The following is a 71,247-nucleotide window of genomic DNA, read 5'->3' as shown; positions in this document are numbered from 1 at the left end:
TACAAAAAGTATCAGGCCTACAGTGCGCCTCGCCTCTCCTGCTCTGTCGGAGTCTCCCGCCTGTTCAGCACAGCCAGAGCCTTCCTTCCCTCCTGCGCTGTCGGAGTCTCCCGCCTGTTCAGCGCAGCCAGCGTTTTCCTCCTCTCCTGCGCTGCCGGAGCCTCCTGCCTGTTTGAAGCAGCCAGAGCTGCCAGTCTGCAGGGAGCTGTCAGTCTGCATGAAGCAGCCAGAGCTGTCAGTCTGCAAAGAGCTGTCAGTCTGCATGAAGCAGCCAGAGCTGTCAGTCTGCAAAGAGCTGCCAGTCTGCAAGGAGCTGCCAGTCTGCAGGGTGCTGTCAGCCTGCATGGAGCAGTCAGAGCTGTCAGTCTGCATGAAGCAGCCAGAGCTGCCAGTCTGCAAGGAGCTGCCAGTCTGCAAGGAGCTGCCAGTCTGCAAGGAGCTGTCAATCTGCAAGGAGCTGTCAGCCTGCAAGGAGCTGCCAGTCAGCAAGGAGCTGTCAGCCTGCATGGAGCAGTCAGAGCTGTCAGTCTGCATGGAGCAGCCAGAGCTGTCAGTCTGCAAGGAGCTGCCAGTCTGCAAGGAGCTGCCAGTCTGCAAGGAGCTGCCAGTCTGCAGGGAGCTGTCAGTCTGCAAGGAGCTGCCAGTCTGCAAGGAGCTGCCAGTCTGCAAGGAGCTGTCAGTCTGCAAGGAGCTGTCAGCCTGCATGGAGCAGTCAGAGCTGTCAGTCTGCAAGGAGCTGTCAGTCTGCAGGGAGCTGTCAGTCTGCAAGGAGCGGTCAGTCTGCAAGGAGCTGTCAGTCTGCAAGGAGCTGTCAGCCTGCATGGAGCAGTCAGAGCTGTCAGTCTGCAAAGAGCTGCCAGTATGCAAGGAGCTGTCAGCCTGCATGGAGCAGTCAGAGCTGTCAGTCTGCATAGAGCAGCTAGATCCGCCAGTCAACCAGAATCTTCCAGATCTGCTAGTCAACCAGAATCTTCCAGATCTGCTAGTCAACCTGAATCTTTCAGATCCGCCAGCCAGCCAGGATCTACCGGAGCCTACTACCTACCTGAGCTTCATCTCAGTACTGAGCTTCATCTCAGTACTGGGCTTCATCTCAGTACTGGGCTTCATCTCAGTACTGGGCTTCCTCTCAGTACTGGGCTTCCCCTCAGTTCCGGGCTGCCCCTCAGTCCCGAGCTGCCTCAGTCCCGAGCTGCCCCTCAGTCCCGAGCTGCCCCTCAGTCCCGAGCTGCCCCTCAGTCCCGAGCTGCCCCTCAGTCCCGAGCTGCCCCTCAGTCCCGAGCTGTCCCTCAGTCCCGAGCTGTCCCTCAGTCCCGAGATGCCCCTCAGTCACGAGCTGCTCCTCAGTTCTGTGGGGTTCTGGGTGAGGACTATTAGGCCATGGTCGGCGGCGAGGGTGGATTATCCCAGGAAGTGAAGGGGAGGAACTATGACATTTATGGAGTGGGGTCCACGTCCCGAGCCGGAGCCGCCACCATGGACAGACGCCCACCCGGACCCTCTCTATGGTTTTGAGGTGCGTCCGGGAGTCCGCACCTTGGGGGGGGGGGGTTTCTGTCACGCCTTGGTCTTAGTATTTTGTGTTTTCTTTAATTATTTGTTCAGGCCAGGGTGTGACATGGGTTTGTGTGTTGTGTTTCGTATTGGGGTTTGTAGTATTTGGGATCGCGGCTGATTAGGGTTGTTGTATAGGCTTGGCTGCCTAAGGCGGTTCTCAATCAGCAGTCAGGTGCTTCTCGTTGCCTCTGATTGGGAACCGTATTTAGGTAGCCTGAGTTCGCTTTGTATTTCGTGGGTGATTGTTCCTGTCTCTGTGTAGTGTTCACCAGATAGGCTGTAATACGTTTCACGTTCCGTTTGTTGTTTTGTATTTATTAAGTTATTTCATGTATCGTCACTTTTTCTTCATTAAAGAACATGAGTAACCACCACGCTGCATTTCGGTCCGACTCTCTTTCTACAAACGAAGAACGCCGTTACAGTTGCGTTCCATTTGCTTCCGTTTAAGAAATGTTTTTCAACAGAATCGGTGGAATTCCCTTCACTTGTGGACTTCAGTGCACAACACAACAGTTGTCTGTGACCTGGTGGGAAAAAAAAAACGTTTCAAGCCAAACCTTCATACCAAAACCGCTAACCGCTACACACAGCCTACATTGTTGTCACCATATTAGCTATCGTCATAGTCAACAAAGCTACTATAACTAACGTGTTAGTTTACCCAGCATCCAGCCCATTGGAATGTAAAATGTCCTGATACCCACTGCAAGTTCAGTCCCTAAAAAAGATATGTCGGCCTGTTTGAGAATAGCATACAAGCAACAACAGTGTGCCCTACTCCATTTCTCTGGTTATCTATGGAGATTAGCATCTCCGTTTTGATTCTCTGCTGTTTCCATCCCTGCAGATAAGGAGCTTTGGGGATGTGCTGCGCCCCACTCCTTCAGAAACTAAATCGCTGATTCACAGCAATTTTGTTTGATATCTTTACTGTTATTCTACAATGTAGAAAATAGTAAAAATAAATAAAAACCCTGGAATGAGTAGGTGTGTCCAAACGTTTGACTGGTACTGTAGCTAGATACGTTTTTAAAAAACAACAATGAAATAGCTCTCTCTCTCTCTGTCGCTTTCCTTCATTTTTTTTGCTGTTTAACTATTGTCTTTCTCTCTCTGAGTCAGCTACACACCAAATGTTGTGCACTGCATTGCTAGCAAGCTGAGGCTTATGCTGTCAGTACTAGATTCAATCTCTGACCCTTTGATTAGTTGAACAACATGTCAGTTCATGCTGCAAGAGCTCTGATAGGTTGGAGGACGTCCTCCGGTAGTTGTCAAAATTACTGTGTAAATCTATGGAAGGGGGTGAGTACCATGCACCTCCTAGACAATGTGCCCAGAGGAGGACGGAAACTATCTGTCCTCCGGCTACACCATGGTGCTACCCCAGAGAGTTCTGTAGAGGCTACTGTCATTGCAATTATTATTATTATTGAATCAATTATTTGGTGATGTGAATATACTTTTTTATTATTTTTATGAAATTCACTGATGATGGTCCTCCCCTTCCTCTTCTGAGGAGCTTCCACTGGTGGACAGAGCAGAGGCCTGGATGCATGCTGATATCTGAACAGGTCATTGCATCATCATTACGTGTAGTTTAACTTCTAGAGTTAGGTCAATGTACAAGGGTAGTGTAACTGTTACAGTAACTATGTAAACAAAAAATGCACAGTTGAAATGAGAACAATTATTTCCATGTCATCCCCTGCTGCTGATTTATCACATAGATCCCCTGGAACTCAGCTGCGCTCCATCCACTTTGTTTTGCACTCACATATCCACACACATAGCACAATCACTGTGCTCTAACACTGACACACACACACACACAACTCTTTAAGGGAGGACCATCCTCCTCAGTGAAATTTCATAAAAATAAAAATAGTGAAACATTAAAAAAGTTATAATTTTTAGATAAAACTATACTAAATATAATATGTAATTTATTAAAATAAACTGTTTTGCAATGAAGGTCTACAGTAGCGCCATGGTGTAGCCAGAGGACAGCTAGCATCCAGAGGACTTCAATACAAAATCTTGGAAGCTCGTAGGCCTCACCCACTTCCATAGACATACATGGTAATTATGACCACTTCCGGAGGGCGTCCTCCAACCAATCAAAGCTTTTGCAATATGAACTGACATGTTGTCCATCCAATCAAAGAATTAGGATCAAATAATTTACCTAGAGTGTTGTATTGGGATTGTGCCACAGACAATTATGGGGGTTCTATGCGTTGAGAAGCTTGGTGACATTGTTGGATAGATAAGCATTTTTTGGATATTTGTCACACCCTGATCTGGTTCATCTGTCCTTGTCATTATCTCCACCCCCTCCAGGTGTCGCTTATTATCCCTGTGTTTACTGTCTCTCTGTGCCAGTTTATCTTGTTTGCAAAGTCAACCAGCGCAGTTCCTTGCTCCTTTTTTCCCCGTCTCTGTTTCTAGTCCTCCTGGTTTTTACCCTTGCCTGTCCTGACTCCGACCCGCCTGCCTAACCACTCTGACTGTTCTGACTACCAGCCTGCCTTGTACTGTTTTGGACTCTGGTCTGGTTTCTGACCCCTGCCTGGCCTGATCTTGAGACTGCCTATCGCCTGGTACTGTTTGGATTCTGACCTGGTTAATGAACTCTCGCCTGTCCCCGACCTGCCTAATACCTATGTTATAACAAATATCAGAGCTCAACCATCTGCCTCCTGTGTCTGCATTTGAGTCTCGCCTTGTGCCCTTATAAATTATTCAATTCAAATTAGTTTTTTCAAATTACAGGAGACGGAGAAGGTATATTCAAATTGTTTTAAGTCCAGTTAGTGCAATGTATTAAACATTTTCTTGCTAACTTCAGTAGGTAGATATCTCCCAGCATCAGTGTGCAGTTATCTTCGCCAGAATGTTAGAATGGCCAACGCTGCAGAAAATGTTGTGGACTTTTTGTCGAAGAACCCCTTTCATTCTCTGGATACACGGAAAAGGAGCGAAATAAAAGCGAGTGTCGACCTATGCCTGAGATCAGTTTCATTCCAGAAGGATGAAAAGGTGAAGCCATTCAATAACAACTGGTAAAAAAAAGTATAGCTCCGGCGCCAACAGTGATGGCTGCCTCGGTTCGCGTTCTTAGGAAACGATTAAGTATTTTGTTTTTTAATGTATTATTTCTTACATTGTTACTCCAAGAAATGTTAAGTTTAATTACATTCAGCCAGGAGAAACTATTGGATATAAGAGCAACGTCAACTTACCAACACTACGACCAGGAATAAGATTTTCCCGAAGCGGATCCTCTGTTTGGTCCACCACCCAGGAGGATGGATCAGATCCCAGCCGGGGACCCAAAACAACGGCGCAGCAGAAGGGGCAGATGGAGCGGTCTTCTGGTCAGGCTCCGTAAACGGGCACATCGCGCACCGCTCCCGAGTATACTACTCGCCAATGTCCAGTCTCTTGACAACAAGGTAGACGAAATACGAGCAAGGGTTGCCTTCCAGAGAGACATCAGAGATTGTAACGTTCTCTGTTTCACGAAAACATGGCTCACTCGGGATACGTTATCAGAGTCAGTACAGCCACCTGGTTTCTTCACGCATCGCACCGACAGAAACAAACATCTCTCTGGTAAGAAGAAGGGTGGGGGTGTATGCCTTATGATTAACGAGATGTGGTGTGATCATAACAACATACAGGAACTCAAGTCCTTTTGTTCACCTGACGTAGAATTCCTTACAATCAAATGCCGACAGCATTATCTACCAAGAGAATTCTATTTGATTATAATCACAGTCGTGTATATCCCCCCCAAGCAGACACATCGACGGCCCTGAAAGAACTTGGAAACCACATACAGTGCCTTGCGAAAGTATTCGGCCCCCTTGAACTTTGCGACCTTTTGCCACATTTCAGGCTTCAAACATAAAGATATAAAACTGTATTTTTTTGTGAAGAATCAACAACAAGTGGGACACAATCATGAAGTGGAACGAAATTTATTGGATATTTCCAACTTTTTTAACAAATCAAAAACTAAAAAATTGGGCGTGCAAAATTATTCAGCCCCCTTAAGTTAATACTTTGTAGCGCCACCTTTTGCTGCGATTACAGCTGTAAGTCGCTTGGGGTATGTCTCTATCAGTTTTGCACATCGAGAGACTAAATTTTTTTCCCATTCCTCCTTGCAAAACAGTTCGAGCTCAGTGAGGTTGGATGGAGAGCATTTGTGAACAGCAGTTTTCAGTTCTTTCCACAGATTCTCGATTGGATTCAGGTCTGGACTTTGACTTGGCCATTCTAACACCTGGATATGTTTATTTTTGAACCATTCCATTGTAGATTTTGCTTTATGTTTTGGATCATTGTCTTGTTGGAAGACAAATCTCCGTCCCAGTCCCAGTCCCATTCTTCCAGAATGGTCCTGTATTTGGCTCCATCCATCTTCCCATCAATTTGAACCATCTTCCCTGTCCCTGCTGAAGAAAAGCAGGCCCAAACCATGATGCTGCCACCACCATGTTTGACAGTGGGGATGGTGTGTTCAGGGTGATGAGCTGTGTTGCTTTTACGCCAAACATAACGTTTTGCATTGTTGCCAAAAAGTTCAATTTTGGTTTCATCTGACCAGAGCACCTTCTTCCACATGTTTGGTGTGTCTCCCAGGTGGCTTGTGGCAAACTTTAAACGACACTTTTTATGGATATCTTTAAGAAATTGCTTTCTTCTTGCCACTCTTCCATAAAGGCCAGATTTGTGCAATATACGACTGATTGTTGTCCTATGGACAGAGTCTCCCACCTCAGCTGTAGATCTCTGCAGTTCATCCAGAGTGATCATGGGCCTCTTGGCTGCATCTCTGAACAGTCTTCTCCTTGTATGAGCTGAAAGTTTAGAGGGACGGCCAGGTCTTGGTAGATTTGCAGTGGTCTGATACTCCTTCCATTTCAATATTATCGCTTGCACAGTGGTCCTTGGGATGTTTAAAGCTTGGGAAATCTTTTTGCATCCAAATCCGGCTTTAAACTTCTTCACAACAGTATCTCGGACCTGCCTGGTGTGTTCCTTGTTCTTCATGATGCTCTCTGTGCGTTTAACAGTGCAGGTGCATTTATACGGAGACTTGATTACACACAGGTGGATTGTATTTATCATCATTAGTCATTTAGGTCAACATTGGATCATTCAGAGATCCTCACTGAACTTCTGGAGAGAGTTTGCTGCACTGAAAGTAAAGGGGCTGAATAATTTTGCACGCCCAATATTTCAGTTTTTGATTTGTTAAAAAAGTTTGAAATATCCAATAAATGTCGTTCCACTTCATGATTGTGTCCCACTTGTTGTTGATTCTTCACAAAAAAATACAGTTTTATATCTTTATGTGGCAAAAGGTCGCAAAGTTCAAGGGGGCCGAATACTTTCGCAAGGCACTGTATCCTAAGGCTGCATTTATTGCAGCTGGGGATTTTAACAAGGCTAATCTGAAAACAAGGCTCCCCTGTCGGGCTGTATCACCACCTGGTAACTGCTCCGCCCACAAACGTAAGGCTCTCCAGATGGTAGTGAGGTCTGCACAACGCATCACCGGGGGCAAACTACCTGCCCTCCAGGACACCTACACCACCCGATGTCACCGGAAGGCCAAAAATATAATCAAGGACAAAAACCACCCGAGCCACTGCCTGTTCACCCCGCTATCATCCAGAAGGCGAGGTCAGTACAGGTGCATCAAAGCTGGGATCGGGAGACTGAAAAATAGATTCTATCTCAGGGCCATCAGACTGTTAAACAGCCGTCACCAACATTGAGTGGCTGCTGCCAACATATTGATTCAAATCTCTAGCCACTTTAATAATTAAAAATTAGATGTCATAAATGTATCACTAGCCACTTTCAACAATGCCACTTTATATAATGTTTACATACCCTACATTACTCATCTCATATGTATATACTGTGCTCTGTACCATCTACTGCATCTTGCCTATGCCGTTCACCATCACTCTTCCATATATTTTTATGTACATATTCTTATTTATTCCTTTACACTTGTGTGTATAAGGTCGTTGTTGTGAAACTGTTAGATTACTTGTTAGATATTACTGCATGGTCAGAACTAGAAGCACAAGCATTTCGCTCCACTCGCATTAACATCTGCTAACCATGTGTATGTGACAAATAAAATTTGGTTAACCTCTCTAGGGTATGTGGGATGCTAGCGTCCCATCTGGCCAACATCCAGTGAGATTGCAGAGCGCCAATTCAAATACAGAAATTCTCATTATAAAAATTCAGAAAACAAAACATATTTTACATAGGTTTAAAGATTAACTTCTTGTTAATCCCACCACGGTACCTAGCCCAGAGCCCAGTTGACAAATTATTACAAACAGTAACCAGCCAAGCAGAAGCCTTACAAAACTCAGAAATAGAGAGACAATTAATCCCTTACCTTTGATGATCTTCATATGGTGGCACTCAGAAGACTCAATAAATGTTCATTTTGTTCGACAAAGTCTCTTTATATCCAAAAACCTCAGTTTTGTTTGCGCGTTTTCTTCAGTAATCCACAGGCTCAAAAGCAGACAAAACAGGCAGACGAAAAAATCTCAATTGTATCCGGAAAGTTCATAGAAACATGTCAAACGATGTTTATATTCAATCCTCAGGTTGTTTTTAGCCTAAATGATCTATAATATTTCAACCGGACAAAAACGTTGTCAATTTAAAAGGTAAACAAGAAATGTACTCTCAGGATTGCGCATGAAAAAGCTCTGTGACACGTAAGGGTCCACTCATTCAGACTGGTCTTACTCCCTAGGAACTACAAATTGAGTCCTAGGTCAATGGATACTGTAATGGCATTGAACAGAAAACTACAAAACGAACAACAACAAAAATACTTCCTTAATGGCTTTCTCTCTGGATTTTGCCTGCCAAATCAGTTCTGTTATACTCACAGACACTATTTTAACAGTTTTGGAAACTTTAGAGTGTTTTCTATATGCATATCATATCTTCCGGGCCAGAGTAGCAGGCGGTTTAATTTTGGGCATGCTTTTCATCCAAAATTCCGAATGCTGCCCCCTACCCTAGAGAGGTTAACAGGGAGCCTTTCATCAAGCCGCCTGTATTGCTGGCCTTGCCTTCAAGAAGAAGAGTCTGAGACTTTTTTGGGCACGCAAGAATGTGCTTTTAGAGGACACGACGAGAGGGAAAGGTCCGCCAACAAGGGCAACTACAAGGCGCTTGCAGAGGTAATTGCACATTATGATGCTTCACTTGCTGAACAAGTTGAACTTTAAACTGTCTTTTCTGAAAAGACACTTTTCTGCTAAAACAATTCTGAATGATTTGATAGTATCCACCGCATCATCCATTAAATGTTAGATAAAAAGAGAGAGGTTGACACAGCACATTTTTTCACATACGGTCAAGTAGGCTTTCCACGTTCCTCCTGTATTTATTTAGCAAAGATCATAACACATTATCGCTCCGGGCAGACAGAAGCAAAAACAAATGTAATAAATGTTGCAGCAGCCTAGGTTCACCTGAACATGAGAAATCTGACATGCTGTATGGGATGAAAACGAGACAATTTTTCAGTCTGATCAATTGTAGGCTAGTAATAAGAGCAGCTGCATACTGCCTATGCGCCCTGTCCATCTGGTCAGGGTAACTAATTGATAACGTTATGTATTTATAGTACATTTGTGTGTCAGTAGAAAATGTGAATGTGATCAAATTTAGTTTAAAATTGGGCTGGCTGGTCTGCCTATATGATTTTAATCCACAATTATTAACTGGCATTAATCAATCAAAAAAATAGAGATGACAGATGTGACTAAATGTTTTATAAGGACTACAGTTGCATAGGCCTGCATGATGTAAACATGGTTAAAGCAAGCTCAGCCCTGTGAGTTCTATTGTCTATCAGTCTGGGTAGAGGAAATCCCCATCCTAATCAAATTGACATATCATTTATATGAACACATATAAGGTAGCTGCAGTTTGACAGGGTTTTAATCCCCCCCCAGGGCCAGGAGTTTTTTTCCAGGTTTTCTTTAAAACCATGTAACCCGATTAGGAAAAACTGATCCCATCATAGCCCTTATAAAACATTTTTACAACTGATTAATCACTGTCATACCTTGTAGGATCCAGAATTTTCCTAGTTAGGTTAACATATAAGGCAAACTCCAGGCCCCAGGGTGTTAAAAATTGCCCCACCACTTTGGGACCTACTGTGCCACTAGTCTGCTTGCAGTTGTCAGTTATGGTCAGGTATGTGGATGATCAGGGCTTTATTCCTGGAATGTTTCTTGGGCTACTTTGATGTGTCAAGTGGGCGAGATGAGCAGTCTGTGTTTGACATTATGCATTTTGAGATGTCTGAGTTTAACTTCATAGAGAAACTTGTTGTCCAAACCTACGATGGCACAACTTTAATGGAATGTATCTGCTATTTGTGTTTACAGCTACAGTATGTCAACTCTTGTTCCCTGATTAAGAGGTGAGGACTACTCCACTCCACTACCATTGTAAATTTTCTCCTGACATGAATTGAAGCCACGTTGAAGCCACAAATGTTTTCCTTCCAAGCACCGTGAGTATCCCTATCAATTTTTTCTCATTACTGTACTCCTTGCATGGACTAACTAATTCTTAGCTCTTTTGTCTTAACTGTGTAGTGTGTTATCTTATTGTTTTTGTCTTCCAAGTCAAATCCTGTCCTGGTCAAGCCTCTGAACACCTCAACTTATACCTCATCCCTTTCCAACACTGTGTAAGTAGCCCTCTTGATCCCATTCCCCATAATATTGTACTATACATTTATTTATTAAACGCTTAGTTAAAATAATTAGTCTTTGACGATTTTTGAAACACACTTTGTCGTCTCTGTGCGTTCCGCGCCTATAACGTAGGTCTCCCAAACTACTCAATTTTCCAAGTCACCAGCCTCCACTGACACACACCTAGCACAGAGCAGCCACTAAACAATGCAGCAAACACTGCATGCCACAAACAGCTGCCACCTTCTGCTGGGGCTCCAGAGAGAGAGAGGGTTGGGTGTAGGACATGAAGCATCAGACACACCACACGCTCCGCTCCTCTGTCCCAAACCCCCAGCCGAACCCCCAGCTGAGGGGTAAGCAATCTGAATAATTTCTTAACGCAGTGCTGCTAAATCTGGGGAATGAATGTGTATCAACAGATAGGGGTATTATTGGAAGTGTTGTTCAAACGTCAGTCTGCCTTAGTTACCAAAGAGCACATTGCTTTATTTGATTTGAGTGCTTTCAGTTTTCAGTTTAGAATTCATTTTTTGGAGAAAAAAAATCCCCCCATTAACTGTCATGTTTTAAGTAACTGTTTGGAGCACTGGTAGTAGCCGCACTGTGCAAATTGTGTCTGATTGTGTGCGCATATGTGCACCCATGTGTGTGCGTGTGTGTGCAGACATGTGTGTACTGTGTGTGAGTGCACTATGCTTGTGGTTGTGTGTGTTGGAACAACACTTCTGCTGAGAGCAACAATAAAGTGTAGCTCAATGTGAAGCACTCACTCAGCAACTTTAATGCTGGCGCCGCGAACAAAGGGGTCAGAGCTTACAGAAATTTCACTTCTCCGCATCGATATTCACAGCTTCTCTGGGGCAATGAAAACCTGACCAAAGTTATAAAAAAAAAGGGATCTGTTATTTTTTTGGTATGCATGAGCCAACTCAGCCAAGCGAATGCACTGTGTTGCACATTACACATCTTCGACCTCTAAATCTCAGTGTAAAACAGCAACGGCTTTAACAGCTCGACTCTGTATTAATTCAGTATTCCGACTCAAAACCACTGAAGTCAGCTCAGGTTTATTACAGCTAATGCACCATCTGTTTGTTTCACACAGGGCAATGACTCATTAAAATGGAGGAGGCAAATAATAGCATGTCTCATCATGTCTTCAGGATCAGGACCCACAAGGTACTATTATCTATTCTACACAGAACCACTATCTGTTCTATTCTATTCTACTCCAGTGGTGGCGAGGAGGAGAGGGCGGCCAGGTAGGTAGTTCAGAGGCCTCTTTCCAAAGAAAAGGCTTGAGTAAAAAAATAGGGTTCTAGACACTTCTAAGAGTGTTGCTTTCAGGAATTGTCCGATGTTACACAAGCTGAGAAATACATTGCTATAACAGGCTATAAACTAGTCCCATACCTACAAATGTAGTACAATTCACACAACCATCAATTTTCCTCTCCTTCAAACAACACTAAATGCCATCTACATTGCCAATGTGAATGTGGTACATACCAGAGTCAATCCACCTTCACCCATCTAGACATTGCATGCCAACCCCAATTTCCTTATGTTATGGCAGTTAAAATTGCAGTTCACTTTACAATGGATGGATGCATAAATCCAACAACGATTTGACACAACTGTTTTCAAAGCATTTGTGACAATATGAAAGAAAAGCCTTGATTTGAATGGTTGACAGTGGTTGTGTCCCAAATGAAATTGGGACAGTTCTATGGGCCCTGCTCAAAAGTAATGCCACAAATTGTGAATAGAACTCCATTTAGGACAAACAGTGTTTCAACTTCACACAGTTCCTCTCACATCGCGGCAGCGTAGCCTAGTGGTTAGAGTGTTGGACTAGTAACCGGAAGGATGCAAGTTCAAACCCCCGAGCTGACAACGTACAAATCTGTCGTTCTGCCCCTGAACAGGCAGTTAACCCACCGTTCCTAGGCCGTCATTGAAAATAAGAATTTGATCTTAACGGACTCGCCTAGTTAAATAAAGGTAAAATAAAAAAATAAAACATCTCATTATGAAGGTCACAACTCTCTATTAAGACCTGTGTGGGAGAGCTGTCTGCTACAGAGACTGATAAATACAGTACATTGGCCACTTTTAGAAGTGAACCAATAATGCATAGTAATCTCTTTCCTCAGACAATTATCTTCTCCATTACTGCCTTGTGTATTACAAAGATGTATGTGTGTGAGTGTATGATCGGGGAAAAATATTTAAAAAATGCTCTCCCATCTCCCCTCGATTGCACTTCATTTTGAAAAGGCACTTGTGAATGTGATGTGTAAATGCTTTATGTGAGCACCTCTTGTAATACAATGTCATGCTCCATATCCATCCACTGCAATACAGTATGAGTGTTTTGAAATCCCTTTCCTGTCAGTTTTTTTGCTAAGCTTAGCTAATTAAAATGAAGTATAAAAACTAAAAATATATATTATGAATAATGGAACAACAGATATATGTACTTTAAATGAGTGATTTCCTATTATTAGTAATGTAAATTCTGCATTTCTTCAGTTTTATCTGTGAGCAAGAATGAACTCAAACTAAACCATAAAAGTGTTTCGCTCTTGTTTTTTTTATTGAAAAGAGATAACTGACATCAACCGACATCTTCTGTCTATTGATGTTCTTCAAAACTGTTTGAAAAAAAAAAATGTCAGACTATCCACAGAGCAGAAATGTGCTCTCCAGTGCCCACAGATGTACTGTACTGGGCTCCTCTCTTCTGTCCCAATGGATAATTTGGAGAGCAATTTGGAAAGAAAGACACACTGGTCTAATCTGCTGCAGTCTCTCAGTGAAACCACTCTGTGCAATACAGTACAGTAGGAGATGCACGATACCAGACCTGGGTTGAAATATTATTTTAAATCTTTAAAATACTTTTCAACATTTGCTCTAGCCTGCCAGAGTGCCAAATGGGTGGGTTTTTACAGTTTTGGGACAATTATATTGGTCCATTAGGCCATGGAGGCTCAATCAAGCCCAGATAAAGTATTTGACATAATATTTGAACCCAGGTCTGCGAGAGAAGAGGCACTGTACGGGAAGAGGCTGCACTGCACTGAAAGCCCAAGCGGCAGAGCCTTCCTGAAGTCAGCAAGTGGAGAAACTAGACAAGTCTGACAACGCATAATACATGGGATTTCACAGCCCTGTACTACATATATATATATATATATATATATATATATATATATATATATATATACACTGCTCAAAAGAATAAAGGGAACACTAAAATTCTTATTAAATACCTTTTTCTTTACATAGTTGAATGTGCTGACAACAAAATCACACAAAAATGATCAATGGAAATCAAATTTATCAACCCATGGAGGTCTGGATTTGGAGTCACACTCAAAATTAAAGTGGAAAACCACACTACAGGCTGATCCAACTTTGATGTAATGTCCTTAAAAACAAGTCAAAATGAGGCTCAGTAGTGTGTGTGGCCTCCACGTGCCTGTATGACCTCCCTACAACGCCTGGGCATGCTCCTGATGAGGTGGCGGATGGTCTCCTGAGGGATCTCCTCCCAGACCTGGACTAAAGCATCCGCCAACTCCTGTACAGTCTGTGGTACAACGTGGCGTTGTGTGGGTTGTAGACTCCATCTCATGCTACCACTAGAGTGAAAGCACCGCCAGCATTCAAAAGTGACCAAAACATCAGCCAGGAAGCATAGGAACTGAGAAGTGGTCTGTGGTTATCACCTGCAGAACCACTCCTTTATTGGGGGTGTCTTGCTAATTGCCTGTAATTTTCACCTGTTGTCTATTCCATTTGCACAACAGCATGTGAAATTTATTGTCAATCAGTGTTGCTTCCTAAGTGGACCGTTTGATTTCACAGAAGTGTGATTGACTTGGAGTTACATTGTGTTGTTTAAGTATTCCCTTTATTTGTTTGCGCAGTGTATACATATTTTTCTCTCTCTCAGGCAGTTAACCCACTGTTCCTAGGCCGTCATTGAAAATAAGAATTTGTTCATAACTGGCTTGCCAAGGTAAAATAAAATAAATAAAAATAGCAACTGCTCGGCCTCCGACCACAAAGCACCAAAGAGGGTAGTGTACATCACCGGGGCCCAGTACATCACCGGGGCCAAGCTTCCTGCCATTCAGGACATCTATACCAGGCGTTGTCAGAGGAATGCCATAAAAATTGTCAAAGACTCCAGCCACCCTAGTCATAGACTGTTCTCTCTGCTACCGCACGGCAAGTACCAGAGAGCTTGCCGTCACTAACGGGGATGTAAACAAGTCTAGGTCCAAGAGGCTTCTAAACAGCTTCTACCCCCAAGCCATAAGACTCCTGAACAGCTAAACAAATGGCTACCCAGACTATTTGCATTGCCCCCCCCCTTTGGTGTTTTGTGGTGGAAAACTGAGTTTGAAATTTTTTAACAATTTCATTTTTTTTGTGAGTCTTGCATTCAATTGCCACTCCCTGTTGAACACAACAAGCTCCCATTCCCCATATCACATGGGGATTTATGGCTGATTTAAGATGAAATCGTCAACCCTGTTACTTTATTTGGCACTTAATAGGCACATACTACAGTCTATTTTTATTTTAAACTCTTGAGATGAGAAAACATGTTTTTTTATTAAGTTGAACATGTGTTCTTCATGACAGAATGTTAGAATTAGGTCAATGTAAAAAATAAATTGACCAAGTTACACTTCAGTACACTTCTCTAATTAGTGGAAGACTCACAGCCAGGCAGCCAGCTACATTTTGGAGCATCTCATCTGTAGCTTGGTGAGCCCCTGCCACTGCCAAGGTCGGAGCTGCGGCACCAAACAATGGGTGCCAGTATTCACATGGTGTGCGACCGCTGGGCTAGGAAAGGCACTGAGTACACCCCTCCGGTGTGTTAGGATAGTGACTCAGAGGCAGGCAGTCCAAAAAAATAAAAACTATCTTTAAAAAGAAACAATACAGTGCAGTACATTACTATCTTGGCTCATTGTGATTTTTTAATTGCAGCGTACCTCAATACTGCTCCTTAAACAACATCTTCTTAAATGATTTTGCCTCTATTTGTTAGCTAACATTTACAAAGCTTACACAAGAATGAGCTTTTTAGCACAAATTGGAAAATATTTATCTGGTTGATTGGTCCTGGGAAAATTGCCAAACCAGCACATTTAAAAGTAAGTACTGCCATACCTGTTTGAAACATCTTAATAGGACATTTCTCCAACGCACTCCAAACGAGTCATTGCCCGTTCTACTATAGTCAGGGTTTGTATCTGTTAGCGATACACTCAGTAGCACCACTACCTGTGCTTGTTTGTATGCGTGTCTGTCTGTGGTTCCTTGTGTGCATGTGTTTGTTTGCTTGTTGTGCCATGTGTGTGAGGCCATGGCTTTGTCAGTTAAGTGCTGAGTGTACCCTAGCTCTTTCCATGGGGATATGCTTTGGTGCACCCTGTGAAACATGGCCGAATTCAATTACATGGTGGCAAGACTCCCTGACAAGAGCTCACTCTTGTTTCAATCACCCCACAGCTGGATACCAGGAGGCAGAAAAGTGGCGGCCCAGAAGAGTCCCCGGATGTGTCCCAAATTTCCTATATAGTGCACTACTTTTGACCAAAGCCCAGAGGTCCCTGGTGCAGTATGTAGGGCATAGGGTGCCATTTGGCACACAGCCTCGGTGTTCACAGTGAGCCAGGCCAGCCAGTTGCTGTGTGATAGGTCAATGAGCCATGCAGTGGCACCAAGAGGGGGCACGGTGGTGGCAGAGAGGTACCAGCGGGAGCAGAAGGCTACCCAATCACCCCCATCAGCAGTTCAGGTCTGATCTGTCTCAGCGGCAGCAAACAGAGCTAGGCTAGGCCTGGAGATCACAACAGTGCAATAGAGTAGACTAGAGTAAAGCAGAAGAGAACAGAGGAATGGTATGTGAATAGAAGAGAAACAAAGGGATGTATAGGAGTTATTGATGCTTTTTCTAGGAGTTTCAACATTTATTGACAGAGTTTCTTTGGAGTTCATTTGGTGCAGTCTTCAGAGGTTAGGGGTTATGTCAATGGTTCAACAGAAACAATAAACACTAAGAACCAGGCATTATCAGGCATGGGTTTATGTCAAAGGCAAAAACCTCAGAGAGTGATACTTCAGTCTTACATAACAAACTATAATTATCTGTACTGCACAAGTACACTCTCAATGTGTGCTTTTGGGCTGACTCGTGTTAAGAGAGTACTGTGCACACTGCACTGTACCCATCACACTGATCGCCACTCCACTCTCTCGGGGCCTTGCTGCCAGTACACCGACTAGGGATGTAGCTCTAGACTAATAAAACAAACACCATCAATCATCATGATTGCCAGGCTTTTCATTGGGTTCATAATTTCCCCATGAAAAAGAGCCTTTGTCTATAGCAGTTCAGCTGTACAGATCATTTAAGGCAGTAATCAGGCATGTTATTACTTCACATGGATAATTAATGAGCAGGGGATAGGAGGGATAGGAGCATACCAAATGGGGTAATGTGGGATCCGACCTGGGTTCAAATACTATTTGACATTTTTGAGTGTTTGCTCTATTCTGCCTAGAATACCTGATTAATGAGTGGTGTGGGGTTTATGGTTACAGAAATAGTATTTGAACCCGGGTCTGAGGGGAAAACCTTGTTTGTCAAGCCCCTTGTTCTGTATTTCCACCTCTCTTTCTTCATGTTCTCCCTCTCTTTGTCTCTTGTCAACAACGTTGCATATTTCCTTCTTCCCTCGAGGCTGTTATGTCTGGAGTGAATGAGCAGAGGCATGTCCTGGAGGAGGCCACATCATTTAACAGCCAGTCCCCTGAGATCCCTGAGGGAACTCTCTTTTTATGTACCCCGCGTTACCTATAAGGCCTCATTCTATTTCAGAAGTGTTATGATGATTTATGGGCGACCCTACTCGGGGATGTTGTGATGATAACGCAAACATGCCACACAAGTCACAGGACTCTGACGAGGACAGAGTGACAGTGAGAAATACAGGGGGGCATTAAATGAAGATATTGCTGGGGAAAAGGATAGACAGATTATTTGTTGTATGGGGGCATTAAATGAAGATATTGCTGGGGAAAAGGATAGACAGATTATTTGTTGTATGGGGGACCACAGCACAATTTTTACAACAACAGACAGGAGTGTAGGACAGCAATCCAAATTATTTTAACACACGCAAATCCCGTTCTTTTGAAAGCCGCTTCAATATGGACCAACAAAACATGAGTTTGACTCTTAGAATTCTACCAGCACTCTGTTGTGATGTAAACAAGATTTACTTTTCCCTCATCTGAATGTGACGTCACCGCTTGAGTCAGTCTAGTTAGCTTCCTCTGCCAAACGTGAGAGAACTGATTCTGATGAATGCCAAGATGGCTAAAGGCAAGAGCTGCGCCAGTTTTTCCTCCAATAAATAATTCCCAAAAGATTCATGCATACTGTATATCAGTGTCCTCCTTCTCAGATAATGTGGATATCCAGGCAGTTCTACCGGTTCAATCTCCCTCCCTTCCTTCTCTGTCCATTTATCTATCAGTGCTTGGCCCTAACCATTAGCTGCATATCAGGTCTGGGCACCGGGCTAATCTCCTGTCCCAGAGCCCCAGCCGGGCTCCAGCAGCAATCTGAGGCTGGCCAGCATGCCCATTACCCCAGACATACTGTCGTCTGGCACACACTGCAGCCTGCCTACCTGACCGCAGAAAGAGACGGCTGGCAACGGGCCCATCTGTAGCTGCTCACAGAACAGCAGTTTGCAGGCCAGGTCCATGACTTGGGTTCAAATAGTGTTCATTTATTTCAAATATTTTAGATTGAGCTGGCCTGGCATGACGGGGCCAATCATTGTCTTACGTCAGATCGAGTCACTCTTTTGCAGCGCTCGTCCCGCAACCGATATGTTCTGTAGGATGTGAAACTCATCCTAAAATTGTAGGATTCCCGAGCATCTGCCATTAAAAAAATAATAACATTTCAAATGTTTTATATCACCGCGCTCTCGTACGACTCACTGTGAAATTATTACACACGTTGTGGCTGGGGGGGTCAAGGTGTGGAGGGGGATTATTTAATATACTTTTTGAACAGGTAAAGTTCCAAGTGCTTCTTTCGGAAGATGGGCGGGTACTCTGCTGTCCTGTCTTCTGGGGGAAGCTGGTTCCACCATTGGGGTGCCAAGACAGAGTGGCCAAGAGACCAGGTGTCAGAACAGAGTGCTCGGGTTGGGGTGTAGGGTTTCAGCATAGCTTGAAGGTGTGTGGAGGAGTGTGTGGAGGAGTGGGGTGACTTGGGAAGGTTGAAAACCAGGCAGGCTGCAGCATTCTGGATAAGTTACAGGGGTTTGATGGCACACGCTGGTAGCCCAGCCAACAGTGAGATGCAGTAGTCCATATGGGAGATGACAAGTCCCTGGATTACGACATGCACCGTTTCCTGTATTAGTCAGGGAATTTTTGGGATATTATTCAATTCAAATTAGTTTCTCCAAATTACAGGAGACGGAGGAGGTAGATAAATAGTTTTCTTGGTTTTAGAACTTTGTTTTTGTGTCCAATAAGCGCAATTTATTTTCATTTGCCTTTCTAATAACTTCAATAGCAAGTAGAAGTAGCTACCTAGCTAACTTCCAGCTCGAATGTGCAGTTTTCGCTGCCAACGCTACTGAAAATGCTGTTGACTTTTTATTGAAGAACCGATTTCATTCTCTGGGGTACACGGAAAAGGTGCAAATTAAAACCGAGGGTCGACCTCTGCCTGAGATCAGTTTCATGAAGAAGGATGAAAAGGTGAGGGAGTTCAATACCAATTGGCATCAAAAGTATAGCTGGTTAACAGGGAACCTTTCATCAAGCCGCTTGTATTTCTTGCTTGCCTGCTTTTTGGAAAGTCTGAGCCTTGGGTGAAAGGGGGGTACAGTGACCTGAAGAACAAAAATTGTTCAGCTAAATGTGAAAAAAAAAAGCAGATTCAAGCTTCTGGGAAAAAGGCGCATCGATCATGATGAAGATCTGTGTATTCAAACTGCGCAACACAACGAGAAAGTAAGAAGAAACAGAGATTTTCTCAAGCAGCTTATCCACACCACTGCGTTTTGGTGCATGCAAGTATTGACTTTAAGAGGACATGCCAAGAGAGAAAGTTCCGCTAACAAGGGCAACTACAAGGAGCTTGCAGCGGTAGTTGCACGTTACAATGCTTTACTTGCTGAACATATGGAACTTTTCTATGATGTCGAAATCAATTCAGAATGATTTGATAGATTCCATTGCATCATCCATTGAAAGTTAGATTAAAAAGAGAGATTGACACACGCGTTCAAGTAAGCTTTCCACTTTCCTCCTGTATTTATTTAGCAAAGATGATAACATGTAATTACTCTGGACAGACCCAAGCAAAAACAAATTTAATAAATGTTGCAGCAGCCTAGGCTACACCTAAACATTAGAAATCTGACATGCTGTATGGGATGAAACAAGACTATTTTTCATTCTGATCAACTGTATGCTACTAATAAGAGCAGCTGTATACTGCCTATGCGCCCTGTCCATCTGGTCAGGGTAAACTAATTGATAATGGTATATAATAGTATATAATAGTATGTATTTATAGTCCATTTGTGTGTCAGGAGAAAATGTGAATGGGATCAAATTTGGTTTATATTCAAAAATGGGCCGGCTAGGCTGCCTATATGTTTTCAATCCAAAATGATTACCTGGAATTAACCAATCAACATAATAGTGGTGACTGATGTTAGTACATTTTTTTTCTAAAGCCTAAAGTTGCAAACATGCATAAAGCAAGCTCAGCCCTGTGAGTTCTACGGTCTATCAGTTGCTGTCTCTGTGTCTGGGTAGAGGAAATCCCCCTCCTAATCTAGTCTAAATATGATTTATATGAACAAATATAAGGTAGCTGCAGTTTGACAGGGTTTTCATCCCCCCCAGGGCCAGGAGTTTTTTTAAACCATATAACCCGATTAGGAAAAACTGGTCCCATCATAGCCCTTGTAAAACCTCTTTACAACTGATTAATCACTGTCGTAACTTATGGGTTCCAGGGTTTTCCTGGTTAGGTTAACAGATAAAACTCCAGGCCACAGGGGGTAGAAATAGCCCCACCACTCTGGGACCTATGGTACCACCAGTCTTCTTGCAGTGTTCCGTTATGGTCAGATATGTGGATGATCAGGGCTTGATTCAGGAATGTTTATTGGGCTACTTTGATGTGTCAAGTGGGTGAGATGTGCAGTCTGTGTTTGACTTTGTGAATTTTGAGTTTAACTTCATGAAGAAACTTGTAGTTCAATCCTACGATGGCACAGCTGTAATGGAATGTATCTGCTATTTGTGTTTACAGCTAAATTCCCTCCTGTTTCCTGCTCCACTCCCATTGTCAACTCTCTCCTGACATGAACTGAAACCACGTCTCATGCATCCACACATCCACTGGCACTTCGAGTGCCCCTATCAATTGTCTCTCATTACTGTATGGAGAGCGAATTACATGCACAATCACAATATTACTCATCAATGATTTTACTCCTTGCTTGGACTAACTAATTCTTAGCTCTTTCGTCTAACTGTGTAGTGTGTTGTGTCATTTTTTTTCTCTCCTCAGTCAAATCCTGAACACGCCTCATACCCTCATTCAATTACTGCTGTGATCCCTTCCCAACACTATGTAAGTAGCCCTCTCATTCCCATTCCCCATAATATTGTACTATAAATGTCTTTATTAATGTCTTTATTAAATGTAGGTTAAAATAGTCAGTCTTTGAAGATTTTTGAAACACACTTTGTCATCTCTGTGTGTTCTGCGCCTATAGGTCTCCCATCCTCCTCAATGTTTCAGGTCACCAGCCTCCACTGATGTACAGTATATGGAAAGACCATCTATATACTGAAAAATCCCTCTCTTCAAATCAATGATGATGAATCACATACAGTACAGTACTACTCCAATAACTCCACCTAAGGCAGTGGTAAAGATAGTGAAGATAGTTTCCTGTGACTGTCCAACCATCAACCAACAGCAAAGAGTCACATGCAGGTAAAGCTTTCAATTTGAACATGACTTTGCTCTAAAAACTTTGAAGTGCCAAGTGAAGTCTTCTATGAAACTTTGATGAAGTAGGTCATAAAATATGGAGGCCGTTACGAAGTGGACATTAATGGGTTGCCCATGGGTAGACCCCACCATGCAGAGTCTGTGATGAGGTGAAACTACATGCTGTGCTGAACACAAGATTTCAGGAATGGAGGGAATGGAGGCGTGAGCAGAGCAGAGTACTACAATTAAACTCCTCATACGAAAAATAAATATGTACACAATTCAAGTATGATCGTTGCATTAAAATGTAATGTTAGTAATATTATAATTTACATTATTTATATTTATCTGTTTTGTATGTATGTAATGTAGGCTACATAACAAATGTTGAAAACATATCTACGTATATCCCACAGTGTGTGTATGTCTCACAATGTATATATTGTGAGACATACAAATATACACATATATATATTATGGCAACAACAGCTCAAATAAGCAAAGAGAAATGACAGTCCATCATTACTTTAAGACATGAAGATCAGTCAATTAGGAAAATGTCAAGAACTTTGAAAGTTTCTCCAAGTGTAGTCGCAAAAACAATCAAGCGCTATGATGAAACTGGCTCTCATGAGGACCGCCACAGGAAAGGGAGACCCCGAGTTAACGCTGGTGCAAAAGATAAGTTCATTACAGTTACCAGTCTCAGAAATTGGCAATTAACTGCAGTACAGATTGCAGCCCAAATAAATGCTTCACATAGTTCAATTAACAGACACATCTCAATATCAACTGTTCAGAGGAGACTGCGTGAAATCAGGCCTTCATGGTTGAGTTGCTGCAAAGAAACCACTACTAAAGGACACCAATAAGAAGAAGAGACTTACTTGGACCAAGAAACATGAGCAACGACATTAGACCGGTCAAAATCTGTCCATTGGTCTGATGTGAGATTTTTGGTTCCAACTGCCATGTCTTTGTGAGACGCAGTGTAGGTGAATGTGTGGTTCCCCCCGTGAAGCACGGAATGGGAGGTGTGATGGTATGGGGTGTTTTTCTGGTGACACTAGAATTCAAGGCACACTTAACCAGCATGGCTACCACAGTATTCTGCAGCGATCCCGTCTGGTTTGCGCTTATTGGAACTATCATCTATTTTTCAACAGGACAATGACCCAATACACACCTCCAGGCTGTGTAAGGGCTATTTGACCAAGGAGAGTGATGGAGTGCTGCATCAAACAACCTTGCCTCCACAATCAACCGACCTCAACCCAATTGAGATGGTTTGGGATGAGTTGGACCGCAGAGTAAAGCAAAAGCAGCCAACAAGTGCTTAGCATATGTGGGAACTCCTTCAAGTAGTTGGAAATGCATTCCAGGTAACTACCTCGTGAAGCTGGTTGAGAGAATGCCAAGTGTGCAAAGCTGTCATCAAGGCAAAGGGTGGCTACTTTGAAGAATTTGTTTAACACTTTCTTGGTTACAACATGATTCCATAAGTGTTATTTCATAGGTTTGATGTTGTCACTATTATTCTACAATGTAGAAAGTAGTAAAAAATAAAGAAAATCCCTTGAATGAGTAGGTGTGTCCAAACTTTTGACTGGTACTGTATATATTTTAATTAATTAAATATCTTCATTATTCATGTAAATATGGTAATAGGTACACAACAAGCAATAGCCTATGCACAACAAACAATAACTATGTTGAAAAGATACAAAGACAGAAGAAGCTCACTGATGTACAGACAGTGAATTCAGATGAATAACATGTTTGTGTTTCTCTTCGGAGTGTGACAACAGCTCTGAAGAATAACTTTTGTGTGAGAGAGAGAGGCTGGGAGTGCTAATGAGCCTTATTTTAAGAACACGAGCTAGGCAGCGGCCATGATGAATATTCAACAGCTCGGCTCCTTGATGAACCACCAAAAATAAATCTGATGAATTTAATGGTCTGTGTAAAAAAACACTTTTTTAAAGTGTAATGCATTCTTTATGTTTCAGTGGATTCATCACAATTCCTTCATGTATAGTACAGTGTTTTGGATAAACACACACACACACACGCGCACACACACACACACACAATCACCGCCACCATCATCATAAACAAAGACATGCCAACACATGTAATGAATTTATTCAGAGATAGAAAACAAATGTTTCTGTGCATGACTTCATTGCTTTTCAATTGCCCTGAACTCTATTGGACTCTCTATTAACCTCTTCGATATAGGGGGCGCTATTTTCATTTTTGGATAAAAAACGTTCCCGTTTTAAACAAGATATTTTGTCACTAAAAGATGCTTGACTATGCATATAATTGACAGCTTTGGAAAGAAAACACTGACGTTTCCAAAACTGCAAAGATGTTGTCTGTGAGTGCCACAGAAGTGATGTTACAGGCGAAACCCAGATAAAAATCCAACCAGGAAGTGCTGCATTTTTTTATACCGCCTCATACCAATGACTCCTTATATGGCTGTGAATGAGCTACGAATGAGCTTACATTTTCCCCAATGTGTCTACAGCATTGTGACATCTTTTTAGGCATTTCCATTGAAGAATGGCTGTAAGGGACCATATATGGCATGTGGTCACATGGTGTCTCCCGCAGAAAACCTTGCGTAAAATACTGAGGTAGCCATTTTTCCAATCGCTTCTTCTGAGAAACCAACTGCCTCGACGGATATATTATCAAATACATATGTTAAAAACACCTTGAGGATGGATCCTAAACAACGTTTGCCGTGTTTCTGTCGATATTATGGAGCAAATTTAGAGAAAAGTTTTGCGTTATAGTTGAAGTATTTTTCGGTCGATTTCTCAGCCAAGCAGGATGAACAAAAAGATAGTTTATGTTGAAAGGGCCTTTTTCGCCTACAAAAATAATATTTTGGGAAAAAAGGAACATTTGCTATCTAACTGGGAGTCTCCTGAGTGAAAGCATCTGAAGTTCTTCAAAGGTAAATGATTTAATTTAGTTGCTTTTCTTATTTTCGTGAAAATGTTGCCTGCTGCCAGCAGAGCCTAGCATAGCATTATGCCATGATAAACTTACACAAAAGCTTGTCTAGCATTGGCTGTAACGCATATTTTGAAAATCTGAGATGACAGTGTTGTTAACAAAAGGCTAAGCTTGTGTTTGAATATATTTATTTCATTTCATTTGCGATTTTCATGAATAGGAAAAGTTGCGTTATGGTAATGCGCTTGAGGCTATGATTACGCTCCCGGATACGGGATTGCTCGTCGCAAGAAGTTAAAACAAACTCTACAAACAAACATGTGTAAGGTGGACATTTTTCCAAGGCCGCTGGTGTGTGGATCCGATCCAACAAGGTGGCTCGGCAAGTTAAAATGGAGCAAACCTGCATTGCTTGGCAACAGCGAACGTGGCAACCATGTTTCTTTCAGGGAAACAACTTCAGTCTCCAAAACAAATAAGTAAGGGATAATCAACAAGTGGAAATGTGTTCTATGGAAAATAATGAACGACGTGGAAGGCCATAATTTAACAACATAAACAACTTAGCTCACACAATTACATAAAGCACTATCTTGTTCCGACTCCCGACACATGTATTACTATGGGACAGCTGGAGATTGAATTTGTATATTGACAAAATGTTTCAAATGTCGTAGAGACAAACAGCAAGGTTTATACAAATCTCCATTGTTGAAAACTAAATGTAAGTCTAACCTTGTGAACTAATGGCACAGCACAGGACGACAGCATTTCCAAATAACTATCACCCGACGCAACCCAAAAAGGCATTTGTACACAGACCAAGATTAAGTTTATAAGCATACTTCTGGACTAAAAAGCAAGTTAAGTGGAAAAATAGATAGTTTATGTTGAAAGGGCCTTTTATTCCAGGAGTAATGTGGGTCAATGCAACTGCTCCAAAGTGCCTATCATGATTCCCCAGGTCTATTAGGAACTATTTTTCATATATTGTGTAATGGTATCTATTCAGGGATTTTGCATTAGTATTGAGTTCATGAGAAGCAAGCAACTTGACGCTCTCTCCCAATAACTCCCTTTGAGTAGCAGCATGAATACTGAGAGGGGGTCATTCAATTTAGGGAATGAAGTTTAGTTTAGAAATCATGTTTACTTTACAGTACTTCCACTCTCTTATTTGATTATGTTAAAATATAATTAACCACATTTTAAAGTAAATACCCCCAGAAAACTTAACAACAAAACAAAAAAATAAGCATAATGCAGAACAAAACAATAAGTAGGTCTCCTGGCCGAAGATGTCTGGTTTTAGCTAATTACATTTAGTTGAGAGGAGAAAATCTCTACCAGCTCCCTCCAACGGGAAATAAAACAGTTTTCCCCGTATTTACTTTGTTATTTAGCAGGAACAGCTCACATGAATTATTCTGTTGTTTCCTTAACTTGATTCATTACTCTGGCTATAAACACATTAGTCAAATGAAGTCTCTGAGCAAACCTGACTTAATTTCTTTCTTGTCACTGTGGTGTATTTCTTCACTTTGATTTCTAATATCCTGCTGGTTGGCAGAGTATTAAAGAAGCAGTAATAGACTACCTTCCTCCCCCTCCTGCTCCTCTTCCTTCTCCTCCTCTAGTGATAGCTGCTGGCCGCCCAGGAAGCCTCAACACCAGAACAGCCATTCAGCCTATACTGTGCCTTCGGGAAAGTATTCAGACCCCTTGACCTTTTCCACATTTTGTTACGTTACAGCCTTATCCTAAAATTGGTTATTCGAAACTTTTGCAAATTCATTAAAGATAAAAATAAATAAAAACATTTACAGAAGTATTCAGACCCTTTACTAAGTACTTTGTTGAAGCACTTTTGGCAGCGATTACAGCATTGAGTCTTCTTGGGTATGGCGCTACAAGCTTGGCACACCTGTATTTGGAGAGTTTCTCCCACTCTTCTATGCGGATCCTCTCAAGTACTGTCAGGGTGGATGGGGAGCGTCTGCTGCACAACTACTTTCAGGTCTCTCCAGAGATGTTCGATCAGGTTCAAGTCCGGGCTCTGGCTGGGCCACTAAAGGACATTCAGAGACTTGTCTCGAAGCCACTCCTGCGTTGTCTTGGCTGTATGCTTAGGGTCGTTGTCCTGTTGGACGGTAAACATTTGCGCCAGTCAGGTCCCGAGCGCTCTATAGTAGGTTTTCATGAAAGATCTCTCTGTACTTTGCTCTGTACGTCTAAGCGTCTTTAGGTACCTTTTGGCAAACTCCAAGCGGGCTGTCATGTGCCTTTTACTGAATAATGGCTATTCAGTAAAACTCTACCTTAAAGGCCTGATTGGTGGAGAGAAGGTTGTCCTTCTGGAAGGTTCTCCCATCTCCACAGAGGAACTCTAGAGCTCTGTCAGAGTGACCATCGGATTCTTGGTCATCTCCCTGACCAAGGCCCTTCTCCCCCGATTGCTCAGTTTGGCCGGGCGGCCAGCTCTAGGAAGAGTCTTGATGGTTCCAAACTCCTTCCATTTATGAATGATGGAGGCCACTGCGTCCTTGGGGATCTTCAATACTGAAGAAATGTTTTGGTACCCTTCCCCATATCTGTCCCTCGACACAATCCTGTCTCCACCACAGGTGGACTCCAATCAAGTTGTAGAAAGTTGTAGAAACATCTCAAGGATGATAAATTGAAACAGGATGCATCTGAGCTCAATTTCGAGTCTCATAGCAAAGGGTCTGAATACTTGTGTAAAAAAGGTATGCGTTTTTTATTTTTATACATTTGCAAAAATGTCTAAAAACCTGTTTTCGCTTTGTCAATTATGGGGTATCGTGTGTAGATTGCTGAGGAAAAAAACATATTTAATCAAATTTAGAATAAGGCTGTAACGTAATGTGGAAAAAGTCAAGGGGTCTGAATACTTTCCGAAGGCACTATAAGTACCCACTAGAGGATGTTGCTAGGTGTCCCATTTAGGATATGCATCAGATGCATATCAACCCGCACCAACGCTTGATAAATAGTGCATTAACTATTATATATGATTACTTGCATAAATAAATATTTGTGGAAATATATCTTCTTTTTTTTTTAAACAATAGTTATTTGTTTAGATAGAGTCAAGAATATGTTTTGTTTTAATTCTACAAAGTCAAAGGCCTGTAGCCTATTTTAGTTTCCTTTACAATTAAAACATTACAGTTTAATTGATTTTATCAACTTTATTTGTAGATTTGAATAGTAATTAAAAAATTGACAAAGAAAAAATATTAATAATAATATAACCTGCCAGGTGCACAGATGAAATTATTTGCTGTATTCCTAAAGAAAAGCAGCCGTGCATGAACAATTGTTTAAGGATGAACTACATAAATAAATAGCATTTAAATTTTAAGTTTATTATGTTACTAGTAGCCAGAGCAATGCTGCCTTTGGAAATAGAGCTGCACTCTTGAATCATGAAAGTTACTTTACAAAGGTAAGTGTAATAGAAGCTGCAGAACATGCCATTTCTGAATAGAGAATGGTACCAACCTGCAAGGCACGCGGAATTAACATGAGCCCCAATGCTGATAAATAGGCATAACACAAACTCATCTTTACACTATTGCTGTTCTAAACTAAATGAACCTCTTCACCCTCATCATTCAGTTAGGCCTAATTTAAATTGGGAATTAACTTGCACAATTATCGCCCATTCCATCCATTTGTCATTCATTCAGTGGGCTGGCGTCATTTGCTTCGCTGGATAGAGTCAAAGATATGTTTTGCATTATTCTAAAAGCATACTGCAACATGGAGCATGTTTTTGTTTCCCTTACAATAAATTCAATTAGAAATAGAGTTACAGTAAAGTAAAACCTAAACGAGAATGGTATTAACCCCCAGAGGTTACGGTCAAATTATTTGCTGTTGATAAATAGGCATAAATCAAATCAAATCTTATTGGTGACATACACATGGTTAGCAGATGTTAATGCGAGTGTAGCAAAATGCTTGTGCTTCTAGTTCCAACCGTGCAGTAATATCTATCAATTTCACAACAACTACCTTATACACAAGTGTAAAGGAATTAATAAGAATATGAACATATAAATATATGGATGAGCGATGGCCAAAAAGCATAGGCAAGATGAAGTAGATGGTATAGAGCACAGTATATACATATGAGATGAGTAATGTAGGGTATTTAAACATTATATAAAGTGGCATTGTTTAAAAGTGACGAGTGATACATTTATTACATCCAATGATTAATTATTAAAGTGGCTAGAGTTTTGAATCAATATGTTGGCAGCAGCCACTCAATGTAAGTGATGGCTATTTAACAGTCTGATGGCCTTGAGGAGGGCAGGTAGTTTGCCCCCTGTGATGGTTTGTGCAGACCTCACTACCCTCTGGAGAGCTTTGCGGTTGTGGGGGAGCAGTTGCCGTACCAGGCGGTGATACAGCCCGACAGGATGCTCTCGATTGTGCATCTGTTAAAGTTTGTGAGTGGTTTTGGTGACAAGACAAATTTCTTCAGCCTCCTAAGGTTGAAGAGGCGCTGTTGCGCTATCTTCACCATGCTGTTTGTGTGGGTGGACCATTTCAGTTTGTCTGTGACGTGTATGCAGAGGAACTTAAAACTTTCCACCTTCTCCACTACTGTCCAGTCGATGTGGATAGGGGGTGCTCCCTCTGCTATTTCCTGAAGTCCACGATCATCTCCTTTGTTTTGTTGACGTTGAATGTGAGGTTATTTTCCTGACACCACACTCCGAGGGCCCTCACCTCCTCCCTTGTAGGCCGTCTCGTCGTTGTTGGTAATCAAGCCTACCACTGTAGTGTCGTCTGCAAACTTGATGATTGATTTGGAGGCGAGCATGCCCACGCAGTCATGGGTGAACAGGGAGTACAGGAGAGGGCTGAGAACGCACCCTTGTGGGGCCCCAATCAGCAGGGTGGAGATGTTGTTTCCTACCCTCCCCACCTGGGGGTGGCCCGTCAGAAAGTCCAGGACCCAGTTGCACAGGGCAGGGTCGAGACCCAGGGCCTCAAGCTTAATGATGAGTTTGGAGGGTACTATGGTGTTAAATGTTGAGCTGTAGTCAATGAACAGCATTCTTACATAGTTATTCCTCTTGTCCAGATGGGTTAGGGCAGTGTGATTGCGATTGCGTCATCTGTGGACCTATTGGGGCGGTAAGCAAATTGGAGTGGGTCGAAGGTGTCAGGTAGGGTGGAGGTGATATGATCCTTGACTAGTCTCTCAAAGCACTTCATGATGGAAGTGAGTGCTAGTTGTTTAGCTCAGTTACCTTAGCTTTCTTGGTAACAGGAACAATGGTGGCCCTCTTGAAGCATGTGGGAACAGCAGACTGAGATAGAGATTGATTGAATATGTCCGTAAACACACCAGCCAGCTGGTCTGCGTATGCTCTGAGTACGCGGCTGGGGATGCAGTCTGGGCCGGTAGCCTTGCGAGTAAATGCTTTACTTACGTTGGCTGCGGTGAAGGAGAGCCCGCAGGTTTTGGTAGCCGGCCGTGTCAGTGGCATTGTCCTCAAAGCGAGCAAAGACGTTGTTCAGCTTGTCTGGGAGCAAGACATCGGTGTCCGCGACGGGGCTGGTTTTGTTTTTGTAATCCGTGATTGACTGCAGACCCTGCCACATACGTCTTGTGTCTGAGCCGTTGAATTGTGAGTCTACTTCGTCTCTATACTGACGCTTAGCTTGTTTGATTGCCTTGCGGAGGGAATAGCTACACTGTTCGTATTCGGTCATGTTTCCGGTCGCCTTGCCATGATTAAAAGCAGTGGTTTGCGCATTCAGTTTTGCGCGAATGCTGCCATCAATCCACGGTTTCTGGTTGGGGAAGGTTTTAATAGTCACCGTGGGTACAACAACATTATTATTACCAACATTTATGGTTACAATTCCAATACCTTGAATCTTTAGAAAAAACGTATTGTCCATTGGCTAACCAAGTTCCTGAATGCTTTACTTATTGTAGGTAGGGATTTCAATATTTCTCTGAATAATTTAATTGATAGATGGCCTCCGGGACAGTCCACTTCTATAAATATAACTGAGTTTATGGGAAGGTTTGATATTATAGATATTTGGAGAGTAAGGTTTTCTAATGACAAGTCTTTCAGATGGAGTAATAAGGCATGCTCCAGACTATCACGCATAGATTTTTGGCTGGCGTCTAAATGCTTTGATAAACAGGCTATTTCTGTTAACATCCCGACCACTCCCCTTACTGATCATAGAGCTGTTTATATTGACATTAAACATTTTATCTCTGATAATGGCCTTGGCAGAGCATCCTACTGGAAGCTTAATAGCTCTATATTAAAACACGAGTTGGTCAAGATGGAGATAAAACAATTTAATTACACACATTTGGAACAAAGCTATGCATGACAATTCATACAGTGATAACTGGGAGCTTTTTAAATATGTGGTTGGAAAATATTTAAGAAAATATGGGAGTATTCTTGCCAAGACAAGGAGAGCTGAAGAAGAAAGTGTAATTACAAAGATCACCTCTCTTGTTCAAAAGCCTGTTGAAAGTCTCTAAGTCTGTTCTGTTTGAGCTACATCATCACAGATGATCCCAAATTAATCTCTAACTTCAGCTGCAACTTCTACAGAAATATATATAGTTCTAAGTATTGTGAGGTTTCCTCAACACTTTTTTTGACTCTGGGGGATGTGAAATCAATTGGGGAGGCTGAGAGGGAACAGTGTGATGACCCTATTATAGTTGAAGAAATCAATTATTTGATTGAACTCCTGGGACTGACGGTATATCTGCTGAGTTTTACAAAACTTTTTCTCAACAGTTGGCCCCTTTTCTGTTGGAGGTCTTTTCCCAGTTTGACTCCAGGTCTGATTACATTAATCCCTAAACCCAAGAAAGACTTGCTTCTACTCAATAATTGGCGTCCAATCTGTCTGCTCAATAATGACTACAAAATATTAGCCTCTATATTTGCAAAAAAAATTAAGACAGTATTGGACTCAATTACAGAAGAGACCCAATCTTGCTTCATGAGGAATAGACATATATCTAATAATATCCGACTGGTGTTAGACCTTATTGACTATTCTGATTTAACATTCGAAGATCGTTTTATTTTCTTCTTAGACTTTTATAAAGCCTTTGATACAGTGGAACATGAGTTTCTATTTCTCTCCTTTGGGAAATTATTTTGTAGTACTATTAAAACTCTTTATATGAATGGGAACAGTTCAATTAAATTAAAGCATGGCACTTCTCCTAGATTTGATTTGAAAAGAGGAATTAGGCAAGGTTGCTCAATTTCGCCTTACCTCTTCCTGCTTGCAACCCAACTTCTTACAAGTTCTGTTAAATCTAATGATATCAAAGGGATCTCTATTGCGGACAGAGATATTATCATAAATCAACTTGCAGATGACACAACCCTCTTTTTGAAAGATGCTGACCAGATTCCTAGAGCAGTCGATGTGATAAAGATATTTTCCAAAGCATCTGGTCTTTGCCTAAACCTTAATACGTGTGAATTGTTTGCTGGTAAAGACTGTGCGATACCCTCTATATGAAATATTCCAGTCAAGGAAAAAGTAACATACCTTACCATATCTAAGGATCAACAGGAAAGATGCTCATTAAAGCCAAAGATTATAGGGTCTCCTAGGAAACACCGTTCAACACATTAGTTCCTACCCTGTCACAATAACTCCTCCATGGCATTTTCATTTGTTGTCATGTCAAAACAACACTGTATAAAAAGTGCCCACTATTATATTTTAACTATATAATTAGAATAGACATTCTATTCCCATGATTCCAACAGTTAACCCAAGTGTTTTGCTCCAAATCACAAATTGCAACATTTGGTTAAAAATAAGGCCCAGATTTACTTGCCCATATTATGCAGCCCTACATGACAGTGGGGAAATGATCACAAATGCAGAAATTGATGAAAATTATGACTTTTGAAGGGTTGAAGTTGAATTGAACAGTATAAAACAATCAGAATGGAGAAAGACCAATTGAAATCACTTAGAATGTATGTGCTGCCACCCTAGAGTCACGCACTACTCATAAAGCAAACTTTGAACGTTTATTATTAAATACCGAGATATAATATTTTGGCCATATCGCCCAGCCCTAGTTGATTGTGTAATTTGATTTGGAGGTGCGCCAATATTGAAAGGCATGAAAATGCATTTTGTGGTCTGTAGATAGATTGTGTAAATTATAGGCTTATGCAGGCTCACAAAACAAACCACTGACCAAGGCAGTGACATGGCTGAGAGGAGGCGAATTTGTATCAGAGGCTGAGCTGCAGCGTTGAGCACTCACCAGCCATGATAAAACCTGGGTTATGGAGCCATCATTCAGGACTGCAAGGCTTAGTTAGAGAAAAGTGAGTTTTACTAGGCCTACACTTCATTAGAAAAATATTTGTATTGGTGAATTTATCGTCTTATTTGGAGACTTGTCAATTTTTATTATTTAATTCGCTCTGGATAAGAGTGTCTGCTAAATGACTAAAATGTAAAAAAAATACCATTAAATGACAAAACATAATATTGTCTAACATGCCCTGTCTACTGTTTCTACTAACAGTAAAGCTTTGTTTTGACACAGTGTAATGACCAGCCTGTCACGAATATTACCGAAGGTGACTCCCCTTCTTGGCGCTCGGCGGTCGTCGTCGCCGGTCTACTAGCTATCGCCGATCCGTTGTTCTGTGTTCCTTTGGTTTTGTCTGATTGGTATCACCTGTTTGTTGTTTGGTTGTTAGGGGAGGGTTATATATAGTTTGTTCAGCCCGCTTCTGTTTCGTGCGGGCTTGTTAGTCTGTTTTGTTGTTTGAGTGTTTTTTGTTTGTATTTGGGTTTCACGCTGTCCGTTTATATTTCTGATCATTTGTTTTTCTACTTTTGGTTCATGTTATGTTTCCGGGACATTAAAGCGTGTTTTTCCCACATCTTTTGCTCTCTGCGCCTGACTCCACACCTCCTCACTCATTAGTCGTAACAGAAGCCCGCACAACGATATGGAGTCAGCAGGAGCAGCGACCACTCCTCTTCCTACAATGGAGGAGAGAGTCCTTCATCACAAGTCTATCCTCCATCGCCTAGGATCAGCCATGGATCAGATGATGGAGAGGATGGATCGTTGGGAGAGGAATGGTCACCCTACTACCCCACCGACCCTCCCACCAGCAACTCTACCATCTCCACATCTGGATCCGGTTCCAGCGCCCTGCGCATTACGCCTCCGAGGGAGTACGATGGAGCAGCGACGGGGTGCCAGTGATTCCTGCTTCAACTAGACCTCTACCTGGCCACCGTTCGGCCGGCTCCCTCGGAAGAGGAGAGAGTGTGGGTTCTCATCACATGCCTTACCGGTAGAGCCCTGGAGTGGGCTAATGCGGTCTGGAACGGGCCCGACTCAGCGAAGGACAATTACCCGGAGTTCAGGGCCGTGTTCGATCACCCTCCAGAAGGTCGAGCGGCGGGTGAGAGATTGTTCCATCTCAGACAGGGGACGAGGAGCACGCAGGACGTCGCGCTGGAGTTCCGGACCTTGGCCGCTGGAGCAGGGTGGAACGACAGGGCCCTGATAGACCATTACAGATGTAGCCTGAGAGAGGACGTCCGTAGGGAGCTGGCCTGTCGGGATACTACACTTAGCCTGGATGGACTGATAGACCTGTCGATCCGGTTGGACCATCTGCTAGCTGCTCGTGGACGTTCTGAAAGGGTCCTGTCAGTTCTACCTCCTGACCCTCCTGCTCCTATCCCGATGGAGCTAGGAGGGACCGCGTCTAGGGAGATCGGAGGAGGAAGCTCCTCCTGTACCAGTTGTGGCCGGAGAGGGCACACGTCTGGTCGGTGCTGGAGGAATTCATCTGGGAATCGAGAGGGCATGCAGAACACTCCTCGGTCACCCCAGGTGAGTAAGCACTACACTCTCCTTAAGTTTCCTTAATTATTCTCCTTCTCTCCAGCATAAGGCACTGGTAGATTCAGGCGCAGCTGGAAACTTTATAGATCGCGGACTCGCTCAGAGGTTGAGGATTCCGTTATTAAAAGTAGACCCCCCTTTTGCCGTGCACTCTTTAGATAGTCGACCATTAGGGTCAGGGCTGGTGAGGAAAGCCACAGTTTCGTTGGAGATGATTACGCAGGGGAATCACAAGGAGCGAATTAGTTTGTTCCTTATCGATTCACCTGCGTTTCCAGTGGTATTGGGGATTCCCTGGCTAGCTATTCATAATCCTACGATTTCGTGGAAACAGGGAACTCTACAGGGGTGGTCTGATGAGTGTTCAGGCAGGTGTGTAGGGGTTTCCATCGGTGCGACAACGGTGGAGAGTCCAGACCAGGTTTCCACCGTGCGCATTCCAGCTGAGTATAACGATTTGGCTATCGTTTTCAGTAAAAAGAAGGCGACCCAATTACCACCCCATAGGCAGGGGGATTGCGTGATAAACCTCCAGGGTGACGCTGCACTCCCCAGGAGTCATGTGTATCCTTTGTCCCAGGAGGAGACGGTGGCTATGGAAACTTATATCACCGAGGCTCTGGGACAGGGGTACATTCAGCCCTCCATGTTACCTGTCTCTTCGAGTTTCTTTTTTGTGAAGAAAAAAGATGGTGGTTTACGTCCGTGTATTGATTATAGAGGTCTAAATTCCATCACGGTGGGTTTTAGTTACCCACTACCTCTCATTGCTACGGCAGTGGAATCATTTCACGGAGCGCAGTTCTTCACTAAACTGGATCTCAGGAGTGCTTATAATCTGGTGCGTATTCAGGATGGAGATGAGTGGAAAACTGCATTTAGCACTACTTCTGGCCATTATGAGTACCTCGTCATGCCATACGGTTTAAAGAATGCTCCAGCTATATTTCAATCCTTCGTGGATGAGATTCTCAGAGACCTGCACGGACAGGGTGTAGTGATGTATATTGACGATATTTTGATCTACTCCGCTACACGCACTGCGCATGTATTTCTGGTGCGCAAGGTTCTTAGACGACTGCTGGAGCATGACCTGTATGTGAAGGCGGAGAAATGTGAGTTTTCCAAACAATCAGTTTCCTTCCTGGGTTATCGCATTTCCAGCTCTGGGTTGGTAATGGAGGGTGACCGCGTAAAGGCCGTGCGTAATTGGCCGACTCCGACCACGGTAAAGGAGGTGCAGCGGTTATTGGGGTTTGCCAATTACTACCGGAAGTTTATCCGGGGTTTTGGTCAGGTAGCTGCCCCTATTACCTCACTGCTGAAGGGGGGGCCGGTGCGTTTACAGTGGTCAGCAGAGGCGAACTGAGCTTTTCATAAGTTGAAGGCGATGTTTACTGAGGCGCCGGTGTTGGCGCATCCGGACCCTTCTTTGGCATTTATAGTAGAGGTGGACGCATCCGAGGCTGGGGTTGGAGCGGTGCTCTCACAGCGTTCGGGTGCACCACCGAAGCTCCGCCCCTGTGCCTTTTTTTCAAAGAAACTCGGGCCAGCGGAGCGGAATTATGATGTGGGGGATAGGGAGTTGTTGGCTATGGTTAAGGCCCTGAAGGTGTGGAGACACTGGCTTGAGGGGGCTAAGCACCCTTTCCTTATCTGGACTGACCACCGTAACCTGGAGTATATCCGATCAGCTAGGAGACTGAATCCTCGTCAGGCAAGGTGGGCCATGTTTTTCACCAGATTTCGTTTCACTATCTCGTATAGACCAGGTTCCCTCAACACTAAGGCCGACGCGCTGTCAAGACTCTATGACACTGAGGACAGGTCCATCGATCCTACTCCCATCATTCCGGAAGCTAAGCTGGTGGCACCAGTAGTATGGGATGTGGACGTGGACATCGAGCGGGCGCTAAGGGAGGAACCTGCGCCTACACAGTGTCCGGAGGGTCGTAGGTACGTGCTGCTGGCTGTTCGTGATCAATTGATTCGATGGGCTCAATGTCTACCCTTGTCGGGTCACCCAGGTATTTTTAGGACAGTGCGAGGTCTTGAGAGGAAGTACTGGTGGCCCACTTTGAGGAGGGATGTGCGATTCTATGTTTCCTCCTGTTCGGTGTGCGCCCAGAGTAAGGCTCCTAGACACCTGCCAAGAGGTAAATTACAACCTCTTCCCGTTCCACAACGGCCGTGGACCCATCTATCGGTGGATTTTCTTACTGACCTTCCCCTCTCAGGGTAACACAACGATCCTGGTCGTTGTGGATCGGTTCTCTAAGTCCTGCCGTCTTATCCCATTGCCCAGGCTCCCTACGGCCCTACAGACTGCGGAAGCTCTTTTCACCCATGTCTTCCGGCACTACGGGGTGCCCGAGGATATAGTTTCTAATCGGGGCCCCCAGTTTATCTCCCGTGTTTGGAGGGCATTTATGGAACGTCTGGGGGTCTCGGTCAGCCTGACCTCAGGGTATCACCCGGAGAGTAATGGGCAGGTGGAGAGAGTGAACCAGGAGGTGGGTAGGTTTCTGCGGTCGTATTGCCAGGACCGGCCAGGGGAGTGGGCGAGATATATTCCCTAGGCAGAAATAGCCCAGAACTCACTAAGCCACTCCTCTACCAACATGTCACCATTTGAGTGCGTGTTGGGGTACCAGCCAGTCCTGGCACCGTGGCATGAGAGCCAGACTGAGGCTCCTGCGGTGGAGGAGTGGGCGCAGCGCTCTAAGGAGACCTGGAGGGCTGTCCAAGAGTCATTACGCCAAGCGAGTATAAGGCAGAAGAAGAGCGCTGACCGTCACCGCAGTGAGGCCCCCGTGTTTGCACCTGGGGACAGGGTCTGGCTCTCGACCCGAAACCTGCCCCTCCGCTTGCCCTGCCGGAAGCTGGGTCCGCAGTGTATAGGGCCATTTAAAGTCCTGAGGAGAATAAACGAGGTTTGTTATCGATTATTATTTCCTTCGTATTATCGTATTAACCCCTCGTTTCATGTGGCTCTTCTCAGGCCGGTGGTAGCTGGTCCCATGCAGGAAGGTGAGGTTCCGGAGGTTCCTCCGCCCCCTCTGGACATTGAGGGGTCCCCGGCGTACAAGATACGAGCTATTCTGGACTCGAGACGCCGGGTGAGGGGCTTGCAGTACCTCGTTGACTGGGAGGGGTACGGTCCGGAGGAGAGGTGCTGGGTTCCGGTGAGGGATATTCTAGATCCATCTATGTTGAGTGAGTTCCATCGCCTCCGTCCAGATCGCCCAGCGCCTCGGCCCCGAGGCCGGCGTCGGCGCGCTGCAGGAGCTGCGCGTCGGGGGGGGGGGGGGTACTGTCACGAATATTACCGAAGGTGACTCCCCTTCTTGTTCGGGTGGCGCTTGTATTTGGGTTTCACGCTGTCCGTTTATATTTCTGATCATTTGTTTTTCTACTTTTGGTTCATGTTATGTTTCCGGGACATTAAAGCGTGTTTTTCCCACATCTTTTGCTCTCTGCGCCTGACTCCACACCTCCTCACTCATTAGTCGTAACACAGCCTGCTCTTGTCACGCCCTGATCTAATTCACCTGTCCATGTGATTGTCTCCACCACCTCCAGGTGTCGCCTACTTTCCCCAGTGTATTTACCCCTGTGTCCTGTGTCTCTGTGCCAGTTCATCTTGTATGTTTCCAAGTCAACCAGCGGTTTCCCTTTCTACTGCTTTTTGCATTCTCCCAGTTTTGACCTTTGCCTGTTTCTGGACTTTGTATCCGCCTGCCTGACCATTCTGCCTGCCTTGACCACGAGCCTGTCTGCCACCTCCTGGACTCTGATCTGGTTTTGACCTTTTTGCCTGTCCTCGACCATTCCTTTGCATACCCCTTTGGATTAATAAACATTGTAAGATTCCAACCATCTGCCTCCTGTGTCTGCATTTGGGTCTCGCCTTGTCATAAAAATCTAAGTTACAGTGTACAATGTAGTTAATTAAGCCCATTATAAAGCTTTAAAAGGTTATGGTAAAACTGAGACCATAGAGTACCAGGGAGAGGCCCCAGCACTAACAAAAGAAAAATACTGCAGGTGGTACTGTACAGTATGAGACTCAAGAGCACAGCCTTATAAATAGCCTACACAGAAAGAACAGAGCCACTCAAAGCGGGGTATAATTGGAAGAATCGACTCACTTGGCAGACCACATCATTTTAATGTGGATAATAGGGTCATATTTGGTTGAAATCTAATTGATCAACATCTCAATCTGCAGTTGAAGTTGGACGTTTACATAAACCTTAGCCCAATACATTTAAACTCAGTTTCACAATTCCTGACATTTAATCCTAGTAAAAATCCCTGTCTTAGGTCAGTTAGGATCACAACTTTATTTTAATAATGTGAAATATCAGAATAATAGTAGAGAGCTTTTATTTCTTTCATCACATTCCCAGTGGGTCAGACGTTTACATACTCAATTAGTATTTGGTAGCAATGCCTTTAAATTGTTTAACTTAGGTCAAACGTTTCAGGTAGCCTTCAATAAGCTTCCCACAATAAGCTGGGTGAATTTTGGCCCATTCCTCCTGACAGAGCTGGTATAACTGAGTTGGGGTTTGTAGGCCTCCTTGCTCGCACACACTTTTTCAGTTCTGCCCACAAATGTTCTATAGGATTGAGGTCAGGGCTTTTTTGTTTTACTTTGACTTTGTTGTCCTTAAGCCATTTTGTCACAACTTTGGAAGTATGCTTGGGGTCAATGTCCATTTATTTGGAAGACCCATTTGCGACCAAGCTTTAACTTCCTGACTGATGTCTTGAGATATTGCTTCAATATATCCACATAATTTCCCTTCCTCATGATGCCATATATTTTGTGAAGTGCACCAGTCCTTCCTGCAGCAAAGCAGCCCCACAACATGATGCTGCCACCCCCGTGCTTCACGGTTGGGATGGTGTTTTCGGCTTGCAAGCTCCCCATTTTTCCTCCAAACATAACGATGGGCATTATGGACGACCAGAGGACATTTCTCCAAAAAGTATGATCTTTGTTTTGGAGCAGTGGCTTCTTCCTTGCTGAGCGGCCTTTCAGGTTAAGTCGATATAGGACTCGTTTTACTGTACATATAGATACTTTTGTACCGGTTTCCTCCAGCATCTTCAAAAGGTCCTTTGCTTTCCCATGATGTCAAGCAAAGAGGCACTGAGTTTGAAGGTAGGCCTTGAAATACATCCACAGATACACCTCCGATTGACTAAAATGATGATAATTAGCCCATCAGAAGCTTCTAAAAGCATGACATTTTCTGCCATTTTCCAAGCTGTTTAAAGGCACAGTCATGTACATTCCTGACCCACTGGAATTGTGATACAGTGAATTATAAGTGAAATAATCTGTCTGTAAACAACTGTTGGAAAAACAACTTGTGTCATGCACAAAGTAGATGTCCTAACAAACTTGCCAAAACTATAGTTTGTCAACAAGAAATTTGTGGAGTGGTTAAAAAATTAGATTTAATGACTTCAGCATAAGTGTATGTAAACTTCCGACCTCAACTGTAGAAACAGGCATACTCCTAGGGAAAACCTGATTCAGTCTGCTTTCCACAAGACACTGGGAGATGAATTCACCTTTCAGCAGGACAATAACCTCAAACACAAGGCCAAATCTAAACTGGAGTTGCTTACCAAGAAGACAGTGAATGTTCCGGAGTGGCAAAGTTACAGTTTTGACTTAAATCTGATTGAAAATCCATGGCAAGAACTGAAAATGGCAGTCTAGAAATGATCAACAACCAATTTGACAGATTGAAGAATTTTGAAAAGAATAATGGGCAAATCTTACACAATCCAGGTGTGGAAAGCTCTTAGAGATTTACACAGAAAGACTCACAGCTGTAATCGCTTTCAAAGGTTATTCTAACATGTATTGACACGGGGGTTGAATACTTATCGAATCAAGTTATTAGTGTTTTATTTTTCATATTATTTTGGACAAATGTTAGAAATTTTCTTCCACTATTATATGACAGAGTATTTTATGTATATTGTTGACAAAAAAGTACAATTACATCCATTTTAATCCCACTTTGACAACAAAATGTAGAATAAGTAATGGGGTATGAATACTTTCTGAAGGCACTTTATGTGGAATATGATCATATTAGTGTGACAAAAGGAAAATGTATCGACTGCAGAATTCAGTCAGAGAGACAAAGAGAGTAGACATCCCTTTTAGACACGAATCATCTGAGAAACAATGAATCCGCTAACCTTAGGCGTTAATTAGTAGACATATGTTGAACAGTACATTTTTACTGTCATTCTCATTCAGAGAGCAGTAAAAGCAACCAGAAACAACAACATGATGTGCATTATAAAATAATAACTAATTTAATGTGGCAATCTGCAGTTGCTACATCCATCTTTGGACTTGTAAATTAATGATATGTACCCATTGATTCTTGAAGAATATAACTTGTAAATAAATGCCTCATGAGCTCAGTTCAACTGTCGTATCCCATCAGAACCCAAAATAAAAGCTTGTTTTACTCCAATGTTTGTAAACAAAGTAAATGTAAACAAACAAAGCATCCACACACAAAACAGGGGCAGTAAGTACACTTTGTTATTGTTTCAACAGCTGATTATAGCTTTAATAGCAGCCATTTTACTTGGAACAGCTGCTTAGCAATGATGAATTGCTGGCATCGATAGGAGAAATGCAAAGCTTCCCTCAGAATGACACGGGCGGGAGACAGAGTCTTGAGCAGAGCGACCTACAAACAGGCTACAACTAACACCATAGCACAAGCCAAGAATATACCGGTAAACCACTAATAATAACTGATCCTATAGGGACTTGATAAGGCCATTTTGAATGCGGTAGCCACCACTAAGTACCCAGCATACAGCTACTTAGTGACTCTGAAGTGTACATAATCCTCATGTAAACAACCACATAAGGCAGCCAGGGGAATAATGCTGCTCTGGATTCAGTAGCTAGCTAACCATTCAGTACACACTCTTTTAATACAGTGTCAACGTTAAAGGTCATTGTTGCTTTTTCACTCTCACTGGGGTTTTTGCTTTTAGAGTATTGAAAGAAACTATGAATTGTGGAGCCTTTTTCAACACACAACAAACATGTTTTTCTATAAAGACGTGTGAAAATAAAAGATGAATAAGGTGGCTTGAAGTGCAATCATAGATATTACTTTGGAAAACATACATTTTTTTGTATGTTTAGTCTTGACAAATGGATGTATTCACAATGCATTTTTTTTTTTTACCTTTATTTTACAAGGCAAGTCAGTTAAGAACAAATTATTATTTTCAATGAGAACAGTGGGTTAACTGCCTGTTCAGGGGCAGAACGACAGATTTTGTACCTTGTCAGCTCGGGGATTTGAACTTGCAACCTTTCGGTTACTAGTCCAATGCTCTAACCACTAGGCTACCCTGCCGCAACCAACAGGACCTCATAACATAGGCCCAATAGCCAGACATCTATACCAGTGGGTAGCTTACCTCTAAAACACTTTGGCCTGCCTGAAGTATGTGATTCCTAGATTAGGTGTAAATTGGACAAAATTAGGTTTAATATCAATATCGTTTGTTTATGTCTGTCATTGAACTGTTAATAATTATAATGTACTACTATAATAATACTTGTATACTCTTAACATCAGTTGAATCTTTTTTTATAGGATTTGTTCACTTCTTCAAGAGTCAAGACAAATTATACAAAAACAAAGATTACATTTCATACACATACAGTACCCAATTGTCATAAAAAGTCAAGATACATTAACAGAAAATGACACAAGTAAAAGTCACCCAGTAAAATACTACTTGAGTAAAAGTCTAAAAGTATTTCATTTTAAATATACTTTAGGATCAAAAGTAAACGTAATTTCAAATATATACTTAAGTATCAAAAGTAAAATTACAAATAATTTCAAATTCCTTATATTAGGCAAACAAGATGGCAAAATGTTTTTGTTTTTTTTACGGATAGTTAGGGGCACACTCCAACACAGACATAATTTACAAATGAAGCATTTGTGTTTAGTGAGTCTGCCAAGTCAGAGGCAGTAGGGATGGGCAGGGATGTTCTCTTGATAAGTGCGTGAATTGGACCATTTTCCTGTCCTGTTTAGCATTCAAAGTGTAACGAGCACTTTTGGGTGTCAGGGAAAATTAATGGAGTAAAAAGTACATTATTTTCTTTAGGAATGTAGTGGAATAAAACTTAAAGTTGTCAAAAATATCAATAGTAAAGTACAGATACCCCAAAAAACTACTCAAGCCGAGCTCCCTGCCATCCAGGACCTCTATACCAGGCGGTATCAGAGGAGGCCGTAAAAATTGTTAAAGACTCCAGCCACCCAAGTCAGACTGTACTCTCTGCTACCGCATGGCAAGCGGCACCCATGCACCAAGTCTGGAACCAACAGGACCCTGAACAGCGTCTACCTCCAAGAATGCTAAATAGTTAGTTAACCAACCAAGCTACCTGCATTGACCCTTTTTGCACTAACTCTTGCACTAACTCTTCTGTGTGTTGTTGTTGGTACTGTCAATCGTGGATAAAAAATATACACCTAGTCAAGTTTGGCAGACTTGTTTTCAATGCCATGGAAGTAGGAGTTGTAACTCACTGAGTTCGGATAAATGTGAGCTTACTATTTTCACCATAGGAGCTCTTACAACATCAGCTGTAGAAAGGTAGGTGCTGCTGCAGGAAACAACTTATATCCCCAGCTTTAGATTTCCTCCCCCAGAGTTTGATCTTCTTCATGAATCACACACAAACACACTTTGTCATACATGTTTAGAATGTGTGTCTTTACCTTGCAGAGTTAGATTCTGGTTGTGCAGTTTGCTGAACACATCAGCAAGAAAGGCAAGGCAGGCTTCACAGTCTGTGTCCTCGAACACATCCACAAGGAGTGTGAGTGCTCAGACAAAAAATCCCTTACTTCGGCACACAGCTCAAAACACCTTTGTAGTGTTTTCCCTCTGGATAGCCAACTGACATCGGTGTGAAGCAGTAGTTGCTGATACTCAGTCCTATCACAGAGCCTTACAAACAGTCAGTGATACAGAGATCTGCCTGGACAAGATAAAGTCAATGTCAGGGTTAACCTTCTTTATGAATGGCTTTTTGACTTAGCCGCAAGTAGCAACACAGCAAATTAAGCATTCAATGATTTGGTTGACTGTGTCAATTTCTTTCATTTCTCATTACTTCCCTTAAATTCTGACAGCTTTCAATAGAACAATTCTGCTGTCTTACCCACACAGGAAAGATGCTTGGTATTGAGGTGCAGTTGTAAATGAGCTGGTTTCATGCTATTATTTGAGAGCATTGGCGGTGTTGAGGTGAAACTGAAGTGTTTCATGAAATTTAGGATATTTTGACCTGTCTACTTTCTTTCTTCCACGGTTTCACTTGAGCTAGCGCTGCTGCTTGGAACAGTGTGTTTCAGCTATACTGACTAAAATATAATCCAACATGCAACAATTTCAAAGACTGTATTAACTTACAGTTGATATAAGAAAATCAGTCAAATTAAATTAATTAATTAGGCCCTATCTATGGATTTCACATTACTGTGAATACAGATATGATACCTTAAAAAAAAGGTAGGGTGTGGATCAGAAAACCAGTCAGTATCTGGTGTGACCACCATTTGCTTAATGCAGTGTGACACATCACCTTCGCACAGAGTTGATTTGGCTGTTGATTGTGGCTTGTGGAATGTTGTCCCACTCCTCTTTGATGGTTGTGCGAAGTTGCTGTATATTGGCGGGAACTGGACCACGCTGTCGTATATATCAATCCAGAGCATCCCAAACATGCTCAATGGGTGACATGTCTAGTGAGTAAGCAGGCAAATGGAAGAACTGGGACATTTTCAATGAGAAACTTGGTTTCACAACGTTGACATCAGCAAACCGCTCACCCACACACCATACACATGGTCTGTGGTTGTTAGGCCGGTTGTACATACTGACAAATTCTCTAAAACAACATTTGGTTGAGAAATTAACATTCAATTATCTGGTGGATATTCCTGTAGTCAGCATGCCAACTGCAGATTTTAGAGTGGCCTTTTATTGTCCCCAGCACAAGGTGAACTTGTGTAATGATGTTTCATCAGTGTCTTGATATGCCACACTTGTCAGGTGGATGGATTAGCTTGGTAAAGAAAAAACGCTCACTAACAGGAATGCAAACGCAAAAACATTTTTGAGAAATTAGGTTTTTGCGCGTATGGAAATTGTCTGTGATCTTTTTTTTCAGCTCATGAAACATGGGACCAACACTTTACATGTAGCGTTTATATTTTTGTTCAGTGTATTAAAAAACAGATTTTTGTGAGTGTCTACGTTTTGAAAGCTAACGTTACCCTGGTGTAGTGCAGGATATCCGTTTTGTGTATATGAGTCTACTTTGAGTCCGTGCACGCTCTGTATGTTATGCTCGTGGGTTTTTTGCACACACTTTCGCTGTGTGTGATTTAGTGCAATGTTCTGTGACATCCCTCTCTCTCTCTTGTCTCCTCAGATATGTGGTGCTCTCTAGACCAGTGTTTCAAGGCAGGGATGGACTAGACTGAGCTTGCCCCTCTACTCTTTACTCAGAGATGTCCAGATCCCATACACACTCATCGACTCATACAAAATCAAATTCCATCTTCATCTTTCTGTCCTCTCTATAGATTGGGCTGATGCCCCAGTGTCAGAACTAGGAGAACTTCACAGGTTCTGAGGGAGGTGACCTTGACACCAACAGTGCCTGGGACACGTTCCAGCTTTACCGCTGTCTGGAAAACAGCCCGAACGTAGTGAAGACCCCTCCACAGATGCAGGTTGGCATTTATGGAGATGACTTATGTACTAGAGCCAGCTGTGCAAAGTGGTCACTAGCTGGCAGAGCCACAAAGTCATAAAATCATACAATTTTAAAACCTGATTTTAAACCAAACCTTAACCACACTGATAACCCTAATGCCTAACCATTGCGCCAGTACCGAAGCAGTCGACCGCATCAAGCCTGAATGACTTCCGATCTGTTGCACTCACCCCCACGAAAGGCTGCTTTTGGCCTACCTTAAGTCCTGCCTCTCTCCAACACTGGATCCCCACCAGTTTGCCTACCAACCGAACAGGTCTACAGAGGACGCCATCTCCACAGCTTTACACTCTGCCCTGACCCACCTGGGCAAAACCAACACCTATGTGAGAATGCTGTTCATAGACTTTTGCTCAGCATTCAATACGGTCATTCCCTCTAAGCTGTCACCAAACTCCATGACCTAGGGATTAGCTCTCTCTCTGTAACTGGACTTTGGACTTCCTATCCAACAGACCCCAGTCTGTCAGGTTAGACAACCTCACCTCCTCAACCCTGAACCTGAACACCGGTGTGCCACAGGGCTGTGTGCTGTACTCCCTCTTCACTTACAACTGCGTTCCTGTACACGGTTCCAACACGAACGTTAAGTTCGCTGGCAACACCACATGGTAGGCCTGATCAGTGACAATGACGAGTCAGCCTACAGAGAGGAGGTCAAGCACCTGGCTGCATGGTGCACTGACAACAACCTGGTCCTCAATGCAAAGAAAACCAAGGAGCTCATTGTGGATTACAGGAAGTCTAAAAGCTGCAGCCACGCCCCAGTTCTTTGTCCTCAGTCCTCCTTTGAATTCTGTGTGTACCATGATGACATGTTAACCTGCGTTTAGCTGGTTAATCAGATACATTTCAGTTTACATTATATTATTTGGCACTGGTTATGTATTGTATTGATGTAGCAGGTTCTCCCCTTCATGTCTCTATATAATTCAAAATCCCCATATGCTGTGAGTGCCCTTGGGAGGAATAAATACCGCAAATAGTGGATCCTGCCTTCATTTACTTTCCTGCACTTTCTGTAAATTAGCCCACTAGTCCTTCCTTTATTTCAATGTTATCATTATGTCATTATTATGTGTGTACCCACATGTTATTCCCAACAATGGAGTAATTATATTTAGCTATATGAAATGATGTCCAGGACTTAATGCATTAAACACTGAGGTTTAACTCCCTCATATCAAGCAAACATATAACATACACTTTGTGGAAAAGTTAAGAAAATTGTGTTACCTAGCTAGAGCTGACTGTTTGCTTTTTGTCATACAGACAAACTTTGCTGGCTAACAAGTAATTAGCTATCTAGCTAACTTCAGCAAGTAGAGTCCACTAAAGGATTAGTAGATATTTAACTTATTTCCCAATTACTTTGCTTATATATGAAGTTGAAGCTGGTTTTCCCAAGTCATTAGGTGCTTACTGTTCAAGCCAGCTAGTTGGCTGAACATGTTTATTTACTTTTATAAAACAACAAATCCAACACAATATACAAACATATCTTACAGAACAGAATGCTAGCTAGCCAATGAGAATATGTAGCTAGCTAAACCGACGGCTCTGAAGCACATCTGTTTGACGTCATGCACCAAAGAAGACGTCATGCAGACCAATCACACAACACGGGACTGGCCAAGGGAAAGTACTTGTTCGTTCGTCCATCACTCCAGTGAAATTGACCAATCTAAGGTTTCTAGAAAAACACCTGCCTCTAAGCCCAACCACACCAACCTGAAATCCAATCAAAACAATTAATAATTGAAACCCGAAGGTGCAAAGACTTGAGAGAGAGAAAACTGGACAAAGCCATGTGATTATTTTCGGTGAACAATGCTTTAAATAATTTTTACATGCTTGAACCATGTTTCTTTGCTTACGGCTCAATATTTTTGGATTCAGACATTTTCTTTTTGATCTGCAACAATAATGTTCTGCTCGCCCAAAGTCACGCCTGCAAGCTCTCAAGTTTGGCTTGTCTGCTCGCGGAACACATACCTCTGATCTCTCGACTGGTCTGTGCTCTTGCAGCACTCATCCTCTGCTCGCGGGACCAATCCTCTGTGCTCTCGACTCAGTGTTCACTTGCTCAAAGATGTTTAATTTTGCTCAACTGCGCCATCTCACATGTGCTCGACATTGGAGAACAATTTGACAATATAAGTTCCATTCCTAAACACAGGTAGGCATTTGCAATTGTTTGATTTCCAGCAGCGACTCAATGCCTCTTTGAGCAACACTACAAACTAAATTAAGATCCATCTTTTTCTCTCCCCACTTCCTATTCCTGACACAGATTATTTATCTCTATATTCATCCCAGCTTTTTTTAAATTACTTACTGAAATAGGTTCCTGAAATTACACCAACTCTAGAAATGAATTGCCCTGGATACCCATTTTAGGCTACTTTGCCTTGACATGTGTGTGTCTCTGAAATGTTGTATAACAAGTCAATAAGGGATTTAGATTTTTTTAGTTCTGTATATTAAAGTAAAATGAAAGCATGTCAATGGCATGATCGCCCTCACTACCTTTGCATAAATCCATGTTTCACCTTTAGCCTTGATCCCCATAGGCACAGCAGACGTATTGACCTTATTAAACCAACCACCATAGCATTGAAAGACATAGACAGGCAAATACTTTGCTAGTTCAATTACAACCTTACACTAAACCTAAAACATAATTTGCCATTAAGATATTACAGTCTATATCAAAATACATGCTTCACGTCAGTGGAAAGCCTCGATAAAGGCTGGATGAATGAAGGTTAATAAATAGAATTAGCAGAAAATAGTTTGAGGTAATAAAAAAAGCCAGTGACATTTTGGCTTTAGAACAAGATAATAAATAATCAGCTTTGATTGACACCTAAACATTTTGCAATTATTACACAGAATACATCTAGACAGCAAAGACTTCAGGAAAGCAAGGTTACAATATTAATTAAAAGGAACATGAACCACTGTGATCCACATGGAACACAGAATCGTATACATCCGTAATACACACAAAAGCTCAAATCTTCCCCTGGAAAATACAGATGCCACTCGAGAAACCACTTGAATCTACACTACCATTCAAAAGTTTGGGGTCAGTGAAAAATGTCCTTGTTTTTGAAAGAAACCCACATTTTTGGACAATTAAAATAACATGAAATTGTTCAAAAATACAGTGTAGACATTGTTAATGTTGTAAATGACTACTGTACCTGAAAACGGCAGATTTTTTATGGAATATCTACATGAGCGTACAGAGGCCCATTATCAGCAACAATCACTCCTGTGTTCCAGCATCCCGCAGTCGCCTCCACTGTTGACGTTGAAACTGGTGTTTTGCGGGTACTATTGAAGCTGCCAGTTGAGGACTTGTGAGGCGTCGGGTTCTCAAACTAGACACCTCTTGTTCAGTTGTGCACCGGGGCCTCCCACTCCTATTTCTATTCTGATTAGAGCCTGTTTGCGCTGTTATGTGAAGGGAGTAGAGTATACAGCGTTGTACGAGATCTTCAGTTTCTTGGCAATTTCTTGCATGGAATAGCCTTAATTTCTCAGAACAAGAATTGTCTGACAAGTTTCTGGACATTTTGAGCCTGTAATCGAACCCACAAATACTGATGCTCAACTATTCTAAAGAAGGCCAGTTTTATTGCTTCTTTAATCAGAACAACGGTTTTCAGCTGTGCTAACATAATTGCAAAATGGTTTTTTAATGATCAATTAGCCTTTTAAAATTATAAACTTGGATTAGCTAACACAACACAATGTGCCATTGGAAAACAGGAGTGATGGTTGCTGATAACAGGCCTCTGTACACCTATCCCAATAAAAGATCTGCCGTTTCCAGCTAAAATAGTAATTTACAACATTAACAATGTCTACACTGCATTTCTGATCAATTATATGTTGTTATTTTAAATGGACAAAAAAAATATTATTTCAAAAACAACATTTCTAAGTGACCCCAAAATGTTGAACGGTAAGGGAGATCAATTTTCAGAGGAAAGCATTAAAAACACTTAAAACACACACACAGGTACAAGCCACACACACAGATGAGAGGAGCTGCTGACCCGGTCTGACCCAGTTCTGTGTGATTTATGGTTTATAGTTCCACGGCAGACACCGCTTTGTTCTGGGGGGTCATAAATCTCCTGCACCTCCAAGCAGATCAGCTGTTCATCCAGTCCTTGGCAGACACCCATACGCTTCACTTAGTCCCATTCTGAGCCATTACACCTCTTAGCATACACATACAAACACACACACACCATTCAAGGGTTTTACTTTATTTTACTATTTTCTACATTGTAGAATAATGGTGAAGAAATACCACATATGGAATCATGTAGTAACCAAAAGAAAAGTGTTCAACAAATCAATATATATTTGATATGAGATTTTTCAAAGTAGCCAACCTCTGCCTTGATGACAGCTTTGCACACTCTTGCCATTCTCTCAACCAGCTTCATGAGGTAGTCACCTGGAATGCATTTCAATTAACAGGTGTGCCTTGTTAAAAGTGTAATTTGTGTCATTTCTTTCCTTCTTAGTGTTGGAGCCAATCAGTGGTGTTGTGACAAGGTAGGGGTGGTATACAGAAGATAACCCTATTTGGTAAAATACCATGTCCATATTATGGCAAGAACAGCTCAAATAAGCAAAAATAAAAGACAGTCCATCATTACTTTAAGACAAAGGTCAGTTAATCCGGATAATTTCAAGAACTTTGAAAGTTTCTTCAAGCGCTGTGATGAAACTTGCTCTCATGAGGACAGCCACAGGAAAGGAAGACCCAGAGTTACCTCTGCTGCAGAGGACTAGTTCATTCTCCTCAGATTACAGCCCAATTACATGTTTCACAGAGTTCAAGTAACAGACAAATCTCAACATCAACTGTTCAGAGGAGACTGCGTGAATCAGGCTTTCATGGTCGAATTGCTGCAAAGAAACCACTACTAGTGGACACCAATATAAAGAAAAGACTTGCACGAGCATTGGACATTTAAGCTGGTTGAAATCTGTATTTTTGGTCTGATGAGTCCAAATTTAAGATGTTTGATTCCAACCGCCGTGTCTTTGTGAGACACAGAGTAGGTGAACGGATGACCTCTGCATGTCATGGTTCCCACCGTGAAGCATGGAGGAGGAGGTGTGATGGTGTGGGTGTGCTTTGCTGGTGAAACTGGCTGTGATTTATTTAGAATTCAAGGCACACTTAAGCAGCATGACTAGCGCAGAATTCTGCAGCGATAAGCCATCCCATCTGGTTTGCGCGTAATTGGACACTCATTTGATTTTCAAAAGGACAATGACCCAAACACACATCAGACGACCTGGCCTCCACAATCATCCGACGTCAACCCAATTGAGATGGTTTGGGATGAGTTGGACTGCAGAGTGAAGGAAAAGCAGCCAACAAGTGCTCAGCATATGTGGGAACAGGTGAAGCTGGTTGAGCGAATGCCAAGAGTGTGTAAAGCTGTCATCAAGGAGGCAAAGGGTGGCTACTTTGAAGAATCTAAAATATGTTTTGATTTGTTTAAAAGAAAATTGATTCCATATTTTTTTTCCATGTTTTGATGTCTTCACTATTATTATACAATGTAGAAAATAGTAAAAAGAAAAGAAAAACCCTTGAATGAGTAGGTGTGTCCAAACTAACGCAACCATTTTTTTTTCTAGTTAGCGTTAGGTAGCGCTAGTCTGCTGTACCTGCACCAAAACTCTGGTATTTTTCTTCTTATTTATTTATTTAACCTTTATTGAAATCTCCATCCCTAACTACAACATTTTCAGACAAGATAGAATGGCCAAAGGGGGAGGTGTTGCAATCTACTGCAGATATAGCCTGCAGACTTCTGTCCTACTATCCAGGTCTGTACCCAAACAATTTGAACTTCTACTTTTAAAAATCCAACTCTCTAAAAAAAACTTGCTGAAACTCTTCAGCGAGCAGGCCTTTCTAATCGACCTGGAAGGATATTGACTTCATCCCGTCAGTAGAGGATGCCTGTTTTTTGTATTTAAATGCCTTCCTCACCATCTTTAATAAGCATGCCCCATTCAAGAAATTTAGAACCAGGAACAGATATAGCCCTTGGTTCTCTCCAGACCTGACTGCCCTTAACCAACACAAAAACATCCTATGGCGTTCTACATTAGCATCGAACAGATGTTTGGAACATCAAATTTGCAATAAAATTGCAGTATCTAATCACCATTAAGGCATCAATTGCTTACTCGACTGGTCAATTGTTTGCTCGATAGGCTGTTGGTCGACCAAGATTTCTTTAGTCGAGCAGTAGCAAAAAAATAAATTATAATTAACCATTCATGGTGTACAAGACACCTGTCTGATTCGAGCCTGTCTGAATGGACTGATCCATTGTGGAGGTCGTGGGGATGGCACAGTCCAAGATGTGCTACTGAAATTGTATATGGTTATATTATATAAGAACAATGGTGCAACACAAATAAAAGTTATATTATTTTATAACAAATGCGCTTTCTCCCGTGTTGGATAGTGGTCGCTGTCCGCGGTTCTGAAACACATCGGTGCGCTGTCGAACCGGCGCCATTTCCTAGACCATGCTGCTATGTGCATAATAGCAAAGTTAACCCGCATATTGGTGTTGAGAACAATGTGGCGGAGTTAGAAGAGAAAACAGCCCTTGCCTTAATTGTCTAAGAAAAGTGAGGAGAGAGGAAACCAACTTATTTATGTCTACTGTATAATCAATAGCCTAACTGTTAAATGTGCCTGGATTGATAAATCAACCATATATCTCTACAGAAATAAGACAGATCCTGCTTCTGCCTGTTTTTGAGTGTTTGTTTAACTTCTTGGATATAGGGGGCGCTATTTTAATTTTTGGATGAAAAACGTTCCCGTTTTAAACAAGATATTTTGTTTCGAAAAGATGCTGGACTATGCATATACAGTGCCTTGCGAAAGTATTCGGCCCCCTTGAACTTTGCGACCTTTTGCCACATAAAGATATAAAACTGTATTTTTTTGTGAAGAATCAACAACAAGTGGGACACAATCATGAAGTGGAACGACATTTATTGGATATTTCAAACTTTAACAAATCAAAAACTGAAAAATTGGGCGTGCAAAATTATTCAGCCCCCTTAAGTTAATACTTTGTAGCGCCACCTTTTGCTGCGATTACAGCTGTAAGTCGCTTGGGGTATGTCTATCAGTTTTGCATATCGAGAAACTGAAATTTTTTCCCATTCCTCCTTGCAAAACAGCTCGAGCTCAGTGAGGTTGGATGGAGAGCATTTGTGAACAGCAGTTTTCAGTTCTTTCCACAGATTCTCGATTGGGTTCAGGTCTGGACTTGGCCATTCTAACACCTGGATATGTTTATTTTTGAACCATTCCATTGTAGATTTTGCTTTATGTTTTGGATCAGTCTTGTTGGAAGACAAATCTCTGTCCCAGTCTCAGGTCTTTTGCAGACTCCATCGGGTTCTTCCAGAATGGTCCTGTATTTGGCTCCATCCATCTTCCCATCAATTTGAACCATCTTCCCTGTCCCTGCTCAAGAAAAGCAGGCCCAAACCATGATGCTGCCACCACCATGTTTGACAGTGGGGATGGTGTGTTGCTTTTACGCCAAACATAACGTTTTGCATTGTTGCCAAAAAGTTCAATTTTGGTTTCATCTGACCAGAGCACCTTCTTCCACATGTTTGGTGTGTCTCCCAGGTGGCTTGTGGCAAACTTTAAACAACACTTTTTATGGATATCTTTAAGAAATGGCTTTCTTCTTGCCACTCTTCCATAAAGGCCAGATTTGTGCAATATACGACTGATTGTTGTCCTATGGACAGAGTCTCCCACCTCAGCTGTAGTTCTCTGCAGTTCATCCAGAGTGATCATGGGCCTCTTGGCTGCATCTCTGATCAGTCTTCTCCTTGTATGAGCTGAACGTTTAGAGGGACGGCCAGGTCTTGGTAGATTTGCAGTGGTCTGATACTCCTTCCATTTCAATATTATCGCTTGCACAGTGCTCCTTGGGATGTTTAAAGCTTGGGAAATCTTTTTGTATCCAAATCCGGCTTTAAACTTCTTCACAACAGTATCTCGGACCTGCCTGGTGTGTTCCTTGCAGGTGCATTTATACGGAGACTTGATTACACACAGGTGGATTGTATTTATCATCATTAGTCATTTAGGTCAACATTGGATCATTCAGAGATCCTCACTGAACTTCTGGAGAGAGTTTGCTGCACTGAAAGTAAAGGGGCTGAATAATTTTGCACGCCCAATTTTTCAGTTTTTGATTTGTTAAAAAAGTTTGAAATATCCAATAAATGTCGTTCCACTTCATGATTGTGTCCCACTTGTTGTTGATTCTTCACAAAAAAATACAGTTTTATATCTTTATGTTTGAAGCCTGAAATGTGGCAAAAGGTCGCAAAGTTCAAGGGGGCCGAATACTTTCGCAAGGCACTGTAATTGACTTTGGAAAGAAAACACTCTGACGTTTCCAAAACTGCAAAGATATTGTCTGTGAGTGCCACAGAACTGATGTTACAGGCGAAACCCAGATAAAGATCCAATCAGGAAGTGCCGCATTTTTTGAAACCGCCTCATGCCAATGACTCCTTATATGGCTGTGAAGCAGCTGGGAGTCAGCTTACGTTTTCCACGTTTTCCTCAAGGTGTCTGCAGCATTGTGACGTCTTTTTCGGCATTTCCATTGGAGAATGGCTGTAAGAGACCAAATAGGGCAAGTGGACGCATGGTGTCTCCCGGAGAAAACGTTCCGTAAAATACTGAGGTAGCCATTTTCCAATAGTTTCTTATGAGAAACCAACTGCCTCCACGGATATATTATTGAATACATATGTTAAAAACACTTTGAGGATGGATCCTAAACAACGTTTGCCGTGTTTCTGTCGATATTATGGAGCAAATTTTGAAAAAAGTTTGCAGTTATAGTTGAAGTATTTTCGGTCAATTTCTCAGCCAAGCAGGATGAACAAACGTGACATTTTTCGCCTCCAAAAATATTATTTTTGGAAAAAAGGAACATTTGCTATCTAACTGGGAGTCTCCTGAGTGAAAGCATCTGAAGTTCTTCAAAGGTAAATTATTTAATTTGGTTGCTTTTCTTATTTTTGTGAACATGTTGCCTGCTGCCAGCACAGCCTAGCATAGCATTATGCCATGTTAAACTTACACAAATGCTTGTCTAGCGTTGGCTGTAACGTATATTTTGAAAATCTGAGATGACAGTGTTGTTAACAAAAGGCTAAGCTTGTGTTTCAATATATTTTTTTCATGAATAGGAAACGTTGCGTTATGGTAATGAGCTTGAGGCTATGATTACGCTCCCGGATACGGGATTGCTCGACGCTAGAGGTTAATAACCTGCTGATTCCGTGAGCACCAAGCCTCACGCAACCACGTTGAATAAACAAATTATGCAGTTTTTAATCTTTGCTGTGCTGTATTAAAGACTTTACACATCTCTGGTATTTTTTATTTTTTATTTAGTGTTGTTTACATTGTTCCAAACATTCAGAAGAATTATATTGCAATCGAACAGCACCTATTTGGCACACATAATATGCACACAGTGCTTTCTCCTTACCTTATTTATCTTGATCTCCAGTATTTTCCACAGTCAGATTTATTTGACACATCTGACTTCCCCTTTACCCGCTGAGCAACCACAAAACATTCCCCCATTTCAAATTTATTTGTCACATCCTCTACATCCATTTTGCTGTCATGTGTTACGGTGTTCAAAGTTTGTTATAACCAATTTATTATTGTGATTATGATATGCTATGCTACAGGTCAGGTCCTATGCATCGCATGCACGTGAACAATACTGTACATTTTTCACAAACAGAGCAAGGGTTGAAAGAATAGGGAATGCTTTTCCTAGACAAATTAGGGATTTCGGTAACATAACTTTTCAGTCAAAAATGGCTGTAATTACGTTGCAGCTTCAGCAACACAGACAGTGCGATCCACACTGTTTATGTTCTATTGTGGTCGCTGCAGAAAGGAGGAGAGACAACAGTCACACAGTCACTCGCTGTTTTTTCTTTTAAACACAGTGCAGCAAGTCTGAGCCAGGCCCAGCACAATCAAATCAATTGCGATCGGACTCCCTCCAGTGTCTTAATCAATTGATCAAACAGTTTGCTTAAAGCATCAGACAAGCTCAGTGCATATAGTTGATTTGATTAAAACACACACATTTTCATTTTTTGTCAGGGACAGCCCTAAGCCCTAATACATATAGAATTGTGAGAATAGCAATACATATCATATTGGCACCTTCGTATCGTGATAATATCATATTGTGAGTTCCCTGGCAATTTAGTAGTAGTTAGTTCATCAAAATGAGCAGACAGACAATAGTATGCAATAATGCTAAGCAAAACATCATTCATTCCAGCCATTAAAACACGCCAACATTGCATTCATTGTTTAATTATGAGTAATCTCGACAGCTCCACTCCCAACTGCCCACTGGGCACACACTGGTTGAATCAACGTTGTTTCCAAGTCATTTAAATTAAATTATGTTGAACCAAAATGAAATAGACATTGAATTGTCTCGTGTGCCCAGTGGGTGTAGACTGACGCCTTGAGCACAACAGAATGTTATGTATGAGTCACAATAGGAGACTATGGCACTGTGTGCCCCCTGCAGCTGCAATTTTGTACATGAGGCTATAGCTGTGCATGTGGTTTTGGAGTGACATGCACCTTCTCCTTAAAAAAAATGTAACAGCAGGGGTCACTTCTGAATTGAACAAATTGCTCTTTAATTTGAATTAAATTTGAATTGGCCACACCCCACAGTCAGCAGAATTTGAATTGAATTTGAATGAGGGTAAGGAAATAGAATTCAATTCAGTGAAATTTAATAAAACTCAAAAACAGTGGTTTACAGTGGTCTGGAAATATTCTAAGATCATCTTGTGGGTTATCTATAATAATTCATAATTCCTGTCATGTTTTTAAATATCAGAATACATTTCCTAGAATGCATTAGATCAAATGCTGCAGCATGGAAGGAAACAATCTCATGACAAAGAAAAAAACGGAAATCTATGAGTTATAATCAAACTAATATTTTAATTCTTTGCATTAAGTGTCATATCCTTTTGATAAAAAATTGTCAAATGAATGAGACTTTCATGTTTCATTCAAATCAAATGCTGCTTCCTGTGGGGTGTGGCCAATTCTAGTTCCATTCTAATTCATTGTTTTGACCCCAACCCTGCTTAACAGCATGTCGAATATATGCTTGGGCGATATACTGTTTATATCGTATACAGGGGTATTTGAAAATACAGACGGTATGATATTCATTTTTTTGTTACATTTAAAAAATATTGCGGGGCGCTGGAGGGGTAGTTCCCCTTGTGTGCACATTGGGTAATACTGTATACCCCTGTATGGTATAGAAACAGTATGAAAATCTGGATACAGCACAGCCCTAAATGGTTAGAATGAGACATAGCTTTGTTTTGAGGCTGCCAATGTGGCGGGGTAGGTAGTAACTGTTAGAAAGCCTTGAAATTAAGTGCTGTGTGGCAATACACTGCAAAAGTTGGAGAAATACAACACATGTAGCGTACTGTACAGCACACACCACACAGCAGGCGAACCACATGCAGCGGTCCTGACTGACTCCCCCCACACTTGAAATTGGTTAATTCAACCAGACCACACATCCTGAGTACACGAGGCGAGACAACTCACTGTCAAGGAGGAGTGCAGCGATGGGAGAGATGGAGGAAGAGAGAGGCAGGTACAAAAATGACTGACAGTGACAGCAAGAATGAGACCGAGAGAGGCAGGAGGGAGAGTGACAGTGAGAGATAGAGAAAGATGCACAGAGAGCGGCATAGAAAGACCATGAGATTTGCCTCTAGGTCTACCTCTAACAACAACACAAAACAGCATGCTGAACAGAGAGATTGTGATCATCCGAAGTTGCTAGTAGCAGAGAGAGCAAATATTATACTCTAGCTTTACACAATAAACCCTGAAATAGCCCAGCTACAGGCAGCTACACTCAACTGCCTGTTGTTGTGCTGTATGTTTAAGAAGTATCTTTCTCTGCTTGTTCTTCTGTCTGTGTCTGTCTGAGAAGCATGAGGGAGTTGCTCTGTACTGCATGCTGCCACCAGTTTAAATGATCTCCAAGACTCACACAAGAGAAGATCATTCCCAGCTAGCACATTTGGTTCCTTGGAAGTTGTGGTATCTTATGTTTTAGGTTTCTCGTTGGTTCTGGGAAGGAAGCCATAAGTTTCCTGACCAGTAAAATTGAATGTTTTTTTAAACGTTCTGAGAACCGAAATGAAATATTCTGGGAATGTTCATTTTTAGATTGCAGGGAGGTTCTGAGAACCTTTTACTATGGTCCCCTGAAAGTTTTCCTGGGAGGTTTTTATTAAAGTTCTGAGAACCAAAATTATAGATTATTTGAAGGTAATTAAATAACTTTCAAAATTGTGTGAATGTTTTCAATGAAATGTTGAGGTTTTTGGATAACTCCCTTAACTTTCACTGGACGTTTCAATAACTTTGGATTAACTGTTTTGAACTCCAAGCACAGATAGGACACATGGAAATTACTTTGCTTAGGCATTAGTCATGCAAACACATGAATTCTTTTTATTTTGGACCGGCAACAGAGATATTTGAATCTATGATCTTCTGTTGTCTATCCATGGAATTAGTCCACTGCGCACCACCAGGATGGAGCTAACTTGCCATGTTTTTTTAAACTCATGCAAAGCTGTTCAATTTAGTCTATTCAAACAAACCACATTTCAAAGGAAGCATGCACTCATTAAGATCAGGTGTGGCCAATTAGTGAGCGTGGCCAACACACCTGAACACACTTAGAAGATAAAGATAAAGAGTTTTGTTGACGTTGAGAACAGAATGTGTTTTTTTTAAACATTCTTAGAAAGTTCTTTGAACATTACTAATGTTTTCTTGTGGTTTTTATGGAACATTCTCATAATAAGAAAATTACATTAAATAGAACAATGAGGAAACCTGTAGAAAAATGATGCTGAAGTACTGAAATTCCTACAAAAGAATGTTGTTTCTTAACATTCTCAGAACAATTGAACATCATTATGTAGAAAATGTTATGCTGAGGTACTGAAATTCCCACAAAATAACGTTATTTTGTCATGTTCTTTAAATGTGCTGAGAATGTTCCAAAGCCAAACCAACTATCCTGCACCATTTCCAGAAGGTTGTGGGAAGGCTGTATAACCATAGGACAACCACACACTCACCAAGCTCTACGAAATATTTGGTTCTCAGAACGTTATGTGGACGTATCTACGTTGTCTCAAAAAACTGCTGTAAACAATGGCAATCGGTAGCCGTGCTATCTCTTTCTCCCTCTCTCTCGCAATCCGATCCCTATCTCACAGCCCAACTCCTCACCAAAGTGTCACTAACTGTTTCTGCCCTCCCTGCCACTCATTGACTTGCCTCTCATTTCTCCCTCCACACTCCATATTTTTTTAACAAGCTTCTCTCCTTACAGTACCCCCTACGTCATCAACGATGCCAGTAGAACAAATAACAACACATCCGTGACTCACAGCACATTACATTATAACGATGGTAAAAGAGCACAAGCTTCAGAACTACTTTCCCTCATGACAATAGCACTCAGATCAATGCAGAAATGCAGCAATGCCTCCCGTGTTCAACAAGACACTTCTATGGTGATAGACTCATTTTTAACAGAAAATAATGAGAACATTTGGCCACCATTTTACTATCTCAACCTTTACTACCTCCTGATATTTTCCCTCATCTAGTGCACAGCTCCAGCTGATGCAGATTACTTTTCTCACTCAAGCTAAATTCTCTTGTGACAGAATTATGCAGTCATAAAAATAAGACTGAATAAACTACAGCGGTCTTTACCATAAGCATGAGCCACATGATCTGCAAGATCTCTGGAGGACATGATGAGAACTTTAAAACTAGGGAATTGTGGGTGAAAGTGGTCAAAAGTCAACTTTTCGAGATGTAAAATGATCCATTGAGCATACCAATGATGTTGGACAGCAATTTTTGTTTTATTGAAAATATATTCAGAATCTCAGACTGCCTGATGAAAAGTTAAATTATCAGAAGAACAGAAAAATAATCCATGTGCCTCTCAATTCCCTCGCAGACTTCGTCCTAAATCCCCAGTGCCAGCAGTTTGACAACTATGAGCCCTCCTGTCACATTTACAGTGGATAACAAAACGGACATCTAATTATCATTCTCCCTATTGGAATGTCTTGGACAAGCACACTGTTAATTGCCTGTCAGACGATATCAACAAACACCCTTTTGATGTCAAACAGTAGAAAAAAAGGAACTTTATGAGGCCATAAACACTTGCACCCTTTATGGGATGTCTCCAACACTATAGCATCTCCCAGAAAATTACTTCCATCCGTTTTATGGGAACAAAAGAAATGCCAGTTGACTCACACCTTGTTACACCTTGTGGTAGAACACGAGGCCAACAAGTTTGAAAAGAAGGTCTTCAATTGAAAGGTTAATTCAAAAGGATAATCTTTCAAAGAAAATGCAATGTGCAGCAGTAAATATACATTGGAATAAAATTGCTACCTTAATGAAAAGTCGATTTGATGAAAAAGTGTGTGTGTGTGGGGGGGGGGGGGGGGGGGGGGGGGAGAGGGTTCTATTCAAAATCTTGCATCTAGGGATATCTTTGGGAAGCTTAACCACACCGCCACTCAAGACTCAAATCTTGAGTAAACACTGGAAGCGAGACAGGCAAAATCATGGGCGGCAATAAGAAGGGGGGCCTACATACAGCCGTTTCTTTTTAGATGCCTCCCTCTTTTACAAACATGAAATTCAAGCCCATCAGCATGATGCTCAGTGAACTAGCTAAGCATTTGACGGCCACCCAGCACCATCAGAGCAGCATCTCTGATCCCACCAAGATGGGAGCTGGATCCATGCCTCAAGTACTATGAGTCTTCGGCTGCGATCCCAAATGGCACCCTAAACCCTATATAAAGTGCACTATGTTTGAGAGTTCTGGTCAAAAGAAGTGCACTAAATAATGAATATGGTGCCATTTGGGATGTAGACTTGCTTTCTGCTGCTCATCTTGGCATCGGTGCTTCACTTAATGTAGCTATCCCCCTTAACATGGCAGAGTCCACACAGACACAGTCCATTCCTTCATACAGTCAGTTTGTCATCAGCTGGCTCTAAGGCCTCTTTACACAGACTGTGTGTCCCAAATGGAACCATATTCCCTATATGCTGCACTACCTTTGAATAGAAGCAGTGCACTATATAGGGAAATGGTGCCATTTGGGACACTTGCAGCAGTTGCTGGCTACACAGAAACAAGAGGTGCAACCAGAAACACACTTTCACTGTCACAGACAGTCTTCAGTTGCCATTGATTATGCCTCACAGTCTCACATCCTTACTGTCACAGTAAGCTTGATGGTGTCCACACAAACACTGCAAGCAAGGCTGATTAGATATTAATTGCCCCCACTGACCTTATCCCCCTGAGATAATCACAGTGCCATGCCATTGGAAAGATACATTATTACGAAACTTCTCTGGACAATTATTTATGGCATTTGTCTAACCTTTCACGGAAAGATACTGGATAACTGGTGCTCCACCCAGTTCAGCTAGATGGCTGCTTTGATTACTCACAAGCTGGCTAATGTCTGTGGACACTGGGACAGTCAACAATTAGAATATGTAGAACAAAATGTCAGTCTTGATTTTTGTTTGGAAACACAAATGTCTTTATAAAATATGCTAATATAAAAAGAGGAGAAACTGCAACTTTTAGTGTTAAATTAACTATATATTTTTATATGAAATGTGTTGCAACATTTCTGTGAATAGCTTTGATTTGATTTGACATGAAATGTGAGAAGCTCTGTTGATTGACATTGTGATGAGGCATCATGTTCATCATTGCCTGACGCTACACCTAACTGAACATTTTATGTGGGAGCTTAATAATCAATCACAGGCTAGGAGACAGCACTAAGAGACAACTCTTCTAGAAAACGTGTAATACTGCTGTATTGGATGTTTTCAATTATCTCGTATTGGTTTCTGTAATATATAAATAATAAAACAATTATTTCATTTACCTTACAGTATGTCTGAGTAACAAAGTTTTATCATGATACACTACTCACAGTGACCCCTAATAATGAGCCCCATGCATTCTCCAGCCAACAGAAACCAGAGCTGCTTCTGCTCTATGGTCTGTAGCTGTAATGAGTAGCTGTTTGGCCACAGGCCCTGAAGCCCAGCCTGGTCTCATAGACTAGAGGTAACATAGTAAACGTTAATTTGGGAAACTCGAATTGGTATGATATGTTACATTTGGTATGGTTACATAAGACAGATGGTTACTTAACCCTTTTAGTTAACCCTTCCCTAAACCTGACCTTAACCTTTTTAGCTAACACTTCTCCTAACCCTGACCTTAACCCTTTAACCTAACTCCTAAACTTAACCACCACCCCTAACCCAAACCCCTAGCCTAACTAACATTAGACAGCTAGCTAACGTTAGCCACCTAACTAGAATTCATAACATATCATACATTTTGCCAATTCGTAACATATAATATGAAATGGATGATGGACATCTACAAATTAATACACACACTACATGACCAAAAATATATGGACACCTGCTCATTGGACATCTCATAAAAAATCATGGGTATTAATATGGAGTTTGTCCCCCATTTGCTGCTATAACAGCCTCCACTCTTCTAGAAAGGCTTTCCACTAGATGTTGGAACATAGCTACAGGGACTGGCTTGCAGTCAGGAACAAGAGCATTAGTGAGGTCACGCACTGATGTTGGGCAATTAGGTCTGGCTCGCAGTCGGTGTTCCAAGGTGTTCGATGGAGTTGAGGTCAGGGCACTGTGCATGCCAGTCAAGTTCTTCCACACCGATCTCGACAAACCATTTCTGAATGGACCTCGCTTTGTGCACAGGGGCATTGCCATGCTGAAACAGGAAATGGCCTTCCCCAATCTGTTGCCACAAAGTTGGAAGCACAGAATCATCTATAATGTCATTTATAGCTTTAAGATTTCCCTTCACTGGAACTAAGGGGCCTTAGTACAAACCATGAAAAACAGCCCCAGACCATTACTCCTCCTCCACCAAACTTTACAGGTGGCACTATGCATTGGGGCAGGTAGCATTCTCCTGGCATCCGTCAAACCCTGAATTGTCCGTAGGACTGCCAGATGGTGAAGTGTTATTCATCACTACAGAGAAGGTGTTTCGACTGCTCCAGAGTCCAATGGCTGCACGCTTGGCATTGTGCTTGGTGAACTTAGGCTTGTGTGCAGCTGCTCGGCCATGGAAACTCATTTCATTAATCTCTCGATGAACAGTTATTGTGTTGATGTTGCTTCCAGTGGCAGTTTGGCACTCAGTAGTGAGTGTTGCAACCGAGATAATCAGCTCTTGTTCTGTGAGCTCGTGTGGCCTACCATTTCGAGGTTGAGACGTTGTTGCTCATACAAGTTTCCTCTTCACAACAACAGCAGGGCAGAAATTTGACAAACTGACTTGTTGGAAAGGTGGTATCCTATGACGATGCCACATTGAAAGTCCCTGAGCTCTTCAGTAAGGCCATTCTACTGCCAATGTTTGTCTATGGAGATTGCATGGCTGTGTGCTCAATTTTATACACCTGTCAGCAACGGGTGTGCCTGAAAAAGCCAAATCCCCTCATTTGAAGGCATGTCCACATACTTTTGTATATATAGAGTATTGTACTAAATGGATTGTCTTGGATTTACGACCAGAATAATACAAAATGACCAGGTTGTGGACCCATGGAGCTGTCATGCTCACCCCAGGACAGGAGCTGTTCTACAAGATTTGGAAAACCTATGACAGTTTATGAACTATTATGCTTACTACAATGATGAATATATTTTGTTTTTCAGTTACCAATGTGCTCTCTGTAATTTCCTCTCATAGTTTCTCAAAACAGTTTACCTGACATCTGTCAACGCAGTACATTGTTACAGGTTGCTTCTTCTAATGAAACGGCATAGTAGAAGTATACAGTAGGCTAGTATGTATTCACAAACGTTTAAATGTGCAATGCCATTTGAATTCATGTTGAAGTTGAATTTACAGTAGTTTAAGTTTTTCTATGAAAGGACAAAGCAGGGATATGAAGTGAACCAAGTTTGTAGCTCTATTTGTGTGCAAATTGTGTGTAGACAATTGGATCAAGGTAGCTTATTACATTATTTCTTAGAATGAATTAGGCTATACAGTTAGGATCCACAACGTGGGAACATATGGCTAAATCCGGGAAAAGAATGCAGCAATTACTGTAGGCTATGGTAAACATGTAGAGGTTACTCACCTCATAACATAATATAGCCAGTCGTAGTTTTACCCCGCGGAGGACGTTGTCATGCTTTACTTTTCTGCAAACCCAGGTATGAAAACAGTCGACTGCTCTAGTTAGCTACTAACGTTATACACACTGTTACAGTCTTCTTCAGCTCAGAGATAGCGACGAAGAACCGGAAACCGCGTGAATTCATTGCTTGCCGTAGGCTAGGTGCGCCGACGTGTTCCCAGTGTCCAAATATTCTCTATCCCTCAGGAGGAATTCGAGAATTATACAAGGTCTGAAACCCAAATAGTCTGCTACACTAGCACCACTACAATACACTGCAGCGTATTATTATCTAGCTCTCCTCCCTTCGACTGCGAATAAACTGAAGGCGGCGTGTGGACTATATTGACGCTTCGCGCGCTCAGACAGGAGCATGTCGTAATACGATCTCATCCTTTGTGAAAACATTTTTTGACAAACTGTAAATTATTTTTTTGCACCACTTCCAGCCACATCTGGTTTCATTGGTAAACTAGCAGTAGGATACAGGGTGCTATGTTGCTCGAATAAATGTTTCAACACTTGCAAGTGGATACAAGTAGAGTGTAAAGTACTTAAGTAAAAATACTTTCAACTACTCAAGTCATTTTTTATTTTCTTCCTCAGACACACAAAAGTACTTGTTACAGTTTGACAGGAAAATGGTCCAATGCACGCACTTATCAAGAGAACATCCCTGGTCATCCCTACTGCCTCTGATCTGGTGGACTCACTAAACACAAATGCTTGGTTTGTAAATTAATATCAGAGTGTTGTAGTGTGCCCCTGGCTATCCATAAATACATTTTTAAAAGTTGTGCTGTCTGGTTTGCATAATATAAGGAATTTGAAATTAGTAATACTTTTAGCAATTCCATTTACGCTTGATATTGAAGTATATTTAAAACCAAATGCTTTTAGATTTTTACTCAATAAGTATTTTACTGGGTGACTCACTTTTACTTGAGTCATTTTCCATTAAGTTATCTTTACTTTTACTCAAGTATGACTTTTGAGTAATTTTTCCACCGCCGGATAATAGGCAGCGAAAGCAAAGGCCAGGGTAACATAACCAAAGATAGGGGAAATTGTAGGGAAAGAGTGAGGCGTTTTATTTAATTGCATCATCACTAAAAACGACACTACATGACCAAAAGTATGCAGCCACCTGCTTTCCATAAGAGCATTAGTAAGGTCGGGCACTGATGTTGGGAGATTAGGCCTGGCTTGCAGTCGGCGTTCCAATTAATCCCAAAGGTGTTCGATGCAGTTGAGGTCTGGACTCTGTGCAGGCCAGTCAATTTCTTCCACAAACCATTTCTGTACAGTATGGACCTTGCTTTGTGCACAAGGGCATTGTCATGCTGAAAAGGGAAAGTTGAACAAAGTTTGAAGGATGGAATCATCTAGAATGCCATTGTATGCTGTAGCGTTAAGATTTCCCTTCACTTAGGCCTCCTGAGTGGCGCAGCGGTCTAAGGCACTGCATCACAGTGCTTGAGGCTCCACTACAGACCAGGGTTCCATCCCAGGCTGTGTCACAACCGGCCGTTACCGGGATTCCCATAGGTGCACTATTGGTTTCGGGAGGGTTTGGCCGGGGGGGCTTTACTTAGCTCATCGCGCTCTATCGACTCCTTCTGGTGTGCCGGGCGCTTGCAGGCTGACTGTCAGTTCAACAGTGTTTCCTCTGACACGTTGGTGTGGGTGGCTTCTGGGTTAAGTGGGTGAGTGCTAAGGAGCGGGGTTTGGTTGATCATGTTACGGAGGAAGCGTGACTTGACCTTTGCCTTTCCCAAGCCTGTTGGGGAGTTGCAGTGATGAGACAAGATCGTAATTTATAAAGGGGACAATATACAAAATAAAACAATCCTTCACTGGAACAAAGGGGCCTAGCTCAAACCATGAAAAACAGCCCCAGACCATTATTCCTCTTCTACCAAAATGTACAGTTTGCACAATGCATTGGGGCAGGTAGTGTTCTCCTGGCATCTGCCAAACCCAGATTCGACTGCCAGATTGTGAAGCGAGATTCATCCAGAGAACATGTTTCCAGAGGCCAATAGCTTTACACCACTCCAGCCGACGCTTGGTGTTATGCATGGTGATCTTAGGCTTGTGTGCGGCTGCTCGGCAATGGAAACCCATTTCACGAGGCTCCCGATGAACAGTTATTGTGCTAGCGTTGCTTCCAGAGGTAGTTTGGAACTCTGTAGTGAGTGTTGCAACTGAGGACAGATTATTTTTACTACACGCTTCAGCACTCTGTGGTCCCATTCTGTGAGCTTGTGTGGCCTACCACTTCGTGGTTGTGCCGTTGTTGTTCCTAAATGTTTCTACTTCACAATAACCGCACTTACAGTTGCCCGGGAGGCTCTGGAAGGACAGAAAATTGACAAAGTGACTTGTTGGAAAGGTGGCATCCTATGACGGCGCCACGTTGAAAGTCACTGAGCTCTTCAGTAATTCCATTTTACTTCCAGTGTTTGTCTATGGAGATTGTATGGCTGTGTGCTCGATTGGATACAAGTGGCTGAAATAGCAGAATTCACTACTAAGGTGTGTCCACATATATAGTGTATTTTTATGCATCCATGTACAATTAATTTGCTCTTGCATTTTAAAATGTCCTTGCATTATTTAGTTTTGCTATCAATATTTTTAAGTTGATGTTGTGCTTTCAATATCATAATTTTTGTTTGCAATACTAAGAATATTGTTCTTTACTTGATATTGATGGCACAAAAGTAACTCACTCACTATAGGATTTCACCATATAAAAGGTGTTTAAAGTGGCAATCCCTAATTGAAACAGTGTACTCCCTGCAACAGCTTCGGTAAAAATCTGAGGGTTGGGGATGGAGAAATGAAAAAAAAGTTCATGTGAAATGCACATATGAAACTACTAATTCGATTTTTACATGTGAAAGTGATATTTTATATGTAAATCTGCAAATTGGATTTTCATGTGATGATTTTCACATGTCTAAAACATCTGCATTAATAAATAATTGATAATGAATTTAGGTGATAATGCCCATGAAGCTGGTGTTTGGAGGATATATTGGCATGGGTGTTGTTATGCCCGAGACGAAGTAGATATATCCGTGCCAATATATCCTCCAAACACCGGCTATGAGGGCATTATCACTTTTATACAACGGGTTACCAACATATTTAGATAATGATTGACATTTTCATTACAAACGTTATTTTGACAAATGTATTCATTAATTCATACTATTTCATCCTTCCACACAGTGGCGGTTCTAACTTGTATGGCTCCTAGGGTGAACCCCCCGCAACAAAAAAAATCGCCATTCTGCACTAACTGTAATTCTTATTCAGACATTTGGAACAATACAAATAAATAATCCGAACATTTAAAACTATATACAAAATAAGACTCATAAATATAAAAAATAAGTAAAAAAGACAAATAGAAACAAATTGTAGTATATATATATACAGATTAAAAAGATAATCAAAATATTACACTATTACCCTATTGCTAACAAAAAAATATAGCTGCATACCCTTTTCTTTTGCACATTTCTCCTCTTCTTCTTTCCTTTTTTTCTTATCCATTTGTGTTGATTTGGTACTCGAGCATCAATACATTACCCATCCCCCAACACTGTCAACCAAGAGTCAAGACTAAACCAGTTCACCTTGGTGGTGTGCAGACTGGTTTTATATTATTCTTAACGATTTCACACAAACCAGAAAAAAATTCAACAATATGTCTGTGAAACTATATATTCACAGTATTATGAATGAATTGTGGTTCATTTGGTAGCATTTAGTAGTGTGACTGATTTTAATAATTGCATTAGCACAGTACAACGTTAGAGGTGTGCTATTTGTAGGGGTGTCCAAACTTTTGACTGGTACTTTATATCCATAAAATGATGCCAGTTGATTCATGTTTTTGACTGGCGGAGAAAAGCTGCCTGCCTGTCTTAGTTGTTCCGACTCCCGGCACATGTATTACTATGGGACAGCTGGAGATCGAATTGCAATATGGAAACAATGTTGCAAATGTCAGAGAGACTGACAGCAAAGTGTATACAAATCTCTGCTGTTGAAAATCAAAAGCTAGTCTAAAATAGATGGGAGATCATTTTAGATGCTTTTCATAGCAGAGATCAAGTTTATACTGTAAATTGCCTGGCTGGGCTGATGAGACAGTGGATTGCGCCGTGAGATGGAACAGAGTAAATAGGCATTTCAACGTCATAGCTTTAGCCGGTGGTTACGTGGAAATGACGCCGGCTGAAATGAGGTTTTAACCAATTAGCATCCAGGATTAGACCCACCCGTTGTATAATAGTAATTATTAAATGTAGGCCTATGCATCGCACAAAAAATGTATATTGCATGCCAACAATTTGTCATTTTGCATTCCATCATTGTATACCTTGATGAAAGGCTTTGGGAATGTTTAATTATACAGATGGAAACACGCAGTAATGATTTCATTCCATTTTAAGAAAATCAGACTGCTTCATTATACCTGAAACACTATACCTTATGAAGTCTGCTCTTTTTTTCACTTGTATGAACCAGTTAGCTGAGCTGCACCTACTGTACACTGTTGATGTTTATCTCCTCAGATGAGTCAGATATAAAATAGGTTTGCCCCTTTTGGTTTGTTCCTGTGTCAGACATAGTGTTATCAGTCTCAGGTCAGGTCTGTTCAAGAGCACAGAGGTCGGTCAGAACTCACCATGAGCCAGTCGGACAATTAGTGGTATGACACATCCTGCCACATCAGACCGCCAAACAGTCCCTGATGAATCACAGGGGCCTGACCAAAAATAGACGCAGTCATCGCATCAGCCAGCATCATGGAAAGGACCTGTGTCCCAAATGGCACCATATTCCCTTTATAGTGAACTTGTTTTGACAAGGGCCCTTTATAGGGAAAATGGTTCCATTTGGGACACTGCCCTGGTGTGTCATCTCAGTTTATGGACCACTTTCACATCCTACATCATGGGTACATGGCTGCACTACATTACCTCTGGTTGTATGTGACATGTTTGTGACAGGGATGATTGTTCTCTTTTTTTAAGGTGTGTTGCATAGCCCTGTAGTCAGATTAGGCATACTGCAGTGTACCACCGTAGTCAGTGCACTCTGTTTGGACGTCATTACATAGACACACTTGTTTACTTTTTCCTCTCCTTTTTTCTACCTATTTAATTTTTGGATGAGTACGGAAGAGAAATATGCAAGAAAAAAAGGTCAAGAAACAAGCTCTTAGGAAAACATGTTCAAAGGAATGGTCCCGTGGGGGGCCATCACAATGTGAGCTTTAATACACTGCATGCATCCTAAATGGCACCCTATTCCCAATGTAGTGCACTACTTTTGACCAGGACCCATAGGGCTCTCAAACAAAAGTAGTGCACTATATAGGGAAAAGGTAGCCATTTGGGACAGATCCACACGGTTTAGACTGGGGGAAGTAAAGATGGGGAACCGCTTTCACTAATACAGATTCTTGTTTGTTCAGTCTTTTGATATACATCTGTAGGAAACGTTTGGAATCTTCATCACATCAAGGCTAGATTCCTTAGTTGAAACAATACAAAGTGGACATGTTTTGGTGAAAACATGAGGCCTGGAACTGGAATAATGTAACCTCTCTCAAATTGATAGACAGAGATATGGATGTGAAGACTGACCATCCATGATATCAAAATAATAACTTTAACCAAGGTTTGAGGCTATACAGTGTTTGTTTACATGAACATTGTTTACAAACATTGTTGGTAAACAAGCTTATATTTTTGGTTCGGATGGGGTACAACAATTGAACTAAGCTGATGAGGCATTTATATTCTCCAACAATAAATGGGTATAAGTCCAAAAATGTATGTAACAACTACGGATTCTAGCTTTAAAGGTGAATCTGTAGTAGCTACATACATTTTTGGTTTCTTTGAACAAATGTTTTCTAAATGACTTTGTCACAGGTTTGTTTGGATCGTAAATTCCAGAAATGATTGTGTTGCAGTAGGCCTATTACTGTAAACAAATGTTATATATTTTTTGTTGTTAAAACATATCAAAACAATATGAAATAAATATGACACCGGTTCATTGATTATTCATATCAATATTGATTATTTTCTGTATATTCATGCATTGCCTCAGTCACTTCATACTTGAATATGCAGCCACAGAGGGATGTTTACCATTGACTGAAGGCCTTTGCAATTAGACTATGAAAAATATATATTCCATGCACTAAATTCAAATATCTACTTTAAACACTGGTGCAGACAAACTGCATGCAGGATATTTTCAGCTCCGTTATAAAATAATAATAGTGACTGATAACACTATGTCTGGCACAGGAACAAACTAAACCAACAGGGGCAACCCTATTTTAAATCACGACTCCAACTTTCTGTTGCACCATAAATCTTTTGTCAACCACTTCCCAGGTGTCTTCCAAGTGTTATCTTCCAATCAGCACCTCACAAATTCACACCAAGCATACTTGTGGAGGTAATCTCTATTCCAAATGAATGTATCTCTTGTTGCTGATGCAAAGGTATTCTTTAAAAGTAGCAGACACTATGGTTCAGGGTCTGACAAAACCTGGCTCCTCTCCCTTTCCCATTTTGATCAATGTTCCAGACACAATGTAATTTTGAGTCTCTCCTCTCTTGCAGTAACATAATGTCTAGCACTTTAGAGATCATCTTTAAATGATTTTATGGCCTCACCATTATTCGGCTGACGATGAAAGTGGCCCTTCCGGTAATTAAAAAGTCATCGCTAACAGGGATCTTTTGCCTCATTAAAACCTCATAGCCTGGCTGGGAAATGTGATCTGCTCTGGAAAGAAGAAAGAAAGAAAAACAGCATTACTGAATTGGCAGCCAGAGGTTAGGCCTGGCCTACTATTCTCTATAAAGGATAATACCTAGTTCTTAGTTCAAATAAAGGGATAATACACATTATTTTGTAGCGCTCTTCTAAAATCCAAAGACGCAGAACTTTAGGATAGATATTGTAACGGGATTCGTCCTCCTCTGACGAGGAGTATGAGAGATCGGACCAATGCGCAGCGTGGTAAGTGTCCATGTTCATATTTATTTAAACTCAGAACACTAAACAAAATAACAAAGAGAATGAAATGAAACGAAACAGTTCTGTAAGGTGACATATACTAATCAGAAAATAATCACCCACAAACAAGAGAGTGGGAAAACAGGCTAACTAAGTATGATTCTCAATCAGAGACAACGAACGCCACCTGCCTCTGATTGAGAACCATACCAGGCCAAACACAAACTCAACAGAGACTACCCACCCCAACTCACGCCCTGACCAAACTAAAACAAAGACATAACAAAGGAACTAAGGTCAGAACGTGACAGTACCCCCCCCCCCCCAAAGGTGCGGACTCCGACCGCAAAACCTGAACCTATAGGGGAGGGTCTGGGTGGGCGTCTGTCCGCGGTGGTGGCTCTGGCGCAGGACCCCACTCCACCATAGTCTCGACCCACTTAAGTGGCGCCTTGGGAGT

General features: G+C 41.8%; 1 long non-coding RNA gene across 1 annotated transcript; it reads left to right on the top strand.

Moving 5' to 3' along the window:
* Nucleotides 1–10,585: 10,585 nt before the first annotated feature.
* Nucleotides 10,586–21,817, top strand: LOC116374004 (uncharacterized). The gene is made up of 4 exons (XR_004209753.1): nt 10,586–10,696; nt 11,449–11,522; nt 20,998–21,060; nt 21,206–21,817. It is a non-coding gene; the product is annotated as an uncharacterized LOC116374004 (long non-coding RNA).
* Nucleotides 21,818–71,247: the final 49,430 nt, after the last annotated feature.

This window comes from Oncorhynchus kisutch, linkage group LG4 (genome assembly GCF_002021735.2).
Source record: "Oncorhynchus kisutch isolate 150728-3 linkage group LG4, Okis_V2, whole genome shotgun sequence".
Lineage (NCBI taxonomy): Eukaryota > Metazoa > Chordata > Actinopteri > Salmoniformes > Salmonidae > Oncorhynchus > Oncorhynchus kisutch.
Note: the sequence above shows the minus strand (reverse complement) of the source record. Positions and strands in the feature narration are given on the sequence as shown.